The 70,361-nt window shown below is 29.8% G+C and overlaps 8 protein-coding genes and 1 non-coding gene across 14 annotated transcripts; 5 read left to right on the top strand and 4 right to left on the bottom strand.

Moving 5' to 3' along the window:
- Window positions 1–12,597: 12,597 nt before the first annotated feature.
- Window positions 12,598–13,779, bottom strand: LOC108488510 (F-box protein SKIP27-like). Its single transcript, XM_017792787.2, has 3 exons — window positions 13,275–13,779; window positions 13,114–13,188; window positions 12,598–13,013 (listed from the first exon to the last, which is right to left on the bottom strand). Exons 1-3 carry the CDS (start codon window positions 13,527–13,529, stop codon window positions 12,813–12,815), a joined length of 531 nt encoding a protein of 176 aa, XP_017648276.1. The 5' UTR covers window positions 13,530–13,779; the 3' UTR covers window positions 12,598–12,812.
- A 5,338-nt stretch (window positions 13,780–19,117) lies between these two features.
- Window positions 19,118–26,801, top strand: LOC108487443 (anaphase-promoting complex subunit 4). 3 transcript variants are annotated; one of them, XR_008271744.1, is made up of 20 exons: window positions 19,118–19,588; window positions 19,701–19,812; window positions 19,935–20,026; window positions 20,269–20,352; window positions 20,533–20,772; window positions 21,158–21,238; window positions 21,615–21,757; window positions 21,993–22,153; window positions 22,288–22,388; window positions 22,485–22,559; window positions 23,140–23,319; window positions 23,478–23,560; window positions 23,634–23,726; window positions 24,200–24,304; window positions 24,475–24,613; window positions 24,784–25,014; window positions 25,173–25,325; window positions 25,931–26,012; window positions 26,117–26,291; window positions 26,500–26,801. XR_008271744.1 is itself a non-coding variant. In XM_017791790.2 (19 exons), the coding sequence occupies exons 1-19, from the start codon at window positions 19,520–19,522 to the stop codon at window positions 26,209–26,211; spliced, it is 2,319 nt and encodes a 772-aa protein (XP_017647279.1). In that variant the 5' UTR covers window positions 19,118–19,519; the 3' UTR covers window positions 26,212–26,400. The 3 variants fall into 3 exon arrangements, 1 of the variants encoding a protein (XP_017647279.1); XR_008271745.1 differs by having other exon boundaries at window positions 26,497–26,801; XM_017791790.2 differs by lacking the exon at window positions 26,500–26,801 and having other exon boundaries at window positions 26,117–26,400.
- On the top strand, window positions 19,119–19,190 carry TRNAD-GUC (transfer RNA aspartic acid (anticodon GUC)). Its single transcript has one exon. It is a non-coding gene; the product is annotated as a tRNA-Asp (tRNA).
- A 1,324-nt stretch (window positions 26,802–28,125) lies between the features above and the next one.
- Window positions 28,126–34,742, bottom strand: LOC108487470 (calmodulin-binding protein 60 D-like). The gene is made up of 9 exons (XM_017791823.2): window positions 34,264–34,742; window positions 34,001–34,076; window positions 33,535–33,596; window positions 31,308–31,632; window positions 30,896–31,073; window positions 30,638–30,798; window positions 29,839–30,042; window positions 29,294–29,513; window positions 28,126–28,912 (listed from the first exon to the last, which is right to left on the bottom strand). The coding sequence occupies exons 1-9, from the start codon at window positions 34,341–34,343 to the stop codon at window positions 28,401–28,403; spliced, it is 1,818 nt and encodes a 605-aa protein (XP_017647312.1). The 5' UTR covers window positions 34,344–34,742; the 3' UTR covers window positions 28,126–28,400.
- Window positions 34,743–43,659: 8,917 nt separating this feature from the next.
- Window positions 43,660–47,502, top strand: LOC108487105 (sphingosine kinase 2-like). 3 transcript variants are annotated; one of them, XM_017791340.2, is made up of 10 exons: window positions 43,660–44,201; window positions 44,280–44,402; window positions 44,726–44,826; window positions 44,930–45,002; window positions 45,371–45,457; window positions 45,555–45,632; window positions 45,786–45,856; window positions 45,996–46,283; window positions 46,818–46,940; window positions 47,040–47,502. In XM_017791340.2, the coding sequence occupies exons 1-10, from the start codon at window positions 43,865–43,867 to the stop codon at window positions 47,229–47,231; spliced, it is 1,473 nt and encodes a 490-aa protein (XP_017646829.1). In that variant the 5' UTR covers window positions 43,660–43,864; the 3' UTR covers window positions 47,232–47,502. The 3 variants fall into 3 exon arrangements, with proteins under 3 accessions (XP_017646829.1, XP_017646831.1, XP_052876420.1); XM_017791342.2 differs by lacking the exon at window positions 43,660–44,201 and having other exon boundaries at window positions 44,363–44,402; window positions 44,927–45,002; XM_053020460.1 differs by lacking the exons at window positions 43,660–44,201; window positions 44,280–44,402 and having other exon boundaries at window positions 44,907–45,002.
- Window positions 47,503–53,202: 5,700 nt separating this feature from the next.
- Window positions 53,203–59,633, top strand: LOC108489654 (B3 domain-containing protein Os07g0563300-like). Its single transcript, XM_017794335.2, has 14 exons — window positions 53,203–53,590; window positions 53,854–53,935; window positions 54,100–54,198; window positions 54,445–54,784; window positions 54,968–55,307; window positions 55,416–55,512; window positions 55,857–56,031; window positions 56,410–56,489; window positions 56,660–56,704; window positions 56,798–57,061; window positions 57,601–57,650; window positions 57,941–58,054; window positions 58,242–58,312; window positions 58,463–59,633. Exons 1-14 carry the CDS (start codon window positions 53,454–53,456, stop codon window positions 59,236–59,238), a joined length of 2,670 nt encoding a protein of 889 aa, XP_017649824.1. The 5' UTR covers window positions 53,203–53,453; the 3' UTR covers window positions 59,239–59,633.
- A 443-nt stretch (window positions 59,634–60,076) lies between these two features.
- Window positions 60,077–62,212, top strand: LOC108488034 (syntaxin-124-like). The gene has a single exon (XM_017792351.2). It carries the CDS (start codon window positions 60,558–60,560, stop codon window positions 61,479–61,481), a length of 924 nt encoding a protein of 307 aa, XP_017647840.1. The 5' UTR covers window positions 60,077–60,557; the 3' UTR covers window positions 61,482–62,212.
- On the bottom strand, window positions 61,912–63,557 carry LOC108488359 (vacuolar protein sorting-associated protein 28 homolog 2-like). The gene is made up of 2 exons (XM_017792645.2): window positions 63,212–63,557; window positions 61,912–62,842 (listed from the first exon to the last, which is right to left on the bottom strand). Exon 2 carries the CDS (start codon window positions 62,749–62,751, stop codon window positions 62,122–62,124), a length of 630 nt encoding a protein of 209 aa, XP_017648134.1. The 5' UTR covers window positions 62,752–62,842; window positions 63,212–63,557; the 3' UTR covers window positions 61,912–62,121.
- A 3,619-nt stretch (window positions 63,558–67,176) lies between these two features.
- LOC108487348 (uncharacterized) lies at window positions 67,177–69,327 on the bottom strand. 2 transcript variants are annotated; one of them, XM_053020456.1, is made up of 3 exons: window positions 69,183–69,321; window positions 68,615–68,987; window positions 67,177–67,886 (listed from the first exon to the last, which is right to left on the bottom strand). In XM_053020456.1, exons 1-3 carry the CDS (start codon window positions 69,216–69,218, stop codon window positions 67,492–67,494), a joined length of 804 nt encoding a protein of 267 aa, XP_052876416.1. In that variant the 5' UTR covers window positions 69,219–69,321; the 3' UTR covers window positions 67,177–67,491. The 2 variants fall into 2 exon arrangements, with proteins under 2 accessions (XP_052876416.1, XP_017647154.1); XM_017791665.2 differs by having other exon boundaries at window positions 68,615–69,327.
- Window positions 69,328–70,361: the final 1,034 nt, after the last annotated feature.

Below are 70,361 nucleotides of genomic sequence, written 5' to 3'. Positions count from 1 at the left end.
TAATCCGAGGATTAAGACATTTAAACTAATTAAAAATAGATTTTGAACCATTTTTGGAACTCTTCATCACTCCCCATACCTTTGTTATTTCTTCTTCCTAATGGAGATGTAATTAAGAGTCAATTTACAAGTTATCTTTTGCCTTTCCCTTTATAACCAAACATCAAATGTTATTCTTTGGTAGGATATATTGATTAGGGTTTAATGATATTAGTTAAGGCAATCTTTATTAAATGGGTTAATTGCACCATGTGTACCTAAACTATAATCTCGATTCTAAATTGGTCATAATTTTTTAAATGTTTTAATTGAATACTCAAAATATTTGTATCATATCAATTAGGGCCTGTCTTAATTTGAGTGTTAAATATCCCGAATCTTATATGAAGCATATTTAAAACGTTTAGTGAACTTGTTGCATTGACAACTTATATATGGTTAATGAAATAAAAGAAAATTTAAAATTTTAATGAAGTTAAAATATGTTTAGAGTCTATGCACTTTTGATACACTTAGAATTTATTATCTCTACTTTTATTTAAAAGAATTTAGTCCATTTACTTTTGAATTTAAAATGTAAGTTTAATTGTTTATACTGTTAATTTTTTTAATAAATTTAGGTTCAATACTTTTTTGTGGTTATATAGCTTCCAAGTGTATATTTTTTAATTTCAAAATATCACACAAGTGAAATTTAATAGAAGAAGTTTAACAGTGTTAACAATGAACTTGAATTCTTGAATTTTAAAAGCAGAGAAACTAAATTCTTAAATTAAATTTGGGATTTACGGAAAGTGTAAAAACTTAAAACATATGTAAACTTTTTTAATGACATTGTTTGAAGGTTATGGATAATTTAAGTATTTTCTTCCGTCTTTAATCATAATTGTTTGCTGGAAAATTAATTAGTATTTAATGATGTCAGTTAAAATAATTTTCATAAAAAAAAGGGGTTAATTGATTTTAAATATCAAAATATTTTAATTGAGAGTCCTTAAAGTGTCAATATCATATGAACCAGGTCCCTTCATAAGTTGGGGTGTTAAATATTAGCTCGAAAATGATGGGTTGATCAAATTTTAAATATGTGTGAACTTAAAGCATAGATTTTACTTGGGTATGATATGTTAAAAAAAGAAAAGTAAAAAAAAAAACCCTCATCAATTTTAATGACACTATATATAAAACACATAATATCCAAATTATTCACATGGTAGATACACGTGTTTAAAATATAATCTATGTATTTTAAATAGGAAATAACTTAGTGTTCAATGATGTTAGTTGAAACAATATATGAGTAAGGTGGTTAACAAGTGTTCTATAAGGGTATAATAAATTTTTTTAAAAGACACATGCCAATTTTCTGAAATTGCTAATAAAATAAAAAAAGTACACTGTTAATATACTAAATAGTCACCTTTAATAAAATATAAATTTATAATAAACTCATTTTTAAATTTAGTAAAAGCAAAAGTTAATTACACCAATTGTCCATAAATTATGACTTAAATTTTAAATTGATATTAAAATTTAAAAAATTCTAATTAAATCCTCAAATTAATTAAGTCATTTTATCAATCTATCCATTAGTTGGACATTCAAATTTCACGTACCTAAGACGTGGCAAAAGACCTGTCAAGTCAAAGAAAAAGGAAATAGTTTTTTTAAATTGTACCCACACTATTGGCTTTGTAGCCCAATGGATTGAAGCTACCCATCCACTAGGTTTATTGTTTATAATTTGATCATGTATTTTTAATATATTCTGTGTTATATATGAATTAACATTTAATGTTTAAATTAACAAATAAATTAACAAAAATATGATTTATACATTATTAATGATTTAATTAGAATCTACAAAATTTAAAGGTATAAGTATGTAAAAAGTCCTCAAACTTTTAAAAAAAAAAGCAATTAAAGTCCTCAAACTGACAAAATGCATTAAAAATGCCTTTTAACCGTTAAATTTAATCGTTCCTAATTTTTTTTCAGTTAAAGTCACCACATGTCACAACCATGGCCTGACATGTAGTAAAAAAATGATAAAAATAAAATTAATAAAAGTTATAAAATTTAAAAATTAAAATTATAAAAATCATAAAAAATATATAAAAATTGTAAATTTTTATAAAAACCATAAAATTATAGTATATAGATAATATAGAAAATTTATAAAATTTTATAAAGTCGTAAGAAAATTAAAAATGTAAAGAAATATAAAATTGTAAAAAATTATAAAATTTATCATACAAAAAAAATATTTTATAATTTTTCTATAACTTTTATTGATTTTTATTTTTATCATTTCGCCACATGTAATCTTTGTGTTGCGACATGTGATAGACTTTAACTGGAAAAAATAAGGTCGTTAATGGTTAAATCACATTTTAATACATTTTATAATTTTTTTATGATTTTATAAAATTTTTCAATTTCTTTTATATTTTCTAGGATTTTTCTATTTTTAATTAAAATTTAATATTTTTTATAACTTTTGTTCATTTTTATTTTTTATTATTTTTTACCACATGTCATGTTGTGGTTATGACATTGGGCGGTTTTAATTGAAAAAAAATTAGGAAACGTTTAAAAGGTCTTTTTGATACATTTTTTTATGAATTTTGACAGTTCAAGTACTCAATTGAGTGAAAAAAAAGAGTAGAGGCTTATTTTTTTTTTTGAAAGAGTTTGAGGATCTTTTTAGTACATTTTAAAAACTTAAGTACCCAATTGAGAACAAAAAAAAGTAGAGAATTAATTTTTTTTAAAAAATTGAGGCCTTTTTACATATTTAAAATAATTTTAAAAACCTAATTGATTTAGGGAACATGTAGTTGAATTAACACAAAAATAAATGAATAACATCGCTACCTTACTAGTACTACATTTATTGTCCCCACATGAAACCACATTAAAGTAACCTAAGTTGACAACAAACAGTTAATTTGCGTCCTCTTTAATTAACAGGCAAAGAGGCATGACAACAATATATTTTGAGGGTGAAGTTATTGGAAGTTGAAGCAAAATATATTTATATTATTAAAAATTAGCGTAGTTGATAAAATAATTAGATAGTGACATATAGCATGTCACGTGAATCTTAAATTAATGTACAGGGATCAATTTATAATAGTAGAAATAAATGGAATTTTTAATAGAAGGATTAGTTTGCTTTTTGATCTAATGTATATGAACTAATAATTTACTCGTTGTTTGAGTAGAGGGAGTAAAATGCAATTTATAAGGGCCATCGTTATATTTTCACCGAGGTTTGGCCCATTGGTTGATGGGATAATTTCTCTTTTAGTCCCTCATGCAAATTTGGAGTTCCATTCTAATCCTTTAGAGCTTTAGGCCAAATGAAAAAATTGCATTTTTTAACATAAAACTTTTTAGCTTTGCTCCCCCTCCACCCAATTTGTTTTTTTTTTTTAAATTGGCTCGACACCATTACAAATTTTTTAGCTTCATTCGTCAAAGAGAACTTAAATTTGAACTTTATATATGACGTTTTTGGGGAAAACAACTAAGAACTCCAAAAAATAAATTTTCATGAATCGTAAAACAAACACGAAAAATAATTTGATTCCACTAAAAAATTGTTGAACATATTGAATTTGTGGGGACTATGATCTTATCCCAGAATTATTTCTTCCTTTTTCTCCCACATTCATTCACTTTCTTGTTCATCTTTTCTTTCCATTTCTTCATCATGGTTGTTTTATCTTTTTTTTTTTTTCTTTATTTGAAAAGGAAATTAAGTTTGATTGTCTCTTATCTCACCATCTCAATCCCCCTTTTTTTTTTGTTGCTTTTATTCCTTGAGAAAACATGGTGGAGAGTATATTGCCCTAGTTGTTCATGTATCACCCTTTGAGATAATCCTTTTTCAGTTGTAATAGCTTAAAAATAAAGTTCTCTAAGTTAAACTTTTAATACGATACAAGTAGTGAAGTACATATTGCGCAAGTTAAGTTAGATATAAATTGAGTCAATTTAGATCTATTGAATTCAAAATATAAAATTACCAAGTAATTATAAGTTTAAATTATTTCCTAGGAAAGAAATTTTCTTTTAGGTCCTCCCATAAATTAAGACATTAAATTTAAATCTTTTTAGCCTTTCATTAAATGAAATTATTGCATTTTTGACCCTGTGAAAAGTTAACAATTTAATCTAAGTTTTTCTAATACAATTTTTTTGCATTGGCAGTACAAAATTTTATAATTTTATTTCATCCTCCTCAACAATTTTTTGTTCTTCATCCCACGTTAGCTTCGAGTTTGGATAAGTTTCAAGTTCAAGTTGTTTCAGATTTAGGTTGTTACGAGCTCGTATTATACTTGGTTTGGGTCGCTAAGTGTTCAATCATTTGTATTGCTCAACTGAAGTTTTCGGGTTGGGTCATCTTGAGTTGATGTTATTTTTTGTTTATTTATTTAAGTCAATTTAAGTTCGAGTCGTTTTGTGTTTGGGCATTCATATTTTTCAATCAGATTTTTCGAGTTGGGGTCATCTAGAGTCAATGTCATTTCAGTTTAATTGTTAAAGTCCTTTCAAGTATAAAATCATTTTAGGTTCGGGTTTTTCCAAGTTCAAATCATTTCTTGTTTTCATTTTAAGTTTAGGTCATTTTCAATTTTCGATAAAACAAGTTCAAGTTGTTAATTTTTCGTAGTTGAAACAAGTTGGTCGAGTTTCATATTCGAATTAATGGGTGAAATTTTCGAATTCAAGCACATATTTGTTTTGGGCAATTTCATCAGTAGCAAGGACGATCAAACCCAGCAACAACAAAGCAGTGGATGGTCCAAAAGCAAAGCAACGGACACACACCCAGCTGGTGTTGCCTTTAGCACCTACCAAATGCCAAGCCTTTGCTTTGGCTATAAATTGAAAAGGAGAGTGCCTAACCCTTTAAGCATCAGTTTTTAAACTAGGACCTGGACCAGCCACTAAGCCACCAGTAGCCATGGATGTCTGCATTGATAAATACCCTTTCATCCTTTTTTCCTTACTATGCACGTGGTATGTGTAAAAAAAGTAGGTAGGTATCCCCAACAGAGCTTTGCATTAAAAAAAAAAACTTCAATTTTGGGAAAAATAATTAAAATTGAAAAAAAGAGAGGGGTTTATATATATATATAAATATATATATAATATTTCAATCATATTTTTATTCATGTTCTCATCTCTAAATGTTTTAATTTTACTTTTTTTTATTTAAGATTTTTTGATATTCGATAATCATATTGGGTTCCAACAAGAGATTACAACGGAGTAAAGTTAGATGATTTTTTGCCCACCTTAACCCCATCTCAATTTTCATTTCTATACACAAAAACCCGGTATGATATTACCCTGCCCTCCATCGGAGTTTTAAGTAATTTAAATATATATTATCAATTATTATAAAAATTATAATTAAAAATATAAAATAGTTAAAAATTAATATAATGGTATTTCAATAAATGTATCAAGGCAAGACAAGGTGGATTTCACCAAAACTTGACCTCAACATGACCAAAAATCTTAATAGAAAATCTATTGAGTCTAGGCGACTTGAAATCTATTGAATTTGATTTTTATTTGTCCTCTAAGATAAAATTAAACCTTAATTTTTTTATTTATAAAATTCGAATTTAAAACTTTATTTAAGGAACATCAAACTCCATATTATTGTCATTTTGATATTCATTTCTTTTTATCTCAAATCAAAACAACCGATATTTGAAACAATATAAAGTTTTAGGGTCTACCTAGCTTGACTTCCAAGAAAAATAATACAATGTTATGATTGAGAGTGGAAAGAACAAACAATGAATTTACAGCCTTATAGGTTCTTTTCTCTCTCACCTTTTTCCTTTTTGTGGAATATTCTATTTTGATAAGGTCAATATAATGTTCATCATACATAAAGTGATTTTGATTACTATGTGTGTGACCAATGTAATAACAATTCATGCATATACAATTCATATGGCAGATTTTTAAACAAAAAAAAGAGATAAAGTATAGAAGAAAATTGATTTAATATTTATTATATATACACATTTTTGTGAATAATATGTATCATATCGTTATTACAAATAAATAAAAGTCGGTTCAAATTAATTTGATTGGCTAAATCAATAGTTTTGAGAGAAGTTAGTTATAATAGTTAATTCGATTTTGTAAATGCTCACAATAAGTTAAGTTAGTCAATTATCAATTATGAACTTATATAATCGAATCGGTCAACTTACTTAACTTATAATCTACATTAAAATTTAAAACCCATGTCGGTTTATATTTTTATTTTATTTAGTAGCATATGGTAATACAAGTCAGGCCACCAGAAAATTTGGAAAAATTCATTATTCCCTTGAAGTTTTAAAATTGTTTAATTAAACCCTTTAGAAATTATTTAATTATAAATTAATATAGGAGAGAATTATTATTTGTCCAGTAAAATGAATAAAAATATTTAATCCTTTTAAAACTATAAATTAACACATGATAAAATCTATATTTAACAGTTAATTGAGTCTTAACTCATTTGGCATAAACATTGTTGCCCATACAAAAATATGTGGTTCAAGTGCACTGAAGCTAATTATGGTTATCTCCTCTCTAATCTCTATATTTTGTAATCAGATATAGCTTTCATTGCCATGTTGTTTGAGACAGTGTTGAAACCACAAAAGTGTCACCCCAAACACAAGCTAAACAGCTAGGAGCCACTAGCTACTTCCCATTGCAAGCATTATTGTATATATGATGAGAAATTTCCTTGGACAATGACACTGAAAACCTTTTTACACTTTGCTTATACTTGACATGGTTTTTAAGATGGAAATTAGTGCTGGTTTTGTCGGTTCTTGTTATATAATATAACAATCTAAATTATCAATTAATGCATTATAAGCATTAAATCGAATAATTAATTCAACTCTTACTACTTACTAATTAACTAAAATAAACTTGACGGAGAGCCCATATATTTACATACGGTGAAACTCAGAGGATAAGACAAAGAGGACAGGCATAGCCTTGACCCCTTGAAATGGAAAATTTCAGTTTTAATTCCTTCAAAGTTTATAATTTTTTTAAGTATACATGGTTAAATTGCATTTTAACTCCCATCAAAATAAATTATTAAATCTCAACTCTTCCATTAAAAATTCTTAACTTCATCACTAATCAGACTCAAACCTTAAAACTCAAATTTTTTAAAATCTTAAAGTTATCATTGAGCGGAAGTCTCATTCACTCTCAACAATAATTGTTGATTGAGAATGACATCCGAAAATACATAAAGCTAAGAGTTTGTTGGTTATTAGTGTTGAGAAACTAGTGTATGTGGATGGATAAGTTGAGAGGACTTAGCTAAAAATATAGGTGATATTGGAGCCTAAATGTATGTTTTAGGCTACCACCACTATTGTATAATTGTATAATAATATTGTAGCTTTTTAATTTTAACTCAAATTCGAAAATTTAAATTGATGTGAATTAATTTCATCTTAAAAATTCAATAAATAAAAATATAAAATTAAATAAAAATTTATCGAATTCGAAATAACTTAAATTTAGAACCATCAGAATTTGAAATAATCTAATCAAGCATCATCACCATCATTCTCTCACTGCATTGCTTTTTCAACGGAGCTATAGTATTTTTGTCCAAGTGTTTGTTAAAGGACTAAATAATTAATTATATTTTTTTATCACTTCCACGTTCAACTTTTAAATTTTAGTTAAATTATTTTTTATAAAAATTTGATTAAATTATTAAAATTTAATTGCACTTACATAAAAATTTCCTAACATTCTTTTTGTACTTTATGATTGATATGAATATATTTTTTAAAATTTTTTGTGCGTACTTTTAATTTTTACGAAGCATATAGAAATTATCATATGGGCCACTGCATTACTATTGTTAAAATATTAAAAATTCAATCAATTTGTTCGTCCGATAAAAAATAATTTGATTAAATATTGAAAGCTGAGGATCAAAGTGATGAAAAAATTAACAAGTGTTGCGTGCAATGATAATACATATTGCATTTCTAAAGGAAGATGTAGACTCAAACCTTGAAAATGAAATTGTTGAGAGGCATAGCCACAAACTCTAAACATAAACTGTAAAAACGAATATGAAAGATACAAAAATAAGGCCATAGTGACAATAAAAGATAAATGTTGAAGGAATAAATTTAGTATTATTCCTTCATTAAATTCAGTAATGAATTCTGACCGGTAGCATATCAGTAAGCCCATTCTAGCCGTACTTGAGCTGGGCATATATTTTAGGCTATGGAATTAGACTAAGCCCAAACATGAGTAACAACAAGAAATAAATGCGAAACTATCCGAACTCGAATCGATTAAAATCCCAACTGATTGTAAGTTAAAATTGTTGTTATATTATCTGAATTTCAAAATACTTAAATTTGAAATGACTTAAATACGTGACTCCTAAATTATTCAATGTTAGAAGTTAAAATGACTAAAATTTGAAATGATTTAAACTCCTAATGACAAGACCCGAAAAAAATTCAACCTTCAAACTTAAATTCAAAACAATTTAAATTCAAAAATGACTCCAACCCGAAATAATATAAGTCTTAAATGAATTGATTTTTTTTTTTTTTTTTTTTGAAATCCGAAGCTACCTGATTTAGATTGATCAAATTTAAAATCAACCAGACCCACTAAATTCATGGGTCTTAATTATCACCCAACATGTGGTTTGGGCTCATGTTGTTCGTTTACATTGGACCATGTTGCTGAACAGATTTGGGCCTAAACAGAAATATGGTTTCGTGGAATTATGAGTATGACCCATAAAGTTTGCAAGAAAGTAAATTATTTATATTTATTATTTAAACTCGGTTTAAGTTAGGTATGATGAATCAATTAAACAATAATTAAATTGAAAAATAATTAAAAATTTGAGAGTATTTTAAAAAACATATTTTAATCCATGATTTTAAACATTTAACTTTATCATTTTGATCAAGAGTTTAATTTATTTTTATGTACATTTTTAATAAATATATTTTATATTTTTTTTCACTAACATAGTAGTTGTAGACCTAATTATAGGTCAGGTCATCCGTCTGAAAAGTGAGAGAGTTTAAGCAAAATTACAAGCCCAAAAATAGACTTGGACAAAAAATAAGACTTGTTTTATAAATGGATTGAACGTAAGTAAGCTTTTTTAATCCAAACCTGATCCGAACTGAATTACATGTTTATACTTCTATTCTTTTTCCTCAATACCAAAAAAAAAAAAAATTAGAAGAGAAAAACCCCAATCATAGAACTGCATTGCTGACAACAACTTATGTTTTACTCTTAGCTAATTATTATCTGGATCATAGTTTTAAATTAAAGGCAAATGTATAACACTATTAGAAGCATGACAGGTTTAGAGTGCAAATATTTATACACTAGTATTATTAATATATTAAAATCAACATGTTCAAATAAAAGAGAGCAGGCATGACATGTCCACCAGTTTGGGAGCAATCTCCAGGTTGGAACGGTTAATTTGAGTCGGGTTAAGTTGGGCACGAGTTATCATTTTTAATTTAGATTAGATTTAGGTAAATTTTTTAACTTATTTTTTAAGTTAGTCTAACTCGAATTTAAAATTCTGCATCAATCCGACTCAATCATACGTTTGCCATAACCTAAAGTTTATTATTATTAGATTCTTTTTTTTTTTTTGCATAAAGTCTTTTATGAATATTATATTCTTTAAAATGTTACCCACATTGTAAATACTAGTAATTTAATATATATTAGATTTTTTTTAAATCATATATATCATCAAAGGTTTTTTTTTCCGTTAAAAGTACATTGAGTCTTCAATACTAGGAGCTAGATATTTCGTTTTGCCTCATTTACTAAAAAAAATTAATAAATTAGTTCATGTACACTAAATCAAAAAGCAAATTGATCCTTCCTATTAAAATTTTTGTCTATTTATATTGTTAAAAATTGGCGTAACTAATGGAATAACTAGATAATAAAACACGGTTTGTCACATGTACATTATGTTGATGTAAGACTAGTTTTTAACAGTAAAAATAGAATAAATTTTTAACAAAATAATCAATTTACTCTTTGATCAATCGTACAAAAACTAATTTACCCATTTATTTAATAGACGGAGCAAAACAAAATCTAACTTTTAATACAAGAACCTTCATGATAATTTTACCGATTTTTTTCATTCTTCACCATGGGCGTGCCATAACACTAATCTTAAATAAAATGAAAAAAGAAAAAAAAAAACATAAATGAAAACATTGGATGCCTTTTCATATAAATATATAAAGGTTGAAATGAAAAACATTGGATTCTTGGAATTTCTAGATATGCATGAAAAATGAAACAGGTTCGTGGGGTAGCAGACTTTACATAAACAATGGATCCCTAAATAGATTCTTTTAACAAGGTCACCCATTAATCGATATTTGTGCCAAAATATTTATTTATGTACTTAAATATAATTATCTTAAACAAGAAAAAGACAAAGAAAAAGAAAAAGACAATAAAAAATTAGCAGTTGAAAAGTATATGAGGTAGGCAAAAACTTTAGGTTAAAACCGTGACAGGCTTATGTTTTTGAAGTCTGATTATTGTAGTTAATCATACTTGTCGTGTTATGCTCTTTCAACGTTTAATTATAAAAAAAAAAAGCTTAAACTTTAATAATAATAAATAGTTTAGGGTTTATTTCGAAAACAACACTTTAGGTTTATATATAGTGTTGTTGTACAAATAATACAAAGTACAAAGTCTGCTTGACACGTAGGTTTGTCCGTTACCAATTTAGTAAGCTCTTGTTGTGTGTGTTTGTCATTTGCATGGTTTCACCTTACTCGTTCATAATATTTTGAGAAGTATTTAAGATACATGTAACTTCTAAGGGGTAATATGTCACTATATACAGTACCTTTGTACTTAGTTGCCCGTAACATGTCATTTCAACAGATTGTGCTTTATATATATATATATATGTGTGAATAAGTCATTCTAGAGGATACAATAGAACAAATATTCAACAAGTGTTTTAGGGTTGATTCCATAAGACGTTGTCAAACTACACTTTAGAATTGAATTATCAAATTTTTGGAATCATATCAATCGGTAAAAAGACCACTTTAGTGCCTATCAATGACATTGAGTAAATCGGTCCATTTCAAAAAAATCAAAACAATTTAATTCTTTTCAATTTCAAAAGTGAGCAATTTATAACAATTTGTCCCGATGTTAATGATTTCTATCAATTGTACGTAATTTTCATTGATATAATAATAAATGTAGCTCTAAAGCGTAGACATTTTATATTTGTTATTTTTAAGGGGTAATAAAATTTTTTGCCCTTATCCTCCTACTCCAAGATCCACTTTGGTATTTGAACTTGGTAACTAAATTCATTATGATTCGTCAAAATTTGATAATATGACTAGTGTTCTTAAAACATAATTAGATTGACTAATCGAACTAATTAATTGGATTAATTTATGAACTAAATCAATTTATTTTTAATCATTTTCTATCAAACTTTTATTCAAATAATTCAAGACATTATTTCAATTACAATACCCCCATGTGGGGAGCATGTGACTTTGTTAATACGCTAAAAAGCTGGTCACTACTCATCAAAAGAGCAAAAACAGAACAACAAAATGGTTTCACATTCGGTTTTGTTGCTTTAGCTATAAGCTTTCTTTAACTAACTAAAAAGGGGAAATTAAGAACATTGACGTAATCATGTTTTGTAAAAAAAAAAAAAAGTTGATTATCTTCAATTATGGCATAAAGTTTTCATTATACTTTCAATTTATGCGTGTTGATTAGCTGAAATCAAGGTTTAGTTTGACTCTAGTAGACAACAGCTAGATTTTGTAACATAACCATTTTAGTACATTACCGCGTTTAACTCCTCTAACACCTGTCTTTAATTCACACACATTCCCATTGTTTTTCTCATAAATCCAACAATAAAACATTAGTTGAGTTGGTAAAATCGAGATTTTAAAATCGTAGTTGTTTAAATTTTTATAGTAGTAAAAATATAGGTTTCTTTGAAAGAAAATATTTTGTTTTCTTGATTTTAGGCATATACAAACAAGGGTAAATAAGTGTAACCGATGATCTTGATCTATAATGTTAAAATTATCTTGTAACCCTTAAAATTTATGATTCATATTTGATCCCTTAAATAATTTTTTACTTCACCATTATTCAAGTCATTTGTACGATATTGTTAACTCTAAACAACATTTAAAGACCAAACTAAAGCGTTTCGAACATCTATGATCGATTTAGAATCTGAAACATAGATCAAGAATATCTAAAGGAACTAACCCAAGTTTGCCATGTCTAGTACATTGCTTTGCAAACATGTTTCCCAACAATTAATCCAAATTTAATCTCCAAATCTCTCTTGAATCTATTCATAGATTGAAAACACATTTAATTGATTAAAAGCAGAGAAAAAGAGTACATATCCATTAATGGAATCTGAATCTTTGCACAACATTGAACAGAGGTAAACAAAGATTATAACATTGAATGCTTCAAAGATTGAATATGAACCATCTTTATTAAGCTTAACTTTTTTTTTTTAATCAAATCAGAAGGGTCAAGAACATGACCCCTCAAACAAATACTATCGCTTTCTTCTTTTTTTGTACAACAAGATGCATAAAAACAAGCCAAAAAATTCTCATTCTTCAATGAAAACTTTGAAGAAAATAATGGCTTGTAATGCACTGATTTAATAGCAAACAACACGCTATTTACAAAAACAATTGTATTGATATATCTGCAAGTTTTTTCTTGTTGATTGACCTGTGTGACCGCCATTGTTGAGGTGCATTTGGAGCTTCAAGTTCCAAGTCGTTTGATTCACTTTGTTCATCGAAATCTATTGATGTTTTAAAAGCTTTCACCTTTGTTGGTGTACTATATGCAAAATGCAATTGCTTTGCAACCATAGCCTGCAGAAAAATAAGAATAATCACAGTAAATAATCAGATTAAATGGTTAAAGAAAGAAGAAAAAAATGATTTGAATTGAATTGAAATGTTTTGTACTTACAGCTTCTCTGATTGATTTAGAAACAATAGGAAGCCGGTTCAAATCTTCATGATCCACACCACAAATAATCTTAATCTGCAAAAAGAAAACAAAAAAAAAAATTTGTAAACAATTCCCAAAAATAGAAACTAATTGGAAAACCAAAAATTAAAGCTGCTTACAATAATATCTTGTGGAAGTGATTCGAGAGCAGATTTTTCATAGCAATTATCATCATCGATCATCGTCCTCTTACTGCACTGCCTTTTCAACGATGAAGCTTTGGTCCCATCGTCAATTTCATTCGATATCCCAATCCTTTTCCTCCTTAATCCATGGGTATATCTCACGAACCCTAGCCCTAAATTTTCTCCTCGTTTTTCATTCATACAATCATGTTTCAACTTCAGTGAAGATGTATGGCTTACTAATTCCATGACAGAATTCACAAAAGGGGGGAAAAAAATCTAAAAAAGAATTTTTTTTGTGAAATAATACCTTAGATCTTAAAACACAAAAAGAAAATCTGGGGTCTTTTATAGTCAAATTTAGAGATAAGATAAAACCTAGAATTTCTAAATTTGAGTGAAGATAACAATGTTTTTTTTTTTTTTTTTTGAAATAGGAAACAAAGAAGTTGCCTTGGACAAACAGAGTTGCTTTAAAAATGTAAACTCCTCCTTATATACCGGTGAAGAAATAAAATTAAATATCTACGCGTTTTTTTATTCCTTATTTGCTTTTTACCACTGGAAATTACTGGAGAATTCCAGTAAAAGAGGATAAGTCTTCTTTTTTTAACTTTCACCCGTGTGTTGGGGGATGGAATTTTAAGGTCGTGCGTGAATTGGCGGTTAAATTACAAACTAGCCGTTGAAAAGTGACGCGTGGCGAAAAATTAGGTGGAGGTAGAGAAGCAACTTGGGTGGTGCTGAGGTGGAAGATTAGCCGGTCTAATCTCATCCAAAGTCGGCTTTGTTGGTCTGCTTCTATAACACTCTTCTTTTTCGTCTACGGAACTCTTTATGGGCAGTTCTCATAATTTGGTTAACTGATAATTAAATAAATTATCAATAAAATTTATATAAATAAAAATATTTAATCAATTTTTCATCAGATTCAATTTGTTTAAATCAATTTCTAAATTAACTAATTAAATAATTTTCTTCAGATAAATAATTTGGTTAATTTTTAATTCAATCTAATTCAAATATTATTATATTTAATAATATTAATTAAATTTTAAATCGAGTCGAATTAAATCTTTAAATAATAATAAATTTCTTTTAATATTTTATTTTTATTCACAAAATACGAATTAAAGATTTTATTTAAGAGGTATTAAATTTATTACTACTCAATCTAGTAGGCATTAGTGATGTTTGTTCACTTGTTGTGATGATCAAAAATTTATTAAAACTTAATTGAGTAAGTTTGGTCAAATCAGCTATCATGGTTTGGTCAATTTTGCATGCCGTTAAGGTAAACTACAATACATGTCAAAATTATAATTTTTCTTTTCTATCACTCAATTGTAAAAATTATAAAATAATTACTTAATTATTAATATATATTTTTAGATCATTTAATTATAAAAATTATAAAATAATCATTTAATTATATAATTTTATTTTTTTGGTAATTAATTTTCTAAAAAAATAAAAACACTAAAAAATTAATATAGTTAGATAATAAAAATGAAAAAAATTATTCATTTTACAAAGTAAGTTATATTATTATAACAGTATTTTTATCTTTTTATATTTCTATAAATAAATAAAACTTATTCATAGTAATGTTTTATAAAGAGCACTATGAAATTTAAAATTTTCAACTTTACTTCATTTGGTTCTTAATAATTTTTGTTTTGGACAATCTCATCATTCTTATCATTTTTTTTTGACATAATACTTAGAACTATCCAAAGCCTCTCTGCGGGCTATAAATAAGAGAATAATACGCTTCAGTGTACTCGAACCAACGTTCTTCCACATTGGCAACAATGACTGTGCTAATTGAGTTAAGACTCACTTGACTCTTAATAAAATTTTAATAAATATATTTATTACATGATATTTTTTCACTGATATTTTTCCACTCTATCGTAATTTAATATAGATTAACTCAATCTATTACTAGGTGTGAAAATACATAAGTTTATCGACTTAAATTTATAACTCAAACCAACTTAAATTCATATTTTATTTTTCTTACTTAAAAAAAACAAACTGATTGACGAACTGATCAAATACTAAATTGGTTTAACCATATAGTTCAGTCATAATAGGTGTTTTCATAATCAAACCAAGAACTGGTTGGTAGATTAGTCTAAAACAATGTATAAAATCGCCTGACCCTCGAATTAGTTTAAAAAGATTAAATTGAACTAAATATTTAATTGAACCATGTTTTATAAACTTTTAATAACTTATTTTATTTGAGCAAATTGAATTGAGAATTGGCGATCTAACTAATACAACTATCAACTCGATTCAAAAACAGTGGATAAAATAAAAGGTTGATCTTTAAAAAGAAAAATCAAAACAATCAAACTAATGGATTTGCGGTTAAAATATGTCATAGATCCTTATATTCTTCCTAAATTTAGAATTTAGCTCATATACTTTTATTTCAAAAAATGTAGTCCATGTAATTTTCAGATTTCAAAAATTCAAGTTGAATTGTTACCCTTTATTAAATTTGTTGGTGTGATGATTTAAAATATAAAAATACTTACTTTGTAACAATATAACTAAAAATGACATTGTAATAAACCTAAATTTAACAAAATAATATTAACAATATTAACAGTTTGACCTAAAATTTGAAATCTGAAAAGTAGAGATTGAATTCTTAAAATAAAAATATAAGGACTAAATTAATAATTTTCAAAGAATAAGGGGACCTATGACAAATTTTAACCTTTATAGAAATACGGGGAGATGACGAGAGAACAAAAAATGATAGTGAAGGGTGTTATGGGGGACAGATAGGACACGCGTATGGTGGATATGAGTTAAGGTTTAGACGTGCAAACGAACACGTGAGTACGCAATGCTGGTATTCTAATTTTACGCTGTTAGCCTGGCCGTTGCGTCTGTCACATCCATCTACTTTTAAATCGGCGGTCAGCACACGTCAATACTCATTACCAATGAGTCAAAAGTAAAAAAAGTTAATTAATATTAATCTTTTTACTTTTTTTTCCTTTAAATATATGTTTTGATAATTATTTGATAAATTGATTTCACAACTAAGTTAAGATTTTATCATTTAAATTTAAATTATATTTAAAAATTAAAATTTTCAAATTATTCGATACTTTTAACTGCAAGAGAAAAATTAATATAAAATAAACTTGAGTTAAAAACAGTGAATAAAATATTAGACTACTATGTTTAAAGGATTAAATTATCATATAGAGTTTGAACTTTATATTTTTCTTACGTTGAGGTTTGAATTTTTCTTAGTCCAAGATAGGTCTTAAGCTTGACGGTTGGTCCCACATCAAAACATAAATTTAGTAACTTTTTTCACATTGGGGCTTAAACTTGACAATTATTCTCATATTAAGGCTTAAACTTTACGGGTTTTAAGGACTAACTTGAATAAAAAAAAAGAGCTAAAATTTCATTGTGAGAATACTTGCCAAGTTCGGGGTCTAACTTAGATTTTAAAAAAAGTTTAAGTCCTAATGTGAGAATAATTGTTAAGTTTAGGACTTAACTTGGACCAAAAAAAAAGAAAAAGAATTTAGGTCCCAATGTAGAATAAGTTGTCAAGTTTAAGTCCCAAAATATGATTTAAGCTTTGTTAGAATTTTATAATTGATAAATGTTTTATGCATAATTGGTGAATTGTCATTATTGTCAAAGTTTTTAATAGAATATATATTAGGTTGGGTTGGGCGACAATTTTTTACTGATCAGTTGGATTGATAAAAGAATAGATTGAATTGGGTAATTAAGTCGAATTTTATTATTATAATTTATGTATTTTTTAATGATTTATTTATTTAGATTGATTAGATCGATAAATTGATTACTAGATTGATCCAACAACCGATAAATTATAAAAACATGATAAGGAAATAAGTATGTAAATCATCTTACGGTACAGGAAGATGATGTATCATTGATACTGGATTTTCTGCCACTAGGTCTTGTTCCTGCGATAAGTTGATGCTTGTGTTCGAGGGAAAATTAGAATACAAGGGATTGTTTAGTTTTGGAAACTAGAGGTTATTTTCGTTTCTTACTGAAAAAATGGAAGACATTGAAGATAATATGTTTGATTGAAAATTTTAAAATGATTATTGAAAAATAAAATATGTAAAATTCGAAAACAATAAAAGGTTATTTTAATTGCTTTCACTAAAAATGTTGTAAAGTGAAAATGATAGAAAATAATAATTTTTAACTTTAATTGAATTGTCTATGATTCAAACCCATACAAACACAGAGTTTTATTTCTACCTACCAGACGTGTTTTTCAATTTTAAAAATAGAAAATTAAAATAGAAAATACTTTTAAAAATCAAACTGAGCTTAAGGGTGAGTTTGGTTCTAGATATGTTTTTCAATTTTTTAGTTTCCATTTTCATTTTCAGAAAATAATTTTTATTTTATATTTTGAAAATTGAAAAATATGTTTTGTATATGAAAATAGAAAATTGTTTTGAATATAAAAATAATGAAAACGCCTTTGGTATGTTTTTCAAAATAAAAATAAAATTAAAGTATAATTTATTGAAAATGTCTTAGAATAGTAAAATAAAATGTAATTAAATAAAAAGGTTTTAAATATTATAAAAATAAAGAGTTGCTTCTAAAATTATTCACACTAAGGTAAATTTAATGCATAAAATGAAACCTAAAAAATTATTTGTTTTCAACTTTTTCCATTTTTACAAAACATTTTAACTAAAAACAACGAAAATATGTTTTTTCCCACTAATTTTATATAATTTTATTTTTAATTAAAATTTCCTTTTAAAATTACAAATAAAATATAATTCTCATAAAAATAATGCAATATATTATCCAATTTAAATATCTTAAAATTAAAAAAATACAAATTTATTTGCACAAAAAGTTCTCCTTTATTCTAAAAGCCCAAAAGCCATAATTGTCAAAAAGCTTATTTAGCGCTAAATTAACTTTCCAAGCCCACAACCAATACCTAAATAACTTTAATACAAAATCAGCCCATTCCATAATAATAATAAAGGATAAATATCAAACTTATATATCAATTATGGTTTAATGTGTAATTTTATACATAAATTTTGATTTTATGTAATTTTATACATGAATTTTAAATTGATTCAATTATTATAAATTATTAACACAATTATTGGTATAAAGTCATTTTATGTTTATATATTGCATAAATAAATAATTATTTTATCCAATATAAAATAAATTGATGTCTTTATTTCTTTAATGTGTATGATTAAATCAAAATTAAGGTTTCAAGTATACATTTGAGCCACAATTAAAGTTTCACGTACATATACAATTGCACATTAAATCAAAGTTCATGTATAATTTTAAGATTTATCCTCAATAATAATAAGAATAATTATTATTACAATAAATAAATCTCTTGGATTTTAAAATACTTATACATTAAGTTTAGTTTAATGTGTAATTTGATACATGAATTTTGATTTGGTGCAATTATACACATGAAACTTAAATTGTGGTTTCTATGTATATACGAAAATTTGATTTTGATTCAATTATACATATTTAAAGAAATAAATACATATAATTATTTTTATATTAGATTAATATAATTATTTATGTATATAATATATCAACGTAAAACAGTACTAATTTAATAATAATATTATTGATTCATAATAATTAAATAAAATCATATAAAATCAAAATTTACGTAAAACATTTAAATCATTCTTTTTAATATTTATCCCTTCAAAAAAATAGTTTCATACATTCATGTCAATTAGACAAGTCATGCTTGTCTTTATTTAGATGCTTTTGGACTTTCATATCAACCGAGTCGTTGTAGTATAGTGGTAAGTATTCCCGCCTGTCACGCGGGCGACCCGGGTTCGATCCCCGGCAACGGCGGCTTTTTATCCTTTTCAAATTGTGCGCTTCATTTTTCTGCTTTCAGTTTAAATCAAACCGTCACTTAAAATCCCGTAAACCCAACCGGCGGGCGACCGGTCGACGGCTCCGTTTCTTCAACCATATTTCGTTTTTAGTCCTTCCCAAAACAAAATCAACAAAACCCCCTTTAAACCCCCCAAAAAAAAATTCCGCCCTAATCTTAATTTACATTTCGCTACTCTTCCCAGTTCCCACACCTCTTATCCAGTTGAACACTGTCCGTTAGGGTTTAAGTGCAATATACTAAGCTAAAATTTACTTTAAAAAACTTCTTTAAATTTTTAGCGATGGAAACCGATGAAACGCCACGCGTGCTTCCTTTTCAACTTCAGTTCGACAAACCTGTCGCCTCTCAGGTTCATTTCCGTCACATTTTACAGTTTCGTTTTCGTCTTCTTCTTTTTTTCGATCTTATTTAAATATCATGATTATGCATGTTCTTATTTTTAATTAATTTTTGTTGATTAGATTAAAATCGCGGAATGGAATCCAGAGAAAGATTTACTGGCTATGGTTACTGAGGACTCCAAGATTTTGCTTCATCGGTTCAACTGGCAAAGACTCTGGACGATTTTTCCTGGTTATTCACGGACTGTTCTCTCTTTCTTTCTTTTTTTTTTTTAAAAATAAATTATTTGTTTAATTTTTTTGATTTGGATTTGAATCATGTGATTCGTTTGTTTTAATGATTTTGTTTTACAGGAAGGTGCATTACATCCTTATGTTGGCGTCCTGATGGTAAAGCGATAGCAGTTGGGCTGGAGGATGGCACAATTTCATTGCACGATGTTGAAGTGAGTTAGCCTTTTATTTATTTATTTATTCAAATTTTAATGTCTATTAGGAACTAATATTGTTTATTCGAATTTTAATTTTTCGTTGTTTGGTTTCTCTACATTCATTGTGGATAATCATGATTGTTGACTGCGTTCTTAATTCTCATCCATGTATTGTGTTTTCTTGAGGTTAGATGGTTATTATTCATAATAATATTATGGAATTTGTTCCTCTAACTTATATTTTGTATTTCTTGCAGAATGGAAAGTTGTTGAGAAGTTTAAAGTCTCACACTGTTGCTGTTGTGTCCCTTAATTGGGAGGAGGATGGACAAGTGATTAAAGTAGGCATTTGTCGTTTGTTTTGAAATATTTGTATTTTTTCTTACAACTTTTGACTTGTAAACATCTTGCAGAAGTTAACCCTTTCTTCAACATCTGTCATGTTCATTATCCTTCTTTGAGTTCATATAAATATTTCACGTTTTAACTTCGTGATCAATCTCAACTGACTTTGATGATAGGATGATTCTGTCAATAATTCAACATATGAGGACCGCACTTCTCGTTTCTTTCCTCCTGCTCCAAGAGTTCCTAGGATGCCTGGGCTGGCACCTGGAGATACTGGCTTCATGGATGATAGTGATGATTCATTTCGTGAGCTTTCAAATTCCTCATACCAACGGTTTAACATTTTATGTAGTGGTGACAAAGATGGAAGCATATGCTTTAGTATATTCGGAATATTTCCGATAGGGAAAATAGTAAGCTACTTATTTATCTTGGAAATTTCTGGATTATACTGATTAACAGATTTATATTTACTTGTTTTTTATCAACTAAGTTATGGAAACACTTCTAGCCGTTTTAGAGCTGGCCTGGCAAATAAAAATAAATTTATGGCTTTGTCGCTTTGATTTATCAAATTGACACCCTTCTGTCACTTATATTTTTTTTGACATTGCGAAATGCCTTGTATTTCTCTTCTAAAATACTAGACCCTAGATTATTTTTCATGGTTCAGAGAGAGCCATATTCTTCCTTTTGTTTATTTTATTTATCATTACAATTATTTTACATTTTATGCAGAACATAATTAACTCTATTGTTTTTAATATGAATTATTTTGCACATGAAAATATTTACCAGAACATACACAATTTGTCTATTCCTACTCCGTTTGCTACTGAGCCAGCTACATGCAGACTTTCGCATGCTTCAATTTCCAAGGTATGCACATTTTTATATAATGAATTTGCACTGGTAGCAAGATAATTTTTTTTTTCACAATTATCGGAGTGTTTAGTTATTAATGATGCGTAGAACAAGTTGTTGCAAAGTGAGTAAAAGAAGAGTTCTATTTTCCTAGACTTCACTCTTTGTTGTTTTATTTATGTTTTATGCCTATAAACTGGACAGCTTGTAGGTAGTGCTTTTTTCTGGTTGAAAGGTCGTGCAACAGGATAAATCAGGCTAACTTATATTAAAAGAATATTTCCCTCCTCCATATACCGAATTAAAACCTGTTCACTTTATTTTTGTTTTTAGTGCTTGCTTACAGGTCAATATGTAGTAGACTTAACGGGCGTTCCTATTTTGTTATTAGGTTGCTTTGTCCAAAGACCTTTGTCATCTGATAGTAATGTGTTCTGGAGAAGTTAACCATGATGAGGTTGAATCTGCTGAGGGACAGCTTGGTATGCATGGTTGTCATTGCTTACGACTCGATACTTCTATCTTTTGGAAGAGGTAACTTTGCTGGAGAACCCGAGAATACCTGCAGTTTGTTTGTATATTTAAAGGTTTCACGTTTTGTAGTGTTAGCTTTTTTTAGCTATTTTCAATGGTATCTTGTAATGCATCTTGCTTACAATTTTATCGTGCACCAGTCGTTTATCTGAAGTTGATAAACGATAAACATGCTTTATTCCTTAATTCTTCTCATGACCTGCTTCATCTTTTCATTATCTCTTCCTCATGGAAGGAAAAATGAACTCCACCAAGTGGCCCAACAAGCTTCTAACATCGAGGATTTAATTGAAGTTATTCGCGCATCATTATCGGTAATGTCTAAACAATGGTCAGATGCCATGCACACTTTTCGCGAGAAGTTTGATTCTCTATCCAGTTTAATAATTGACCACGGTAACTTTCTGATAGGAGTACCAAAATCTTATTTTCCATTTCTGCCACATATCCTTTAGTTGATTTCTATCCCATAATCTTATTTTCCATTTCTGCCACATATCCTTTAGTTGATTTCTATCCCATGCATATAGGGCTGGACTCATCACCCCAAGAGGAGTTTCTGAGCCTTCTAGGTGGTGCTCGAACTAGTCCACCTGTTCATCAGTTTCTAGTTAACTCTTTGGGTGAATCGGTAAACTTTGCATTATGTAATCATTTCTCTCCTTTTTCTTCTGGTGAGAAGGAAATTATTTTGCACATTTTAATCAATGGATTTCTTTCTAAATAGGGAGTGAAGCGTGTGTCAAAGGTTGTTTGTGGTGCTGGAAAAGAGCTTCAGCATGTTGTCCTCGATCATCTTCAGGTGCTTGGTAGAATTTTTCTCTGCAATTCATGTAATAGTTACTTTTATAGAAGATTCCTTTACTTGCTAATTTAATATCTTATCATGGAGCATCATATTGTAATTAGGTGGATTTCATGAGTTAGGTGCATAAATGAAAGTTCAGCTTCCAAATAAGGCTGTGGATGTGTAATTTGCATATGAAATCTTATTTCTAGCTACCATTATTGTCGCAGAAATTATTTGTTATAGCCTAGTTGCGTACATGCTTAATTTAAGGGGTTCTACTACCTAAATTCTTAATCTAATGAATGTTAGTGGTTATGTTGAAAAACTATTAGCTCAGATGGTCACCCTTTAGGAGAAGGATGAGTTAAAACAATATATTGTTATGCATAATGGCTCCTTGTTGCATGTAAACCTTTACTAAACCAAAGTGTTGCATTTTATGTCATTATGTATAGACTATGTCTGATTGTGATTATCTATTTTTGCAAATGGAATCTCAATTTAGGTACTGTTTTTTATTTACTTGTCACTTAATGTTGTATGGTGAGTGCTACGGATGTGATCCAGCTGAAAATAAATATACATTTTCCAGCCTGCTGCTGAAATTATTGGATTCAGGATGGGAGAACTTAGAGGTCTTTCTAGATGGCGCACTCGTTTTCAGGGTATTGGCCTGGACGAGACTCTTATCAATAATGCAACAGAAAAATCTGGAATCTTACTAGTGCAAGTTGAGAGATTTATGAGGGTGCTTTCCTCTGTGGTACAGCAGGTGGTTAACCTTAATATTTGAAGTTCTTTTGGTCTTTCTTCCTTTATTGTTAATTCGCCCCACCTACCACACTGAATGGAATTAAACTAAACTATTTTCGTCTCCTGGAATTGTGTTTTTCTTCTCTTGGGGTTCTTATTATCTGTCTTCGCTTTCAGTTTTCAAACTTCTTTAATTGGTTGCTAAAATGCATAAAGCTAGTTAATCAAGAGCCAAGTGATCAGCTTCTACCCTGTAACAGGTTTGTTTCTCAGTGTCTTTAATTTCCCTCCATTGATTATCTTTTTGTAGCCTTACATTTTTACTTTTGACAGTGAACTTGTTGTTATATTCTTGAAGTTCTTATATGATCAAGATCCTGTCAAGCCCTTTCTGGAGTTGTCTGAAGTTGATATTGAACCTGATATGTAAGTTATCTTTTCAACTGCCATAGGTCTTATCAGTGCATTTCAATTATTCTTACTTTGGTCTGTCATCCAACAAGATTTATGCATATTGCCCATTTAGCATAGAGGTAATATGTCACATAGCATGACTATATCTGTTCACGAACTATAGTAAAAGTGGACATTTTTACCTACACAGAAAAAAGTACTCCTTTTACAGATTCAATTGTAGTGATGCTGAATCTGCTGATTAAGGCTTTAACATGGGGAAAAAAAATTAACTTTAGTTTTGTACTTATCAAGCTGCATACAGGGCATAATTCTCCTTCAATAAGTGTTAGTGTGAATTTAATTGTATCTACATATGGCAAGCATGAACATAAACTTATGCATGCATCTCCGATTGATGATTTATCTGGTAGATTTTTTTTGCATCATCAGTGTCGTTGTTTCTCCTTTAAAAAAAAAAAAAGTCTGCTGCTCTCATCCTTCAGGGAAACACTGCAAAGAGTTAAAGAATTAGTTCATTTTGGGGGATTTTCTGATTGTGATTTCCTGAGGAGGACATTAGCTGAGGAATTTAAGCAGATGGAGTCTAGGTATGCTTTCCTTTCGCTTGCCAGGGTCTTCGTCTTTCAATTGGAGATTTCTATGTTCTATAGATTTTATCATTGTTAAAGGCATTTCTGCCTTCCATCTTCATATGTATTGCTTTTTGGTTATACTTCAAACCATAAATATTGCCGTATCGTTGGTCATGCAATTTCAGTTTCAAGGAGGCTTTCTTGATGCCTTTTACTACAATTTCAAGGAAGATGCTTTGCAAGGATGTGCTACCACTGTTTGCCCTCCCATCTTCATCTGCATCTGTATCTGTTTCGGTTCCTATTTCAGTAACATACTACAAGGTATTTCCCTGCCTGTCCTTCCATCCTCCTTAATCTTTAATTCGGTCATACATTTATTGGTTTCTGTACATCTTGCAAATGTTTTTTGTTTCATATCATCATCCCTAACATGTTGGTAGCAACTTAGTTTTCTTATCTGCGTTGTGATGTTTTCTTGTTTTTCTCTATAGGATGCTTCCACATCTGTCTCATCTTACCTGACTCACGAACACGGGTTTATAGATTATATTTCTTTCCAAATCCCCGGTGACTCTTCCTCAAATATTGCTAATTGTATAGGCATATCAAGGAGATTCATGCACAGTTTGAGCAATAGTAGTATTGAAGAATCTGCTTCTTTGGAAGCTGTTTTGCTCTCTGTTCCTGATGGTTATCACTGTGTGGATCTATCTTTGTATAAGGTGAAAAACTATGTTTTCTTTTCTCTGCCTTTGATTGTAACGAAGTAAACCCAAAGAGTCTTGTGTTATAAAATGATTCAACCTTTTCTTTTTTAATACTAGTCTTTCGGGGTTCTTTTCTAACTTGATCTCCTTTTTTATTAAATTTATAAAAACAGAAAGGCCAAATTGTTTTGCTATTAAATGAATCAACTTCTGCTTCTGAATGCTCTGGTGAATCTTGTATGATGATCGTCCAAGCTGATGATCTCCCATTCGTATCCATTCCAAGATCAGGTTGTATAAACACCTGGAACCTAGATCAGCTAAAGGTAAATGTTTCTTCTGGTAGATCCTAATCACACTTGGAAAAATAATTAACAGGGCGTGTAGTTTGGTTGTTTCTGCTGCTCACTATCACTCTTCAAACTTAATTACTACATAATTATACATGCATGCAAACTCTGAATATGCGGATACCATAGTCTTGTGTTCATTGAACATGCCGAATTTGCCCTTACCTTGTCAGATGTTAACGACTATGAGTTTGAGATAGAGTCATGGGCAATGGACGGCAAAATCACTCAAGCTAGTTGAAGCCATAGGACTCGTTAGAGAGACATCTAGATCTCTTTTTAGGATTCTGATAAGAAATTTATTATTCCATTTGTTCTTTAAGTAAGATCAAGAAGGGAAAGAATCGACTGATATAAAAGCGCAATCAAGAAACATAAGCCTTAATTAGACAACCGAAGCTACTGACCTTTTGTAACGTAGGTTCAGCCCACAAAGTATCCACAACGTTAGTCTCACAATTTGTCCATGCTTTTATTAATAACCAACTTTCCGTCATTTTCTGTGAGAGCATGTAGTCTTTCGTTTAAGTTTTGATGATGAAGTACTTATTTATTAGAAACTGTATCTATGTGCATTATAGGACTCTGTTACGCACTTACGACTGGAAAATGAAAAGGTCCGAAATATCCCTCATTCTGTAGCTGCCCCTCTGGCAGTTAGTGGTAAGTTTTCAAATCAAAACATCCTTGTATCTCAATCCGGTTGGATCATACCAAATATATGTCCTGTTTCTGCTTAACGTTTATTTTCAAATTTACTATAACAGCGTCGAGAGGTGTAGCTTGTGTTTTTGCTGCTAGAAAGCGTGCCTTGGTCTACATACTGGATGAAGATGAAGATGATGTTTCGGATGGTGAATGACTGCTCCGTCTTCGGGAAAAAGATTGTTTCTATATATTTTTGTATTTCATTGCATTGAGCCATAAGTTCTAGTTTTATAGGTTGGTCCGGACCTAATGAAGTTTTTCCTGTAAAGCATTTGATTATGTTTAATGTACTTCCATTTTGAAATCTAAAAAGTACGGAGATTAAATTACTAAATTTCAAAAAGTACAGGGACTATAGGCATATTTAACCTTTTTTTTTTGTACAAGTTGTTTAAAGTTAGAATTTCACATGCGTAAATGATGTGACTGTTTTAACTAGCAGGTAAAAATGAGGAACAAACATCAGCACACGTTGGATTTGGCAGCTTCCACCAAGGAACGGGAGGGTCATTTCTCCTTTATGTTTTCAGAGAAAGAAAAAGCAGAGAGCGACGAAGAGACAGACAAAACTGGGCAGAGCCGAATAAATTCGTAGAAAACGAAAGAACGTTTAAAAAGGGTGGCTTCAGATTTCCTTATAAAGCTGTGAAAGACATTTCAATTCCACACATTTCCCATCAACACGCATACAGATATACATACATACATATTTCATTTAAGGTTGAATCAATTTTTGGTCGTAAATTTTTTGTATTTTTTACCTCAACAAAAAAATTTAATATCAAAATTTTTGACCCTACAAATTAATTATCGAAATGGATCATTTGTTTTAGTGTTTTATTGGTGTCGCTTGACTCGGCATCACATGGGTTTTTAAAAAATAATAATTTTTTATTGGTGTCGCTTGACATACTAATGGCACCGGATTACAATATAATTAATTATTATATTTATTATACTATAAAATAATTATTTTAGTTTAGTTGGTATAAAGTGTGGTTTTTAATCTCATGGTCGTGGGTTCGATTTCCAACCAGTCAGACAATATCGAAAAATATTGTAGCAAACAACTCATTTCAGTAATTAATTTGTAGGGTTACCCATTTTGGAATTTAATAATTTTTTTTAGATTATTTGGGTAAAAAAACCTTCTTCTTTTGTTTAAGTTAGACCTTAGCTTGACAACTGTTTTCATATTGGGGCTTGAATTTTTTTTACTCCAAGTTGGCCCTTGATATTTCCTTGAAAACCCTAAAATTCAGGTTTCAATGTGGAAACAATTGTCAAGTGCAATTTTCAATATGAGAACAATTATCAAGTTCATGGATCAACTTAGACCAAAAAATTTATACCCAATGTGAGAATAATTGTCAATTTAGACCCAAGTGAGAATAATAATCAAATTCAAAACTTAATTTAAAAAAAATTCAAACTCTTAATAGAAAAATAATTGTAAAATTCAAACCGGATTAACTTATTATTTATTTGAGATTTCACGAACCATCATTATACCACATGAATAACGTTATAAGGTAAATTAAACCACAGTGAATACATATAGTAATGATTTCTCAATCGAGGGATTCAGGTTTAATTTAAGGCAGGTTAAATTTGGATTTTAATATTTTTTCCTCATTTTAGGTTAGGAGAGTTTTGGACTCTGATAAATTTTAAGTTGAAAATATTTTAAGTGTAGTTTTTTTTTCCAAGGTATTACGAGGGGACCATTTTAGATTAAGGCCAATTTTAATTTTGCTCAGTTTCATATTTCAATAATTTAAATTTGACTTTAAAGAGCTGGAGTTACTGGTTTTTAGGATTAAATCGAAATTAAATTTTTGATTTTTCGTTTATTTAAAATTTTTATTGTTGAATAATATTCGATTTCTTTGAAAAAAATCTGTAAACTGTAATTTATCTAAAGTTGATAAACCTTTCAACACTTTCAATTTTGTCCCTCCTGAGGTTTTATCTCCTAACTTCGCCAAAAGTCAAAGAGCTTGAAAAGAAGAGGTGAAGAGGTGACGGAAGTGGATTTCACATAGTGGGTGTGTCTCACTCACCATACTTAGCCGAACAATGCCCTGTAAGCTATAGGGCATGGGTTTAAATTCCATTAAATACAAATATGAGATTTTTTTATGGACAAACCATTATTTCTCTGCGACCATCGTTATCTCTTCATATATTGCTTTTCAATAGAATTGAAAGATAATACTCTCACTCGAGATATATCAAATGTGTTTCAGAAGAAACGACACTTCGTAAACTTGGCGCGAAATAGTTGTAACTTGAGTACTCGAGTTGTATGGATCATTCCAACACCATATCCATAAGTTTTGCCTATGAATATTCATCCAACTCAACAAGGCGCGCCAGCCTTTCAGCCACCTTCTTCCTAGTGAAAACGCCCCATCTAAGCGCCGCCTTGAGCTTCAGCCACCCCACCACGGCTTTCCCCGACGAACTCAAAGCTTCTTCATTGTTGAAACCACAGTTCAAAGACGGCGCGGTGGGCATGTATTTCGATGAACAAGGGTTGGATGCACCATGGCCATGGCTCCCCATGTTAAAGACACGAAGCAGGTGCTGCATGTCTTCGTTCTCCAGTACCTCGTTGCTTCTCATTCTGATCTCTTCCTCCGACAAGAAATCGTCGGCTTCCGCCTTGAACGAAGGAATGTTAGACGCGGCAACGCCATGGAAACCTGGCTTGGAGGATGAATGAGATGGACAATGATGAGTTAGCTCGTTATCGTTTAACTCAGCGAATAAAGCACCGTTTAACTGAGTCGTCTGAGCATTGAGACGTGCATTTTGTGATTGCATCGGCAGTTGACTGGCAGCCATGGGATCTTCATAATCGAAACAGATTAACAGATAAATAAACACAGTCAACAAGAAGCATGCATGATGCATATGTGCAAATCTTTTATATAAAAATTCGGTCTAACTATGTTTTAGTCCCTCAACTAATCATAAAATTTAAAATATAATCTCTCTACTTCAATTTATCATAATTTGATGGTTCAAATTCATACCACTGTCAAAATTAACCATTCGATTGGCATGCAAATTTAATATCGGTTGAACTCAGTTGACTGAATAACCATAATAAAGAAAAACAAAGCTCATGCCATGTAGAGGGGTAAAATCTCAAAATTAGCACAGTAAAAGGACTAAAATCACACATAGACCTTAAAATTCAATTTCATGTTCAGACAAGAATAGTATACCTCCAACATTCAGACCAGAATCCATGGGAGGCTGCTCTGGAACTAACAGGCTAGGTAGAACCTGGTGATGGCTTGGATAAGCTTGTAGATCCATTGGAACATTTGCTTTTGAACAACCTGTATTATCGTCTTCGTTACTGCCTGGTGAAGACTTAGCGTCATACTCTATAACATGCATCCAATTTTCATACGCCTTCTTTACCAGGCCATCCACATAAACCTGCAAAAAGAAAACATACCCATCTCAAGGTTTCTCAAGCTTTTTTTTTTTTCTTTAAATGTAATTATATTAAGGCAAGGAATTGGATTGGTTTCGGGTTGGATTAATCTATGACCAGGGCAATACGTATTTTAAATTTTTTGAGTTATTTTAGTTTTGAGTTTAGATCATTCAAATCATTACAGATTTAGATTATTTAAGTTCGAGTGTTTTTTAATTCAAGTCAATCTGGATTCAAATTTTTTTAACTTTTTATAGTCAAATAAGATTGGATCAAACTTCAAGTTCGAGTAGATTAGATCGTGTTTAGTGCGTGCTGTTTTACCTTGTGATTGTCCGAAAGAGAACCGGCTGCACAATATTGTCCATTGGCGATTAGGCCACTGAACTCATGGATGCTGTTAAATACAACGCCCACAATCCTCCAATTATCAGGGTAATAAACATAAACTTTCCCACTTGGATCACAAGTCCTTGCATGTTCCACCAACAAATCCCACATCTTATTAGACATTCCACTTCCAAGAATCTATCAACAAATGCATCAAAAATACCAATTAGAAAACCATAGCAGAACAAAGGATTAGTAAGCAAATTGGCCCCTAAACTGTATCCTTTTTTGTATTTATTTTTAAATTAAAATTGATACTTAAATTTTTTTTTTCAAAAATGATACTTAAATTATCAAATTTATTTCTTTACCCCAGATGTGTACAATGTGCAATAAGAAAGTTTAACATGTCATGTTATTATTGACTGAGGTAATCTATAACAAAATTTATTTTACCAAAATTAAAAAAATGTACAACTTAGGGGTAAATTTACACATAAGCCAAGAACAAAATCATTTCGATTTAGTTTAGGTCACGATTTAGTCTACAAATTATATCTATTTTACTACTTTGATACCTAATTTTTTTTATGTCTCACTTTAATACTAGGAATTATCATTTTCGTTCTAAAAATTGCCATTTTGCAAGTAATTTTTAAGAATAAAATGAGGCGAAAAAAGAGAGTTCAAGTATTAATGTAGAAAAAAAAATTAACAAAATTGAAAGTTGGGTATAGTTGAAGAGAGAAATGGTGACTTAAAAGATTTCATGTTGAGATAAAAAAATTCTTACATTTCTCAGCCTTTGTGAGTCCCTAACCACAAGTATTAGAAAATCTTCAACAGTGAAGATCCCAGCTTTATTTAGCTTCTTGTGAAACGACCCATCTTTTCCAATCTTCTCCAATCTCCAGACTTCATCATTTAATGCAGGTGGATAATGTTTTTTGTATACTGTTCAAGAAATAAGGTAAAAGAAAAAGAAGCAATGATGATTTCATTCACCCTCGAGTTTATTTTGGGTGTCAAGTAATTTAAGTTAAGAACTCACATTCTCCTCGATGATCTTTAACCGTAAAGGCTTCTGTTTTCGCTTCTCGAATACGGATGCCTTCACAAGAATAAGAAGCAACTTTTAGGCCTAATCTGAATTTCCTGCTTCTTATCCAACTTGAGTTGTCTGTAAATGTAAGTTCCCCTAATGTTCCCACACCTTTTTTTAGTATCACCTGTTCGGAATTTATAAGTAAAAAACAAAAACGACTCAACCTCCAAATAATCCAAACTTAAAATGACCAAAACTCAAAATGATTTGAATAGACTTTATCTAAATTGGTCGGGCTTAAAATGAACGTGACATGACAAAAAAATCTTACTTATTAAGCTTTCTTATCACTGATTAATCTTCGAACAATAAAATTATATCGATAATTAGAATTTTAGTCCATATCTAACATAATAACCTGCAAATCGCCCGTTAGAAGCGGCCTTTTCCCTTCACGCTCCTTGACGACATGGCTGTCGAATTCTTCTTGAGTCCAATTATCACCATCTTCATTACTGAAATCGCCCTCAAGCACGACAACATCTAGTGTGGCCGAGGACTCTGGGCTACATGTGACGACATGACCAGTGTTTGCATCAATCAATGAGACGTGGATAGCAGCACCTTGCTCCCCTTCCACTTTCCCTCCAGTAAAGAGAGGGAGGGAAAGCTTTGACTTAAATTTTAGTTGCAAGTTTCTTCCATCGTGCCCTTTTATCCGTTTAGGGGAAGAAGATGAAGGCCTGCATGCAGATTGCAATGTTATAAAAAAAATTAAAAAAAAAAACACTTTCCAATTGTTAAATTGTGGTTTTGGTCCTTTTATTATACATGAATTGAGGATTCACTTCCTATATTTTAGCATAATTTGTTCATCTACTTTTGCAATGTTATTAATTAGTCCAGAAAAGAGGTAAATTTCAAAATTATATATGAATTTTGGTTTAATGTGCAATTTTGTATATGATTATAGACAATTATCGATATCGCATTATTTTATGTTTATATATTGTATATATAAATAATTATATTTATACAATATAAAAATAATTGATATATTTATTTCTTTAAATATGTATGATTGAATCAAAATTAAAGTTTTATGTATACATTTGAACCAAAATAAAAATTTCATGTGTATAATTGTACCAAATCAAAGTTCATGTATTAAATTGAATACTAAATCAAAATTCATATATAATTTTAAAATTTATCCCGTCTAGAAAATTAACATTGTTAAATATTTTTCTTAAAAATACTCCTTCCAACACACACAAAAAAAATTTATGCCGATATGCTGAGTTGGAATGAGTGCTTTTAAGAAAAAACCAGGTTAGTAATTCAATCGAAATAGATAGCAATGTAATTATTTTGACTAATTAATGATGTTAAAAAAAATAAAAGGTCAAATTATACGAATTTCAAGTATAAAAATCAAATCATAAATTTGAACATAATAGAGAGATTAAAACTAAAATTTAACTCTCTACAAAATAGATTATTGCATGAATGGACAGCATCACAAATATATCATATAGAAATGCTATCACAAGCTTAACACCGATGGGCAGTGCCAATTTTCACAATCCAACTCTAAGTTGAAGTTAAATCATCAATTAGTCGGTTCAATCAGTTCGATTTATTATAAAATTTATAAAAAAATATTAAAAATTTGATTCAATTGGTTTTTTTGTTAAGTTCTTCGGATCGATAACTCGATCAATTCCTAATTCAATTAATCGATCAAGTTCAAACAACTTTGTTGTCAATTATGTATTTCAAGTCGATTTTAAAATTTTAGTAACATTTTAAATTAGAGAGAAGTATTTTTAAATCAAATGGTGTTTTTAACTTTTATTTATGAGTTAATATATTTTATATAATATTTATATTGAATACACAATTATTTTTTATTAAGATTTATTTTAAATATATAACATTATATATTTAAATTTGTAACAGTTATATTTTAATATTTAAAATATAATTTATATATTTAAATTAAAATATTTAAATAATTAACATTAGTTGTTTAAAAAATTAAAATTCATATTTCATATATTAAAATATTAATAATGAGTTAAGATAAATTATTTTTTATATTTTTATTGAAATATTTAACATAAAAATTTTATTTCCTGAAACACTTTTTACAACAATAAGTACTTAAATATTAAATAAGTAATATTTTCACTACTTTTTAAAAATAATACAAAACTATAAAGTTGGAAAAAAATAAAGTGCATCAATGATTTGGGCAAATAGCATAACTCTGACAATTGCATGAAAATGACTGTAAGAAAGGACAACGTATCCAGGCATATATAACAGAGACAATAATGGGTTAAATATCCATAAGTCCTTCTACTTTATATAAATTTGGAGTTAGTTTTTTTATTTTTAGGGATTTTGTTTTATTTTTCAGATTTTAAAATTTAGGTCATTCTTTTAATTATATAATTATCAAGTGAGTTTTTTTCAAAATGTCACATCAATAAATTTAACAAAAAATTAATTATGTAAACAATTAGACCTAAATTTTAAATTTTGAAAATTAAAACACTAAATTCTTAAAAATAAAAGTATAAGGATTAAAAAGTAAAAAAAAAAACAAGATTTTTAGGCAAGGGAAAAAAAATTCTTACTTAGCATTATTAAGCTTGGGATGGCCTAGTTTTGCTAAAGCACGTTCCACTTCTTCACTGACCTGTTATTTTCATATTGTTACAAATAAGATGATCAATAATTAAGTCATTAGAGCTTCAAAAAGTTAGAATATGTTGTTTAAAAATTTAAAATTTAGTCCTTATACTTTTATTTTTAAGAATTATCTTTAATTGTTAACACTATTGAAATTATTTTGTTAAACTCGAGTTTACCACAATTTTTTTTTTAGTTGCGTTGCTATCAAGTGAGTAATTCTTTTATTCCAAAATGTCATGCCAACAAATTTAACAGTGTTAACTGTTGGACCTAGATTTTAAAATCTTAAAAATAATGAAACTAAATGCCTAAAAATAAAAATAAAAATAAAATGACTAAATTTCAAATCTTAAAAAAGTACAAAGACCTATTACATATTTTAACCAAATAAAAACCCAGAAATCTTACAACTTTACGAAGAATAGGCTCCAATGATGAACACAGTTTCTGCAAACAATCCACCTTTAAAGCTTCAACAATCACACTGCATATGTTAACACAAAAATCAAGTTCTCCAATCGATATTATCAAAGCCTTAATAATCTGTCAAAACCCGATACTAAAACACATTCCAACCTGCAATCTTCAAATTATTTCAATAACAACTATACCAATTGAGTTTTTTTGCCATTGTCCCATTTCATCGTGTGTATGTATGTATGTATATATACCTGGCAAAAGCTGGTTTTTTCATAGCGGGACCTTCATGTCCAGAGCTCGTGGAATCCAAACATCTCTTCTCTCTAGCCATATTTTTCGACCTCTTCGCGTACCCCTTTTACATTTTTCAAATAACTTTAGCCTGTTTGGTTGCCGAGAAAAAAAGAAGCAATAAAAAACTGAAATCAAAATCCTTCTTCCATTTCGTACTTTGAACTTCACATTCCTTCGTAAAAGAACAAAACCCAAACTCCCAAAAGGGAAAAAGGAAAAGAAAAACACTACTCTTCAAAAGGGAAATTCGTAATTATTTATCCAACAAGAAGGAGAAACAAATTTCTCTATTTGTTCTTTTTTTTCAATTTATTTTCAAAAGGAAAATGTAACGGAAACAAAAGAAAAAGGGTCAATGAAATTTATTGAGAATTGGAATTTTGTGGGCAAAGAAGCTTCGTGGTAAAGCTTACGAATTTTCCTTCTTTGTATTTGCTTGTTTGGAACTGTTTCGATTTTATTTTGGGTAAATACACGTGTAACTAATTAAGTTACTATTTGACAATTGATACAATAGATTAGTACCCATCAACAAGTGAGACAACGTACCTTAGATCCAAATTATTTTAATAGTTAGTATCAAAAATCGGATAATAAAGTTGTTTGTATTTTAGTTCATAAATTCGTGACATTCAAAATTATTTCATGAAAAAATAAATAAACTTGTGAATGAGAAAAAGAACAAGAGATTTCGATCATTTTAGGGGGCAATTTTAAATTATAAATTTTTTGAGACTAAAATATAATTTTATCATTATACTAATTTATAATATTTAATTTTTAGAAGGCCACTACTTACCCCTCGTTAAGATTCACCTCTACGGTACAAAAGGTGTAAATAGAAAAGATCACACAACAATAATTTAAATAATCTAATGACTTAAATAAAAATTTTAAAATAATTCAATGACTATTTTATAATTATTTTAAAATTAAATTACCAAAACGTATATTGAATAATATTTGCTGATTCTTTAAAGTTTGCGGCTGCGAGATACCATTCCTCTGATCAAATCAGAGCCGTTCGATTAAGGAATCTTTTAAAATTATTATCCTTAAAAACAGTACACCGTAACATACTACTAGCACCGGTACCCCCTTTGTCGATTTCTTTCTTTTTTCTGTATCCACTAGAAATTACACACGTTAAACATATGGGTGGTTAAAAAGGTAAAAGTACCGTGGAGGCTTTTATAGTAAGAGTTAGGTTACATTTTGGTCCTTTTAATAAAAAATGTGTAAACTAGTCGCTGTACCTTAGATCAAAAAGTAAGTTGGTCATTTTTGTTAAAAAAATCATCACTTTGTATTGTTTAAAAAATAATTTTCCTATTTTTTAGTAGAGGGACCAAAATGTAATTTGACTATTAGTAAAAAGGACTCTATGTTACTTTTACCAGATAAACGTTGAGAAAAGTAGTACGTGACCACCACACTTGGTGTTGAATCAATTAAATTTTTAGACTATATTATAGAGTAAAAATTTAAAAGTCAAAATATGTTATAAGTCGTCATACTCTTTGTACATTTTCAATTTAATTCCAATGCTTTTATTTTCATAAATTTAATTCTTCACTTTTTGGATGTAAAAAATTTAAGCTCTAGTTGTTGACATCACTAAATTTGTTTCATTAAATTCACTGATGTAACATATTAAATTTAAAAAAAACTTATTAACTATGTAACAAAAAAATTAAAATTGTAATGAACTTGAATTTAAAAGGTAATTGTATTAGTGTTGATAATTCTTAAAAATATGTCAACATTTTAATCCAAATAAAATATTTAGATTAACTAATGGCATTGAAAAATTGAGGTACCAAATTATTTCAAAAATTAAAGTACTAATATTAAATTTTAAATTTGAGCATAATATAAGGACCAAAATTGAAACCATTATTATATAATTTCAAAAAGAAAAAAAAATTGTGTAATTACTTGTGTACTTTAACATTTTAATTAGAATAAAATATTTAGGTTAACAATGACATAAAAATTAAAATAATCAATATATAAAAATTAAATTTTAAATTTTGAATAATATAGAGACTAAAACTAAAATATACGGTTCTTATATTATCTTTAAAAAAAAAGGCATTATTTGTGTATTGGGACAGGTTTCATAAAAAGAATGCATTGAAAATCCCTTTTATATATAATTTATAGATTATAAACGAATTTAGGATATTCTTATACTATATTAGTAAAATAAAAAATGTTAAATGTTGTGAAATTTTTTACTATATAAAATGGTTATTGAATAAAATATGAGTTTTAAATTAATATTTAATATATTATCGATAAAAATATTTTAATTTTACACGTAAACTTCAAATATTATCATATATATATATATATATGTTTATACTTGATTTTTTTATTACGTTATAAATGAGATAAGTGTCATATTCAGACTCGGTTTTTGGAGTCTAAAACCCTACTCGTAATGTTTCAAATAAATTTCTAGTTTGCATATTATTATAATAATAACAAAATAACGGGTTAGTATTTAATTAATTCATGAAATCAAACTTAATCAAGAATTTTAAATTAATATTAGATTATACCACATCATGGTGTAGATGAAAATTATGTAAAAATAATTTATTAAAAATTAGGTAAAAATAACTGAAGTTTTGGATGGAACGATAAAATTAAATATTTAAGTATTATTGTGTTTAGATTCAAATTTTATTATGTGTGGATTTTTTATTGATTTTATATGAAAATATAGAATAAAAACATTCTCTTAGTAGTATAATTTCATAAAAATAATTTATTTTTGTCTTTTTAATTAAATTGAGATCAAATTTATTTGTAATACCAACAAACAAGTTTTCACTGTAGTAGCAAGCAAGAGTGGAAGAACCATTCAATCCATATTTTCTTAAATCATATGATTATTTTTCAAAGATTCAACGAAAGTTTGTTTTGTTATTAATTTGGTCCACAATTTTCTCAATGAGACAAAAATAGGATCAGTACTACTTATATTATTAATACGAGAGTTTTTGAACCTTAAAATTCTATCATTTTGTAAAAACAAGAGTTAATTGCATGGGATAGTATTAAACTATTGATGTTATATTAATTATGTATTTTCGTTATTAAAATCATTAAATGACATGTCAAATTTAATGTAACTAAATTTAAAATAAAAATTTTAAAGAAAAATAGAATGTTATTGCATAACTTTTAAAAGTAAAAACTAAAAAAAAAAGGAAGAAAGAACAATAAAGCTTCTATAAAAGTTTCAAAAACCTCAAAATTAATATTTTTGAAACATCTATTTTCAAAATATTCATTCTTGAAACATCTATTTTCAAAATATTTATTTTTTCCTTAAAATTTTTATTTTAAATTATGTCATATAAGATCTAGCATGTCATTTAACAATTAAATTAATGGTTTTAGTAGCGAAATAATCTAATTAACATAACCTAAATAGTTTAGGGATGTAATTAGAATTATTTAAATTTAGGGACTAATTTAGAATGAGAGTCACAGTTTGGTGATGTTTGGTGCAATTAATTCTAATAATAATGATTTTTCCATTTATTTCACAATTGAGTTGATGATTAGTTAACTTGTAATATAATATATGTTAAGACCGTTTGGTAAATCTAAAAAGTATGCAATGGCTTTGCCCCTTAAATGATAAAATTTCTTTAAAGTCTTTTTGAAAAATTATAAAATTTTATATGAGTATAATGGTAAAATGATCTTTTTAACCCACCAAAATTTATGATTCCATTAAGCTTCAAGAATTTACTTATGATTGTAGCAGGCAATAGTGGAACCTATGCAAATTATATTTTCTTAAATCATATGATTATTTTTTTCAAAGATTCAATGAACAAAAAATTCCATCATCTTTTTTTCTTGTATGCCAAAAGTACATAATTAAGGTATAAGTGATGAAAGTGGCAAGTTTAATTTTGATTCAACATAATAATTGAGTACTTTATTGTCCTTTCAGATTCGTGTAAGTCAGAATATGAAGTCTAAGTTTTTTTTTTTTTTCTAATAAGATCGTTACATGTTTAAATTGTTTTTTATTTTGATCACTTAAATTTAAAATATGTTGTGTTATTTTTTCGAGTTATTTTGAGTTCGTATTGGGTTATTTTAGATTTAGATCATTTCGAATTTAAGTTAATTTCGAGTATAAGATAATTCAAGTTTAAGTTGGTCGGGTTAGAATTCTTACTTTTTATCAAATAGGTTTGGATTCAAATTAAATATGAGAGCTATAGAATGCAAGTTAACATTGATATATCTATACTAATAAAATCATGGGCAAACTACACACAAAATCACTAAACTATTAGTAAATTTACATTTTGGTCACTCAACTTTAAAAAGTTAAAAATAGTAATTGAACTATTCGAAAAATTTCATTCAAGTCATTGAACTATTCAAAACTTTTTATTTAAGTCATTAGATTGTTAAGTTTTAATTTTTTAAAGTCCAGCTAGTGAGTTCCAACTTCCAGCTAGTGAGTTCCAACTGATGATTTGACGATCAATCTATTTTCCAAACTGATTTGACGGTCAGTATTGGAGATCAAAGAAAAAGTTGTTTGAATTTTAGTTCGTAGATTCGTGATGTTGAAATTTATTTCATAAAAAATTGAACTATAGAAGAGAAGAGAAATGAGAGCTTTCAATTTGTGCAAATGGTGCGAATTGAGAAGGCCATACAGCAGCGATTTTAACAGCTCAGTTATTTAAACAAAAACTTTTAAAAAGTTCAATAACAATTTTATAAAATTAGAATGAACAAAAAATAAATTTATTAATAATTTAATACTTTAAAACTATTTAGCAGCCATATGTCTCCTTTTTTTCTCTTTTTATTTTTTAATATTTGACTATACTCTCACACTTGTCAACCCTAAAATGTAATGCTGTCACTTTGGACAAATGAATTTGAGACAAATGGCAAATTTTTCATTATTAAAATTAACTTTTTGCTTTTGTTTACAACTTCCCCTCCCACTTCTCACGTTTTTTTGGCCTTTCTTCTTCCCCTAAACTCAAGGCAAGTTTTATGGTAGTAACAAACAACATTGGGAAATCATGAAAACTATATTTTCTTAAATCATATGATTATTTTTCAAAGATTCAACGAAAGTTTGATTTGTTTTCTATTTGGTTCTCATTTTTCTCAATGAGACAAACAGGACCAGATTCCTGATATTATTTCAATTATATAAGTAGGACAAATGAGAGAGTTTTTAAACCATATAAACCTGTCTGTCCTTTTTCCATTACTAGTAAGGTTGAGGGCCGTATGTCTTATGTATGCCAATATATACGGAATGTTAAACGATTTTTTATTTTTAAATCTTTATTGATATCAAATTTCTTGTTTATAAAAGTTTGGTTCTGTTTTAGGAATTTATTTGAAATGGAAACAGCAAAGGAATATATCATTAAAGTGGAAGTGGGAGTTTTGATTCTAGTTCTGAGTTAATTTTGGGTTTGATAGTTTGATTTTTTTAAGGTTTTAGTAACTCAAAATTAATGTTTTAGTTTTCCGACTCAGATTATTACGGGTTTGGATTATTTTGAGTTCTGATTATTTTATTCTAAATCATTCTAGGAGTAAAAGTACAATTGAGGCATTTGTATTAAAAAATTGATAAATTAATTATTATATATTAGATTAAAGGGTAAATTGGTCATTTTGTTAAAATTTTCATCTATTTTTTCTGTTTAAAACTGATCTTTATATGTTAGTATGAGGTCCACATGACATTTCATGTGTAACTGTCCGGTTATTTCATCAACCATACTAATATTCAATAGTAGAAATGGATGAAATTTATAGCAGAAATGACCAAATTACTCTTTTATCCATCACATGGAGACTATTTTGCCCCTTTTTGATTAAAAGTAGCAAAGTGCAATTTAATTTTTAGTACAGAGACCTTTATGATACTTTTATCTCATTTTGTATTATTTATTTGAGTACTTTCGAGTTTGAGTATTAAATATGTGTGGCTATAAATAATCATAACTTAAAATAAATTATTTTACTGTTTTCAATATATAATCATTTTAAATTGATTAAATAATTATTATAAAAAATATTGTTTTCTCACCCACTTTTTATGGTTGGTATGAATTCTACTACTTTTTATATACTTCAAAGCAATTGCAATAAAAACAATAAGGGTGAGCTATTAGTAAGGTTATGTTTTAATCACTCAATTTTAAAAAGTTATAAAATCGTCATTAAATTATTTTAAATATTTCATTTAAGTCACTAGGTTATTAAAATCACTGACATTCTCTATTCGTACTGCCTATAACAATATTGAAAGTTCTCCTTCTACTTTTCTTCAACAATTCTTTTTTTTTTTATGAAACAATTTTGAACTTCACAAATCTACAAACCAAAATCCAAATACATTACTTCTCTAATTTCGACATTAATCATCTTATCAACTTTAATATAAGGTACGTTCTTCTACTCATCGATGAGTATTAATCTACCGTATCGATTATCGAATCGTCGCTTGAAACTCACTAGTTGGACTTCAAAGAAAAAAATTTTTACAACTCAGTTACTTAAATAAAAATTTTCAAATAATTCATTGACTTAAATAAAAGCCTTCACATAGTTCAATAACCATTTTATACCTTTGAATGTAATTTACCATTAAAAACAACAAACACAACATTTGGGCTTTAAGTTTGGGTTTAATGTGGGCTTCTCTAATTGATCTTTAAAATGCCCAAAAAAATTTATGGGACTTGCGATTTTTGAATAAAAAGGTTAAATCATAACTTTTCAACCTAATATTTGGTGTATTGATTATATATAATTTTATATATTATTAGTGAATCAGATAATAATATATATAATTTTAATTAAATAAATTTATTTTATTTATTTTTTACAATATATCATCATTTACTCTAACAATAATGTATTAAATTATATACTATCAATACATCGAATTTTCCTTTACACAACACACATGACGGGATTGATAATTTTTCATTTTCACTCATCTCAATTCATTGTAGCAAGTTTTAATGTCAAATTTATCACTAATTTCAATTAAACTGAATTATCACAAGTATTGAATTTAATAATTAATTTAATAATTAATTCATTTTAATTTATCGAATACGGAACTTTAAAGGTAGAGTTAGAGGGGCTAAGTAGAGATCTTAACCCCTAAAATAGATAAAAATAATAATTTAATCTCTTTAAAAATATAAAATTTTAAGTTAATATGGTGACAAAATTACATTTTGCTTCTCCTAAAATAAAGTATCCAATTTCAACCCTTTCAAAAACAAGAAATTTACAGTTTACTCCCTCAAAAATTTAATTACTTTCTCATGGGCTCCATATCAAGATAGATGATTGTTGCATAATGAACAAAACATTGATTAAAAAACCCCTCCAAATCGGAGCTTATTTATCTCCCAAACATGAAGTAGATGATTCCCGTAAATTAAATTTAGAGTTGGTAGAGTTGACCAATTTTAAAGAATGTCCTCAACACGTGCCATTAATGGAGCGTGGAGCCGTAACAAAGCTCATAGTAAGTTAGGTGTAATGTCCCGAGAACCCGCACACCTTGGGGCTGCGTAATTGCTTCATCATCTTCTCATCATTTCTGCTTCGCTCCACGCGCCCTTTCAGTTTTATGGGTTACATTTCATTTAGGTTAAAATATGTTATAAGTCCCTATACTTTTTGAAAATTTGGAATTTAATTTTTGTACTTTTATTTCTAGGAATTTAGTCCCATTATTTTTTAAATTTCAAAATTCAGGTCGAACTGTTAACACTATTAAAATTATTTTGTTGAATTCAAGATCATTACAATGTCATTTTTTAGTTAAATTGCTACCAAATGAGGGTTTTTTTTTTATTTCAAAATATCACACCAACAATTTTGACAAAAAAAAAATAACAAAGTTAACAGTTAGATCTTGATTTTGAAATTTGAACAGTAAAGAGACTAAATTCTTAAAAATATATATATATAAACTAAATTCTAAATTTGTGAATAATACAATAATTTATGGCATATTTAGCCTTCCATTTATTTTCTTATTTAGTTTTTAGAAATGATAAAAAAAGTTAATGTATAAATATTTAACATAATATTATGGATCTTGCTAATTCTTATTTATAATAATATTTTATTTTGACAAAATGGAAAAAAATCTAATAATTATGAAGATTATTCTAGCAAGAAATCAAACAAGGTCTAATTCTAATTTTAACATTGAAATTTAAGATTTTTTTTAATTTGACAAAATTTACTTCTCTAGTTAGACAAATCCAACCAAATAATATTATTAATTGCTGTCAATCAAATAATAACAATATAAACTAGAATAAATTTAGACACGATCTACACATATTAGCACTTAATCCAGAATAATTATGGAAAAGAAAGTTCCGAATGCCTTAGCCGTGCCATTATAACGAATGCCTCACTGGAAATGACGTAAATTTATGTACTATAATTTGATCACATAATTATAATTACGTGAAAATCCATCAACCATGTCTAACCAATAATAGATTTACATGTAAATCAAATGCTTAAGACTATTTAAAAAATTCATTAACAACAACAACTAATTATTTTATGAGTAAACTACACTCAATATAACTAAAGTATTAGTAAGTTTACATTTTGGTCACTTAATTTAAAAAATTTACAAAATTATCACTAAACTATTCAAAAATTATAATTTAAGTCATTGGATTGTTGAAATCACTATTGTATAACCTTCTCTGTTCACATTTTCTATACTAATTGAAAACTCCCAGTCCCTTCTCTTCTATAGGTTAGTTTGTTTTATGAAATAATTTTGAACGTCATGAATCTGCAAATCAAAATCTAAACAATTTTATTTTCCAATCTTTGAATGTGATCGTTGGATTGACTCGGATAAAAGATATGTTATTCTACTCGTTGATGGTATTGATCCACCATACCAATTGTCAAATAGTCACTTATATCTTGCTATCTGAACTTTAAAAAAAATAAAAAAATCCTAGTGACTTAAATAAAAATTTTCAAATATCTCAGTAACTTAAATGGAAACTTTTAAATAATTCAATGACTATTTTATATCTTTTTGAAGTTGAGGGACAAAAACACAAACATACTAATAATTTAGTGGCTTTGAGTGTATTTTACCCTTATTTTATTAAATTAGAACTAACAATAATATTATAAAAACATAAGAATCAAATTATACCAAATTAAAACATAGTAAAAGTACTAAAAACATAATTAGACCACAAACAAAAAAACTAGCGCGTGAGAGCGTGGTCCAATCAACCGAAAGACACTAGAGAGAGAAAGCAAAAAGGAAAAAAAAAAAACGTCCAGAAACCAACTTGACGTAAAAAGAGAGGCAAAACAAAAAGGATGCCGTATTAAACCCGGTTCTCCATTCTAAGCCGGACCGAAACTCGCCGCCACCTTCCTCCCCTCTCCTTACTAATAACAACAACAAGCTGTCACTTGTGAGACAAATACGAACCGTCTTTCAAGCCGGTCAGCTCTATGGATCAAGGTGGTCAGCTGGATAACCTATCCCCTATACTATCGGACCAAGTCCTAGTCAACGGCACTGCCGTCCCTCTCACGCTCACGTGCGACGGGAGGCTCCGGTTTTTAGGTCAACGTCAACGGTGCTTGGCCGTGGAGAAGGAGGTACTCGGATTCGCTGTGGAAGAAGGTTCCAGAATCCGAATCAAGGCCGTCGTGGAAGAGAGAGAAGGAATCTGCTGTTGCGGGAACAGGGGAGATTTGGTGAGGGAGAGCTTTGTGTTCGAGCCTCTATCAGAAGATTCACTCGCACTCTGGTCTCAGAAGCTTAGGGATTACATTGATTCTCTAGGTACAATTTCTTTTTTTTCAGATTTTGTAAAATTTTAATTATTGTTCGTAATTTTTTTTTGTTCAAATATCAAAACAGGACGGCCAAAGAGATTATTAATATTTTTGAATCCATTCGGAGGAAAAAAATCCGCCACTAAAATTTTCTCAGAAGATGTAAAACCTTACCTTGAAGATGCAGATATTCAAATCACCGTCATAGGTTTGGATTATTATTTATTTTTCCACTATATTCCTGTTTTAATCAATCTTATTACTAGGAATGGATATCGGTTTGGTACAAGAAACGAAAATTAGAACATTAATTGTTAGTCTTATTGAATTGTTCGTTTTACTTAATAATTTTACGATGAACGATATGCTAATGGAATCGTAAGTTTTACTGAATTAGATTGCTGGTATTATTGTGCTTACCAATTCAAAAATCGCTAGGGAGATAGAGATTTTTGGTGAAAGAGGTTTTAATTTAGCAAATTGCTGTTCATTGTATAGTGATTTTGATGATAACTACATGAATTTTCTCAGAAACTAAGTATCAGCTGCATGCAAAAGAAGTTGCCAAAACTATGGATTTATCAAAATATGATGGTATTGTCTGTGTTAGTGGAGATGGGATTCTTGTTGAGGTTGGTTTGAATTCTGATGTTTTGAGTAGTGCATTGTTATAGAGTGTAAACTTTCATGGCTTTAATTTTATTTATGTCAGTATTTGTTGTAACTTTTTAGTAGGTGGTAAATGGACTGCTTGAAAGAGAAGATTGGAGTGCTGCAATAAACATGCCTATAGGAATGGTTCCTGCCGGTTCGTTTTCTATCTATCGCCATGTTAGTATAAGTTAAAATTTTCTTTGACATGATTTGAGGATGCAAGTTCATCTTTGGGTTGTGTTTCACAGGAATTTCTTGCAATGGTTTGTTGGTTTAATGTATGTGGCACATATAAGATATTTACTTGGCCATGTCTATTGATTGTTGTGTGTGTTTTTTATCTCAGGCTACTAAAACTCGATTTGTTGCTCTATTAAGTTTGTGTTGGTTCCTCATTACGATTGCTAGTTGTTTTGATTCTCTTTCCCTAGTTAATTATCCTTGAGGGAATGACCATATTTGGTGAACTATACTGACTTATTTTAGCTGTGTTGATTTGATAGTAAATTTTTGGGGCTGCAGGAACAGGAAATGGCATGGTTAAATCTTTGCTGCATGCAGCAGGTGAACCATGCTGCGTATCTAATGCCATTCTTGCTGTTATCCGAGGTTAACACGGGTGTCTATGATTTCATTGGGAATAGCAAAAAAATTGTATTTCATTTTGGGTGAAGAAATTCTTGGCTGAACGTTTTACTCCTGGCAGGTTATAAACATTCGCTTGATGTAGCTACCATCTCGCAAGGGAAAACGAGGTTTTTTAGTGTCTTGATGCTTGCTTGGGGTATGTCGATTCCTCCTTTGGATTGCATGTTTATTTGCTACGTTTGATCTGGATCTGTTGGCAATAAGTTTGGTAATATATTGATTTGGTTTTGACTACTGATCACAAACTTTAAAAGTATTGCAGCTTTTACTTGGATTTCTTTTATTTCAGGTCTGATAGCAGATATAGACATTGAATCCGAAAAATATAGGTGGATGGGGAGTGCTCGTCTCGATTTCTACGTGTGTCCCTTCATGTTATCTGGTTTTCTGCTCCGCGTTTATATAATAGCTGTTGCGCCTCCTTTAGGGCACAGCTTGTATGGCACTTTAATATGATTTGGGTTTCGTAATTGGAATAGTTTGTGTGTTTCCTGTGTAGGCTATTCAACGAATATTTCATTTGAGGTACTACAATGGACGTATTTGTTTTGTGCCGGCTCCTGGCTTTGAAGATTATGGGGAGCCAGTGAGTTATCATTGTAAACCTACTGATGAAGAAAGCCCAAAGCAAGAGGAGTCTTTGAAAACTCAACAGCATGGATACCTTGGGTCTGATGTTAAGTTGGAGGACATGCATTGGAGGACTATTAGTGGACCATTTGTTTCTGTCTGGCTCCATAATGTACCATGGGGAAGCGAAGATGTCATGGCTGCACCAAATGCAAAGGTTTATTTTACACTCAACTTTGAACATAGTAATTTATTATATTAACCGTAAAAAACTCTCTTAATTCGCTACAATGTTCTGCTTCATTCATAACCAACAGTCAAATTTTAGTTCTCCGAATGCCGCTGACGAGAAAGTCGAAGAACAGATACCTGCTATGTTTCTTTTGTTCTGTCTTATTCTTACCATTTTTACGGGGTATATATTAGCGCACCATGCAATGTGAAGCAATTGAAATTTTCACTCTATAATCTATGGCATAGATGCCCTGTTGATCTGGTGAAAACTGTTTTCATGCTTCTTTCTGAATTTTCGGGAGCTCTAAGGTTTTGAGAGAATAACTATTGTGTAGAATGTGCAATGCTCAGAACCTTGTTTCACCTCTACCAGTTTCGATTTCTACCCACAGCCATACCAAACTTAATCTATGCAATATACTTTTGTTTTGTTGATTTACAATAGAGGTTTGAACTATTCAGATTGATTTCCGTTTCTAACATTTACAATTACTTTCTTTGTCGGATGTGATCGCAGTTTTCAGATGGTTATTTGGACTTGATTATGGTTAAGGGCTTGCCAAAATTAGCCTTGCTGTCAATGATGTCAAATATGAATGATGGGAGTCATGTCGAATCACCGTATGTTACATACATTAAGGTGAGTTCACAAATGATACATACATAAGGTATAGCAGAGATTATTAAATCTCTTTTATGATGGAGCTATCCATGTTATGTTCTATGACTAAAACTACAGGTGAAGGCATTCATTTTGGAACCCGGTACCCGAGTTGAGGACGCAACGAAGGAAGGGATCATAGACTCGGATGGTGAAGTCATCGCAAGGGGAAACGTAACGTACAAGGGTAATCAAAAGCCACTTATGGCCTATGATAAGGTGCAAATAACTGTGGATCAAGGTTTGGCTACTCTCTTTGCACCTAAATAGAGACATTGTTTTGATCTTCAAAGTTTCATATGATGATGGTCGCGGGTCCTTTTACGACTTAAGAATCCAAACCGATCTGATTGAATCGATCGAATGCCTCTCGTTTCATAATCAGTTTCAATTTAAACAATGGAAATTTCAGTGTAGCCTTCAATATTTTAACTAATAATCGCACCCCATATATCAACCTTACTCCGTCTGTCATTTGTTATTATTATTATTGTTGATTCTCAATAATAAGATTAAAGGAAGTTCAATTGTTTACTATTAAGCATTTGTGAGATTTGCGTAGTATTAGTTGATGTCTTTTTCATTAGAAAATTCTGAGTTATTTCAACTTGACTCGAAATTCAGTTCAAACTTGATTGATGTTAGAGATTGAGTTCAATTTGAGATAAAAACTGAACTGTTCGAGTTTGCTCGACTAGCTTTGATTAAGCCCTTGTATCTAGTAACAAACGAGTTTGATTTATACACTTGCTTCAGACCAAGTTTTTTATGTTCAAGTTTAAATTATTTATGCTGGGTTATCTGATTTAAGTGTTAGGAAATGTTTGAATTTTATTGGTTCGAGTTGCTCGAGTTCAATTTGACAGTGATCGACTCAAATTCGAGTTGTTGGAATCCGATTTGCAAGAAAAAGAAACATAGAAATGTTGGAGTTTAGTTTGGTTTTAGATATATTTAAGCCAAGGATAAAGTACTCACTAAACTATTAGTAAATTGACGTTTTGGTCATTCAACTTCAAAAAATTAAAAGATGATCATTGAATTATTTAAAAATTTTCATTTAAGTCACTAGTCTGTTAAAATTACTGTTGTATGGCCTTCTCTATTTGCACAGCTTGTATCAATCGAGAGCTCTCATTATTTTTTTTTTCTACAGTTTAATTTTTTTCATGAAATAGTTTTAAACGTCATGAGTCCATGAACCAAAATCCATATAGTTTTTTTCTTTGATCTTCAACCTGGTTTGTCAGATTGACTTGAATTTAAGATATGTTTTATTTATCAATAGGTATTGATCTACTGTATCGATTTTCAAATTGTTGCTTGGAGTATGCTAGTTGGACTTTTTAGAAAAGAAAATACTTAATAGTCCATTAACTTAAATAAAAGTGTTCGCATAGTTTAATGACTTAAATGAAAATTTTTGAATAATTTAGTGATCATTTTGTGACTATTGAAGTTAAGCGACTAAAACGTATATTTATTAATAATTTAATGACTTTGAGTATAGTTTACGCAAGTCAATGAGGGTTTTGAAACGGAAATGATGAAAACACCAAATTAATGTCAGAAAGTTTGTCCGAAATTAATAAACGTTTACCTACTTTGACTTTTTTGTAAGACTCAACAAAGTGACTATATGTCATGTGAAAAATCCTAATAATATTAGCTACAAAAATCCAAATAATATTCGTCACAGGGAATATTTTACTAATTGTACCAATAGTTGAACTAGTCAGATAATTATCAATTTTTGGTTTAATTGATTAGATTACAAATTCAATAATAATTAAATAATTAATTAAGGATTTATAAAATGGGATCAACAATTAGTTTTTTTATCTCAATTTTTTTTTTACTAGTTTCGTGCGATTCACTCAAAAACTATTTATGTGCTATGTCTAGACCAGTATACTAGCCAATTTCCGGTCTAATCAATCTGACCAATCGATCTAGTTCAATTCAAATAAAACTAGCCACAAAAAGATTATATATTACTATACTTAAAATCTCTAAAATTGAAAATCTCTAAAATTGAGTTGATATTACGAATTAACCGAGTATAACTCGGTTGACAAATGATTAAATTTTTTTTAAACAAAATCATATTATTACATGAATGCTTTTACTTTTATTTTTATTCCTACATATAATGGAACTTGAATCTAAGACACTATATATTTTTTTTCTTCTATTTTTTTATTTTTCTATTTTAACCAAAACTTTATTTAATTGTTGCATTATCATAAGTTCTTACAATTTTTTTTGGCCATCAAGTTATTACATAAAATTTTTAATTAATAAATTTATATATAATTTTTATCGCTTCATAAATGTGCTATAACCTAATATATATGTCGATCCTTATTTAACATAATTGTTAAAATTGATGAATCGAATAAACCTAAATTGATGGATTTAGATTAAATTCAGGTCGACATCTTACAAAAATTATAAAATTATAAAATAACAAAATTTTATTTTTGAAAACCGAATCAAACCATTTATATATGATTCATTCACTAATATTTACAAATATTTTGTTGCTCTAGTTTACTAATGAAACAGAGTGTTTTTGTCGGTACAAAATTGATAACCTTACTGTATTTCTTTATATTTATATATATTTTTTATAGTTATACACTCACCAATATCCTCTTTTTCAATTTTGTAAGTTTAAAAACTATATTTTACAAATAGGGAAATTAAAAATTAAAATAAAATTCGATTTAATTTGAATATTTATTATTCGTTAATTTATGAATAAACATTTAATTGAATATATTTAAATATAATTTAAATTTAAATTAAATAAAATTGATAAAAATCAAACCAAAATACAATATAATTATTTTAAACATGATTTTCTTGATTTTAATAAATTATTTTAAAATTTTATAAAATAATTTTAAAAAAATTCGGAAAACCAATGAAGCATGTGCTACGTGAAACGTGCATGACTGCGGCGGCGGGCCATGCATGACTTCCCCATTACCATATAATCTGCAATGACCAAATTTGCCCTCTCCTCTTTCCAAATAAATAGAAAATGCAATTTGTTATTATGATGTAATTTCATTAATTATTTTTCCAAATAAATACATATATTCTTATAATAGAATAACACAATTTAGTTAATTTAAAAACACAATTAATGAAATAAATGAAATGACAGAGTGGCATATATTAATATAGGATTAGTATGTAATACATTAATACTAAAAGCGCAAGGGCGTAGTTAGGGGTTGATAAAGGTTTTGGTTCTCTTAAAATGAACAAATTTCCTGTTCTTTTAAAATTTATAAAAATTAAATTAGTAAATATAAAATTACACTTTGACCCTCTAAAAATAATAAAAAATTGATTAATTATTTAAAATTATAAAGATATAGATATTAAAATTGTGAAATTATATTTTTACTATCATAAAATATACAATTTAATTTTTCCTCCATAAAAATTTTTTCGACTTTGGTCTTGCAGAGGGTCTCAAGTGGCAAACAATGACCTTGACCTCTAAATTAGGAAAGTACCTTTTAAATGTTAAAGTCTACTAAAAGTTTTATACTATTATGTAAAATTTATTTTAGCCCTCTAATAAAAATTACTCTAAATTAATTATTGTACATTAAAATTTTTTCAAATCACGGTATCATTACAATTATCGTTAATTTATTGATAATTTAGGCAAAATATACAACTAGTTTACCCACGACCCGACTCATTAAAAAACCAACCGTCATTCCAAAAATTCATTGTATTTTTAAATTATTGTATGCCTAAAAAATCTATTATCATGGATAAATCAATTGAGTATGATATATTTTGTCTAAATTATTAATAACTTAATGGTAAATTGTAATAGTATCATGATTTGAATAAATTTTAATGTACATAAACTACTATGGAACATTTTTTAGTAGAGGGACTAAAATGAACTTTACATAATAGTATAGGGATTCCTAGTCAACTCGATCTTTAAATGGTACTTTTCCTATTTTAAGGAAGACAGGTCAGGGCCACTGTCTATCCCTTGACGCCTATGAATGTATTAAATAATAATCATATATATACGTGTATGCCAGTTTGTAAATATTTTAAAATTTATTAAATTATAAATTAATATATGGTAAAATTACATTTTGACCTTCCTACATGAGAAATTTTATAATTTAGTTTTAATATTTTAAAAGATTTTGATTTCTGATAGCAAGATGAATTTGTATTTTTAATGTATTTATTTTGGCTAATTATTGGATAAAATGCTATTAAATTTGGATTTTTTTTATCAGGAATGAAGTTGGTGTCTAAATTCAAACTCTTACAAAAAGGGGCTAAATTGGAACAAAAAACAAAAAGGAGGGCTTGATTGAAAGATTGAAGATTTAAAGATGACGGGATAAAAATTAAAGGGTTGAAATTTTTTTAAAAAGTGGTTGGATAAAGATTGAAGAATTATTTATATTGTTACAATTCAGTAATTAGTTTAAATTCTAGTTTAAATTTAATTTTTAAAATTTAAATTATTTAGTGATAATATTTAGGATTATTTAGTGATAATATTTAAAAAATTTAGCTAAATTTTAGCACTAAAAGTATGTATAAATTAAACAGACATTTTACCTTTTGCATTTTACTTTTCGATGATTAACTAAACTCCTTTTAGCTTTAGCACGGAAATTGCTCCAATAAAACAATAGTGAGATACAGGCTCGCTCCAAAAACCTCTCCAACATAGTATTTTCTATCTCTTTGGTATATGGAATATAAATTTGCCCCTTAAAGTTGATTCAGCTTCAATTAAAAAAATGCACGTTATGTTGGAGTTGTTCGGTGTATAGTTGGGAAGACAATTCGGCTGTGCTGTGTTTAAATTCCCACGAACAAATTGGAGCGTTTAGGTGAAAAAAGTCAGTTGGATTCCGTAAAGGGAGATAGAGATCGAATTTAAATGACTCACTTAGTTGAGGCCGTTGATTCGAGTTGGGCTTTTTAGATCGCAAAGCTGTCGAAATCTTAAATTGTGAACACATGTATTGCAATTAGAAATTTGGTAAGAGTCAGTTTGTATGTCGTAGCCAATCCCTGTAGATTCGATCCTACTGTTTTATATTCCTACTGTTTTATATTACTAATTATTATTATTTTATCGTAGAAATTTATATTTGATGATTTGGATGAATATGAATTTCTTGTTAATAATAAAGGTTTTTTTATAACCAACTCATCAAATAATAAACCATATATTAGTTGGTTTTTGTCATGCGGGAATTCTGGAAAATTAGTTTAACAACAGTCAAATGGAAGTCAAAATACCGAACCTAAACTTTTAAGAACTGGAATGACTAAAAACACCCTGGAGTCTTAAAATAAATAATATTGAAGTAATTTTTAAGAAGATTATCCCAAAAAAATACAAAGACAAAAAAGGGAACAACAAATATTAAAAAAAATTGGCTACGGACTCGACGTGTCTTTTAAGCTGTTTTTAGTCTCAATGTAACAATTATAAAAAATGAAAAACACGCCGGTTTATTTTATTTTTATTTATTTATATTTAATTTTTCTTTAGTCCTTGTTGTTTTCACAGTTTTGAAACTTAATTCTAAAATTTAATTATTCTACTAATTTAAAAGTTAAAGTCCAGTCAATAATCGACTCTTGTTAAATTTAAATAAATAGTATGTTGACATTGAAAATTACGGTTTAAAAACTAAAATTTGATTGAGGATTAGTGTTTGAAATTAATAGAAATGTGTTATGAATTGGATTTTATTTTATTTTTGAAAGTGTCGGATTTCATTTTGAAATAATACAAATGGAGATATTAAATTCTTTTATTTTTGTTTTAATATTCAAATTGGTATCTAGATTAAATCACATCGTGTGGCCCAATTAATGTTTTAATATGTATGTTCTAGTAAAAAAATTAAGTACTAAATTGAGACAAAAAAAGTATCAAATTGAATGTTGAAGTAAAATTCAGATACTTAACTAGGACAAACAAAACTTGAAAAAAATTCAAGTACCAAAATAATATATGGAATCCAAATCCAAGTACTAAATTGGGACAAAAAACTCAGGTACTAAATTGAATATTGGAATCAAAATTGAGTACCATATAGTATATTAACCCTAAAAAACCTAGAATCAAAAGTAAAAGGACTTAACTTCAAAATTCCAAATAGTACAGGTGCTGAAAGAAAATTTAAACCATTTTTTGTCATATCTAACGCATTTTGCTATCTATTTATTTGGTTTATCATTTTTCTCTGTCACTTACGTTTCACTCCCCTCCCTTCTAAAACCCCTTTTCTTACTTTTTATTTTCGTTATTTTTTTCATGATTGTGCAGATCAGCCCTTAACCTTTCATTTTCTTTTTGGTTTTTTTTTTCGAAGTATTTTTTTTGTTGTTGTTTTTCATGAAGAGAAGAAGCTTTACGTATGGTTTTTCTGAAATTTTGAAATTTTTTTGAAAGTAACAAAGAAGATGACGTCGACTTCGGTAGCAACTTCGTCTTCTAGGATTTGCTTCAATTCAGTCTGTAACGATTTGAAATCGGAAAGACCGAGGAAAGGATGGCGGTTGCGAACGGGAGAGTTGGCTGAGCTCTGTGATCGATGCGCGTGAGTTTCACTTTTATCTTTACTCGCTGTTGACTACGTTTTTTCAGCAGTTTTTTTTTTTTTTGGAATTTTAGTATGGACTTAAGTTTAGTTGCGGAATTTTTGTTCTTCTTTGATTATTCCCGAGTTTAATTTGGTGAATTTTGTTAACTTGAATTAGATGTTCAAAAATGCTTTACTTAATCCACAACTTTTAAAAAAATGATATATCGATTAGTTTATTTGCTTTACTATAATCTGAATTAAGCTCTGTGTGATTTTAGTTCTATTTACGATGAGGGAAGATTTTGCGATACTTTTCACTTAAATGCTTCTGGTTGGAGAACCTGCGAGTCATGTGGGAAGGTTAGTAGAAACATTTATTGAGGTTAATTTATTTTGCTATAATTTGGTATAATGATATTGAATGCGTGCTTTGATCTTTCCTTCCTTTCTTCTTCTTGTTCTTTTTTTTTTTTTTCGTTTTAGATTACCTTTCTGGTTTTAACACAATTGTTCTTTCTCTGCAGCGGGTTCATTGCGGATGCATTGTATCAGCATATGCATTTGCTTTGTTGGATGCTGGAGGAATTCTATGCATAGCTTGTTCGAGGAAAAATGCTGTCTTGGTGAGCGTGGATAACTTTACTATGTTGTTTCAATTGAAACTGTTACTTTTGAAAATAAGGGCATAATCGGTCATTATTTGTTTACATTGTTATACTTATCATATATGAACAAAAGATCTGCTTTTTCTAGCAGATGTTGTCTTAATTTTAGGTTCAAGTTTGCTACTTGAAGTAAATTTCCTAGTCAATAGCACTCCTTTGCAGTGGACTATGTAGTAAGCCTTTTTTTTTCACATTCTATCTCAGGGACCAAATTCTTCATGGCCACCTTCTTTGCTTTTCAATTCATCTTTGCCTGAGAGGTTCAAAGAGTGTTCTGCTAAAGGTTGGAGTCAGCTAACTGGTTCGGGTCCTGCACCTTGGCGGCAAGCACCTGGTTTATTCAATTCATCAACTCCTCAGCCTGAGTTGCATTCTAGAGTGCCCTATGAAGTTGACTTATCCACTGGCATTGACAGATTAAATGTCTCAGAAAGATTATCTATTCCTTCCCTTGAAAAGAAGAAAAATGAAGACTTTCCTGAAAGGTTAATGAATGGATCTTTGAAGCCTTCTGCACATGATATACATGAGAATGGAAATACAGGTTCAGAAAAACTTTCCCTCTATCAATCATGGTAGTTTTAGGCAATCTGTACCCACACTAATTGCTGCATGTGTAAGATGTGGATGTCCACTCATTTTTGGACATGCACTTTTTCTGTGAAAATTGTCTCTAAAACAACTTATTGGTGGCTGCTGACCCTCTTGTAAACCATTTGATGTTCAGGGATCAATTGTGAGGAGCAGCATACTTCTTGTTTGACCAAACCTCAGCTGCCTTCTCTGAAGGAGGACTCATCTAATCCACCATTTGGTTTAGCTGTACCATACACATCTATAGATGAAGCAAATGGTCAAATGGGGGTTTCTGGCACTCCTTTGCGACCAAACCCCCAACCTTCACTTGCCAAGCAATTTCATAGTAATCCACATAATGGACTTGACTCTTCAGGTGAAACTCAGATGCGTAATGGGAGGCCACGACCAGATGGCCGTGGAAGGAATCAGTTATTTCCTCGTTATTGGCCTAGGTTTACCGACCAAGACCTGCAGCAAATATCTGCCGAGTATCCTTTTATTCTGGAAAGCATCTTCGTAATTATTAATACCTATTTGCTGTTCTTGTGCCTTCATTGAACTACATTGTGCTTCAGTTTGACTTAACCATATGTAAGTTCAAATTGTATAATCACTCCTTTGTTTGAGAAAATGTTGAGTGCCAGTGATGCTGGGCGTATTGGACGTTTAGTGCTGCCAAAAAAATGTGCAGAGGTGAGTCATGGCTTAAGAGTTTTTAATTTATCTAAATTTGTTGTTTTAATGGCTTTGCAATAGGTTGATGGTCGTAAAGGCTTGGTGGTGAAGTTTTTTTTTGTTTACATCAATCATCTAGACTAGATTCTTATTTTGTGACTAGGTAGCAGGTTTTGACTTCATGCATATCGGTCTCACTTAGCATTCTGCATTTCTTATACTGGATACACTTTCATCTAGTTTTGTCCTTTCAGTAACTTAATAATCCTTTTTTTTTGTTCATTATACTGGATCCTTTTTTATTTTGTTCATCAGTTTTTACCTAGATTGTTATCACATAAAAAACACTCATCATGAAACAGGCATATTTCCCACCAATATCTCAGCCAGAAGGATTACCGCTGAAAGTCCAGGATTCAAAAGGAAAGGAATGGATATTTCAATTCCGCTTCTGGCCCAACAATAATAGCAGAATGTATGTTTTAGAGGGTGTTACTCCTTGCATACAGAACATGCAATTGCAGGCTGGTGACGTAGGTAACAATTTTATATCACTTGAAACAATGATTTAGAGATTCAATCTTTTGTGCTATGAGGCCCAAAGTATGTCATGTTCATGTTATAGCTTATTAGTCTGTGCCTCTCCTATGTTGATTTTATTCTTTAGAACCTTTTACTTATTTTCATTGCTCCTTGTCCTTTGATTTTCCATTTCATATATGTTATGACAGGGTCTGATTCTGTTGCCTGTTGCCTGTTGCTGCCCTATTCATTTTGTTGTTCAGAAATTGTGTGTTTCCCACCCTTGTTTATTTGCTTTGTATTCCTTATCAGTGTGTGGCTATTTCAATTATCATGCATCATGTTTTAAGACTTGCATTTGTTTTAAAACTGATAGTTATGCTGTTTCCTCAGTAACATTTAGTCGTCTTGAACCTGGAGGGAAGTTGGTCATGGGTTTCAGAAAGGCTTCAGCTGCTTCAGCATCTGAGCAGGTTGGTAACCCCAGTTATTTAGTACCTTTTATTCTGATTGTGCATCTACATGCTCTAGAGCTAAGATAGCATGATATACAACCGGCTTATATAAACTCTGTGTGGCCGCGGCCACTAACTCAACTGATTCAAATAGCAACTTATGTACATATTTGCATTTCCATTGGCAGGAAAATGAAGCCAAAAATAGTAATGGAGTTTCTACCCATGGAGATGTTAGTATCTCTAAGCCTAAAACTGGTGATATTACTTAACTGTTAATTATTTAAATGATAGCTCAGGCTGACTAGCATTTCATCAACAACCAGGCTGAACTGGCAGATCCCAGCTCCTGGTCAAAAGTTGATAAGTCCGGATACATAGCAAAGGAAGCATTAGGAACCAAAGTAGCAGTTCCCAGAAAGAGGAAGAATAGCGTGCTGGGTTCAAAGAGTAAGCGACTGAGAATTGATAATGAAGACATGATAGAGCTGAAACTAACGTGGGAAGAAGCTCAAGGGCTGCTCCGTCCCCCTCCTAATCATGTAGCCAACGTTGTATCGATTGAAGGTTTTGAGTTTGAAGAATATGGGGTATCATACATTTTCACTTAATGCTTCTTTTGACCACTTGCAATCTGTTGTAATTGAAATCACTTTTGGTTGTAAGTTGCTGCAATTGAAACCACTTTACCATTGTGGGGGTTTGTTGCTCATTTGTCAACATATTGAACTCGTCTAACATGCATATCTAAGAATTTTCTATGGTTGATACACCCTTGATAAAGCCATATAGGGCTGCTCAAAGAACCTGTAGATTGTTAGCTGTTTATGAATGCTACCACAGGTCCTGGATAGTTAAATGCAAAGACATTTTCTTTTTCTTTTTCTTCTTATTCTAGCCTTTCCTAGGCTAATCCAATCCGTTTTGGTCATTGACTTTTCACTTTCCTTTTACTTATGGACTTAAGTATTTGTTGTTTTTCAACTAGTCAGTTTATTATTTTTGTGTTGCTATAAGTAGCATTTTATTTTACATTATGTTCTACATATTGTATCCTTTTCTAGGTGACCCTTTGTTTCCTTTTCCATATGTTGTTCCTGATTTTCTCAATTTGTTTTCCTGGTAACAGGATGCGCCTGTTTTAGGGAAGCCTACAATATTTGCAACTGATAAGTCGGGGTAATTCTCTTTCTTTTGGATGCTCTGCATTATCTTAAAGAAAATCAATTAACGTATTACTTGGCTATGTTTTGGTTCATTTTTGTGGGCTTGTTGAAATCTTTGTACTTCTTGTATAATATTGAAATACCGTATTGTACTTATAATGTAGTTCGCACCTTGGTGGGTTTATTCAAGTATTCTGTGAAATCATAATGAAAATACCAAACACTATATACTGTGATAGCTTGTCTTACAGGCGGCAAGAGTTGTCTTAAACCACGAAAATTCCAATCTGTTTCTTGTGTCAGGGAAAGGATCCAGTGGGCTCAGTGTGAAGATTGTTTTAAGTGGCGTCGATTGCCTTCCGATGTTCTTCTTCCTTCCAAGTGGACCTGTTCCAGTAACTCATGGGATCCTGAAAGGTAAGCAGTCGTTTGAGTGTTTTTCTCTACCAACTAAACATGGTTATACATTTTCATTTCTAATAACACTGAATCAATTTAAACGCCCTACCTGTCAAAAAAGAAATTAAAGGATAAATTAAAAACACAATGGTTTTTGTATTGGTATTGCATGAATGCTTTTTCCATTTCTCTATCATGCTGGCAGATCATCTTGTTCGGCCACTCAAGAAATGACCGCAGAAGAGCTGGAAAATCTGCTGCCACACTGTAATCCAGGTATTTTTGGTTTTTTAATAAAAAGAACGTATATGTATGACTGTGATTTCGTGATGATATTTTTATTTCTTCATTCTTAAATGCTGATTCTAGGTTGCTCGTTTCCTATTATGACCGTGATTCTTGGTTTTTTGTGATTATGAATGACAGCTGCTTCTAAGAAAATGAAGGTTGCTAAACAGGAATCTGAAAATGTAGATGCTTTAGAGGGGTTGGATACTCTTGCCAACCTAGCTATCTTGGGAGAGGGTGGCATTCTCCCTGCTTCTTCTCAGGCCACGACAAAGCATCCCCGGCATAGACCTGGCTGCTCATGTATCGTATGCATTCAACCCCCGAGTGGGAAAGGCCCCAAACACAAGCAGACATGTACGTGTAATGTCTGCCAAACAGTGAAGAGACGCTTCCGCACCCTAATGCTGCGGCGCGAGAAGAAACAATCGCAAAAAGAAGCAGATGCTACACGCAAGAAGCAGCAGCCTTCATTGCCCGATAAAGTAGTAGACGATGAGCCTCTCCCTTGCACTACTAGTGCAGGAAACAGCAGCCCGAACCAGAAAAAGGTTGTCAGCGAGAATTTGGATGATGATACTAACAGATTAAAATCCTCGAGTTCACCCTTTAAAGGCCAAATTGACTTGAATATCCAGCCGGAGCGAGAAGAAGAGCTCTCACCTGGTTCAGATTCTGGCGGCACAATGAGATTGCTTCAAGATGCCAGCGACAAATACCATAGGCAGCAAAGTATTTTGAGCTCTAGTGGCAACAGTAACATAGAAGTTACTCAGACGCAACCTGGAAGCGGAACGGAATTAGAAAAAATCAACAGCAGCATTGATCTTAGAGCCAGTCATCGAGATGCTGACATGGACCATCCAGCAATTTTTCCTATTAAAACGTTTGCACCCACATCAGCCACCGGTTAGATCAATGCACTATATCCTATTAACTACATCAACCACAGTTTTGGTTAAACATACATCTTCATCAGCATTGTTCTTCCATGGACATAAAAAGAAACCGATGACCCAAAGGTCAGTTTTCGATCATTTTCTCTGCAGTAATATCCGAGATGCTGCCGATGCAGAATGGAGGTCGAAGCTAATGTAGTTCATTTTAGGAGCTCACCTTGCTATATATATATATATATATACACATCAAGAAGAATAGAGAATGCAAGTTAAAGAGAAATTGCATTTTGTTGATTTTACATTATTTTGTTGCCTTGCATACTATTTATATTATGCGGCGAAACAGAAAAGTTTGCTTAGGAGTAATGATTTTATAATCTCTGCCTACCAATTTTGTCTCCAATTCAAAATTTTGATCTGATCGATTCGGATTGCTTTGACCATGGTTGTCAAAATCGGTGCAGAATTGATTGAATTAGGTAAAAAAATACTGTTGAATCATGGGCTCAACGACGGTTTGATTACCGATTCAATTTTTACAATATTAGATTTTACATTAAAGGTCAATTAACTGAATTTGAAATAATTCGAACTTAAAAAAGATCTAAACTCGATTTGACTATAAAAGTCAACAAAATATGAATTTAAATTTAAATTATTTGAATTTAAAATAATTTAAACTCGAAATAATCTAAACTAGAAAAACATGAAACCAATAAAAGAAAACCTTGAATGATTAAGTTGGAAATTAACTTAAATTGAAATAAAAACGCAGGAGTATTCATCATTGACTAATTCTGACCATGTTTAGGAGCTTTTAATAAACAAAATAAAGTTAGTGAGCATTAAGAGATTTGAGGATAGTGAATGATGGATAAAGAGAAGGATATCCATTGACAACGTCAACCGAAGATATTTTGGTATCAAACTACAAAAAATAAAAACGGTTGTAAAAAAAGCCCCTATTTTTAGTTCATGCTTGTCCAATACCTGTAATTTCATTACCAACCAAAAAACAAGGGCAAAATTAGCCATTTTGTACCCTTTTTGATACTTTGATTGGTGACAGTTTTCCCTGTTGTCACCACCTCTCCCTCTTCTCTTTGTTCCTCTTCCTCCATTGCCAATTGCAGCAGTTGATGATGAGGAAAAAAGAACAAACAAACATTGTCCCATTTCTCATAAAAATATAATCCCAAATTTCATTACAATTTAGATTAGTTCATATATAGTTCCATCAACCCATTTGGGTAAAACATAACCAATATTAATCCCATAAAAGAAGAAGAAGAAAAAGAAGAGTAGATTGTGAGGTTAACCATTTTGGTGGCAAGATGAATGACTTAATCTCGAGTTCGTTCAAGAAATACACAGACCTGAAAGAACAGGCTTACCTGGACGAAATGGAGGCCGGAACCGAGAGTGTAAACCTCGATAAATTCTTTGAAGATGTTGAGAATGTAAAGGAAGATATGAAAGGTGTTGAAAGGTTGTACAAGGCATTGCAAGAGGCTAATGAAGAATGCAAGACCGCCCATAATGCGAAAACGATGAAACAGCTTCGTTCGCGAATGGATACCGATGTCGAACAAGTGCTTAAATGGGTGAAGATCATTAAAGGAAAGCTCGAAGCGCTGGAAAAGTCGAATGCGGTGAGTCGGAACACTCCAGGTTGTGGCCCTGGTTCGTCTGCGGATAGGACTAGGACATCGGTGGTTAGTGGGTTGGGAAAGAAACTAAAAGATATGATGGATAATTTTCAAGTGTTAAGAACAAAGATGCAATCTGAGTATAAAGAAACGGTGGAACGTAGATATTTTACCATTATGGGGGAAAAACCCGATGACGACACGATCGAGAACTTGATCTCGAGTGGAGAAAGCGAGAGTTTTCTCCAAAGGGCTATTCAAGAGCAAGGAAGGGGTCAGATTATGGACACCATTTCTGAAATACAAGAAAGGCATGATGCTGTTAAGGAGATAGAGAAGAACCTGATTGAACTCCATCAGATATTCTTGGACATGGCGGCACTCGTTGAAGCTCAAGGTCAACAACTCAACGACATCGAGAGCCACGTTGCGCACGCGAGCTCCTTTGTAAGAAGAGGGACCGAACAACTCCAAGAAGCTAGGGAACATCAAAAGAACTCCAGGAAATGGATGTGTATAGCAATACTTGCTGCAATTGTGCTCATTATAGTCATCCTCATACCACTCTTGCCAACAATTATAACTCTCATTCAAAAGAAGAAGATGTAACGGCCAAAAAGAAAACAAAACTTGAAATGTATTTATGTCTAACAAAGTTCAGTTTAGATGGTACATATAGCAAGTTTCAGAGACACCGTTAATTTAAAAAATTAAAAAACAAAATAGCACAAAGTTAGAAGAGCATACCTTCAAGCATTTGGGCATTCTAGATTCTTCTTTCCAATCATGTTGTAATCCAACAAAGTTAGGAACCAATCAGTTTGGTAAGAGATTTTTTGTTTGGTTTTGACCATGTTTCAGTGGCTGTTTTTAATGAAATTTCTCTGTTTTTTCTCTTCTTTGTAACATTATTGACTTGGAAATTAGTATTTAGTGCTGAGTTTCTGGCCCTTAATGACATGTTTTACATGGATGATACCATGAAACTGCATAACATAACATTTACCATGGTAGAAAAAGAAAAATAGGCCAATGCATATTTAAAAAAACTAGATCAAAGCACAAATATATTATCATAGATTGACAACATAAACATTTTCTCCATGTTCAGCACATTAATAGGCATCTTTGAGTTCAACAATCTGATAATTCGCTAAATTTATACACTGCTACCAACTTAATAATCCTAAAACATCACAGAGAATACACCAGTTTCCAGAGATACAAGAAAAGGGTATATTGGATCGATTCAAGTACCGGCACTAGGCAAAGCAGCCATAAAGGAATTGTATGAAGATTCCAAGTCAAAGTGGAGTTGCCTAGCTTGCTGTTCCGTTAGCTCGTCAGCCGCACCCATTTTCGACAACCGTGAAATCCATTCCTTCATCTTCATCTTCCCCTCGAAATCCGGTGGCAAAACGCCAAGCTTATTGAGAGACGCGGAGAGGTCAGACAACAAAGGATGCACTTGATCAACTGCCACCATATTGAGCTTCAACGAGTCCATGGTAGTGATAAAATTCTGCACGCATTCAGCCACGATGGCGGCCGAGGTAGTAGCGGATGCGGCGGCTGCAGCTCGGTGCTCAACGGTAGCAGGCACCCCAGAGGTTACAAGTCGGTTTATAGCAGCTGGGCAATCCATCTTATATGTGTCTGCAAAGCGTTCAATGCTGGGGACCGTGTCTTTGAGAGTAAAAGCCAAGGTTTTGAAATGGGCAATAAGCTTTTGGCACTCGGTTTCATACTCGGATGATGAAATGATATCCCTTACATAAGCCTTCTCAAGCTTCTCTGTTGCTTTGATAATGGCATATAGCTCTGCAAAATTCTCATACATTTCTCTTTCGCGCTTGTCATTCCAGAGCTTAACCTCCATTGAGGCAAAACTTGGTATTCAATAAAAGGGTCAATTTGAGATCAAACCAATTAGGGTTTGAGTTTGAAATTTGGATGATCGGACAACACAACTGAAAAAAAATTAAAAGAAAAGAAAAGAAAAAAACAAAACATATTACTACCCATTCATCAATAGTAGAGATTCTTTTTTTTTTTTTCTGCATAACAAAAAAATTGAAATCATTAAACAAAAGAAAAAAAAAAAAGAAAAGCTTGAAAATCCCATGAATTCTTCATAGTCTAACATGGGAAGAACATTGTTAAACTCTATCTGATTTCCTGGAAAACCAAACAAAAAATTGAAGAAATCCAAGTGAAATTCCTACCTTACTTCATCCCAAATTGAACAAAACCCTAACAATTTCCATGTTCGCAGTGCAAATTATAGGAGAAATTTAAACAACTAACAAAAAAGTAAATAAAAATTTTAAACAACTTACGAAGTAAAATGCTCCCTCCGTCTTGAATCGAATCTCTTCTCTTTGAATTATTGCATGGGAATTGGGATTGCCGTTCTCTTTTACTTTTTAATCAAATTTATCTGGTTTTTTTTTCTTTTTCTTGAAGGAATCTGTTAATGTTTATACATTTTTCAAAATATTCTATATAAAAGGTCTAAATCTAGTTTTAGTCCCTCTACTAAACTGAAGTTTGAAATTGAATCTTTAAATTAATTTGGCATAATTATTTTCTGGACAAGGATTGAACCCGAATCTGGTGTCAACTGAAAATTTGAAAGCAAGCTTTTTACCACTCCACTAGTGATTCGGTTGACTTATCCATGTTATCCACTATAAACGAAGGTTATCAACAAATATATATATGAGATGAAATTAGAAATTTATTTTACCAGGGGTTAAAATTGAACTATAATTTTTTAGGGGAGACAAAGTATTAAACTGAAATTTTATTGTTTTTGAGGGTTAAAATACAATTTTAATATTATATTGACTTATAATTTCAGATTTTTAAAGGGACTAAAATAAAATTTACCCATTTTGAGGGCCAAGTCTCACTTTAACAAAAATATCAAAGTAAGATTATAAAAGTAAAAAAAAATCAAATTATGTGGAATTAAAATAAAGGGCTAAATCCTAAATTTCATAAAGTATAGATATTAAAGTCATAATTAGATCTCGAAGAATTGCTAAGTGAGCAGACCATGGATCAATGCATCCCTACTAAAACTTAAACACATTCAAACGATTAAGTCTTAGCTCGATTAGTATGAGATGTTACCAATGCAGGAAGACGTAAATTCGAGTACACTAAAGTATTATCCTCTTATCTATGGGTTAGGGAGGGGCTATAGGTAATTCTAAGTATTGTGTCAAAAATAGCAGATATAATTAGAAATTATAATGAGATTGTTTTAAAAAAAATTTAAGCAAATTCAAATACGAAACAACCTAAAATTAAAATAAATCTTACAATTAATTTGAAATGATTGGAACTAAAATGGACTTGAACATAAAACGATCTAAAATTAAGTTGCTTGAATCAGAACTAATTTGAAGAGGAGCTTTGAATCATTATGAACCAGTTGAGATTTCTAATTTTAATAATTTATTTAAATAAATTAAATGGACCAATTAAACCGACTAATTGATAACCTAACCAATTCGACCATCGATTTAATTTTAAAAACCTTACTTAAATTGAAATGAACCATGCAATCCAAACAAAAAATCATCTAAACCCGAACTTATGTTGCGGCAACATTCAACCTCATATTTTTCTAAATTCATCCATCATTACATTTACAAAGAACTTCTATCTATTAGAAACGCAGGTGATACCGCTCTATCCAAATGAAGAACAATACCCCTAAGTGTGAAGTTGAGTTAAAATTAAAGGGTTAAATTGTGCTTCTAATTTTTGTACTTTTCAAAAATTAGAAATTTAGTTCTTGTATTTGTATTTTCAAAATTTTAGTCCTTTTACTTTTGAGATTTTAAAGTTCAAGTCCCAACTGTAAATACTATTATTTTTTTATTAAATTCAAGTTAATTATAACATATTTTTTGTTTAAAATTTAAAATGTCATAGCAATGAACTTAACTAAAAAATTAACAATGTTAATAGTTGGATCTGAATTTTAAAATTTAAAAAATAAAGAGACTAAATTCCTAATATTTGAAAAGTACAGGGATTATAGTCACATTTTAACCAAATTAAACACATTGGGGTTGTGTCTTTGGAACAAAGCCACATTATGAGGGACGCATGTTACGTGATAATGATGAAATTTGAAGTGAATCTTTCATTTTTCACCCATCAACCCTCATTTCCCCCATTCACAAAATAAAGTACATTTTGTGAGAGGTTAAGTATGGGTCTTTGCCTTTTCTTTTATGGCCTACGTTTTAGATTACTTACTCTATGTATTTTTTAAATAGAAATCAATAAATTATATATGTTATTCGTTATAAAACTGAATTATTTAATTCGATAATTATAGATTATTGTTCATAACTCTCAATTAATTCAGAATCATATTTAAGTTTATTCTTGATATTTTGAATCGTAAACGTAACAATAAATTAAATTTTTAAAAAATATATAAAATATAATATAATAGAAATTGAAAATTTTGTACCTTAAAAATTAAGCAATTATAATAAAAATTGAAAGTCTTAAATATTTAATTAATTTATTTTAGTCAAAATATTTTTTTCACATTAAAATTTAAAAATATTTTTTAGACTTTTCTAACCCTAAACCTTATGCTACTATACTTTCAAAAAACCCCGAAATTAAACCCAATAATTTCTCGAAACTTATCCTTCAACCAATGATAATACATTAGAAGATGAACATCAGTGCGGTGACTCGCACTCACGATTTTCTTTCATTACAGACTGTGGCAACTACAAGCTAGGCCAGCAACTTCAGAGTACGGCACTGCTTTGCCGCAAAGCATGAACCGACCTATATCAATAGGTACTACTATTGCTCGTGCTGCCTATGAAACCAATTATTAAAAACAAAAAGGACAAAACCAAGGCTGCGATTGTAGGCATATGTCATTTACGGTTTTTAACATTAATTCTATTATAAATTATAAATTTTAATTATATCTATTTTTATATAATATTTAAAATTATCTATAATATTTCTTTAATCTTTAAATAAGAAAAAAATATGTTCAACACACTAATACTTATATATTTTTATACTAACTATAATATCAATATTGATAAACTGAGACTCAATCAGTAGGTGAATCATATTTTAATTTCTCTAAATTGTTATTTTAAATATTTTCTCCACCACCCAAATGGATTTAGTGGTTAGAATTCTTTGTTGGTGCTTCAAAATCCATGGTTGAAAGGTTGGTGTTAAAATTCCTATGTAATTATAAAAAATATTTTTAAATTGGATAAGTGTTTAAATCGATCAGATTATTAATTTTTGAATTAATCGATCCAAAGTCCTTCTGTATTAAACATTGAAAAATATATTATTTATTTGAAATTTAATTATTATATTTAAAGAAGTTATATTATTATTCAAATATAAATTTGACAACTTTTTTAAAGTCTAAACTTTTATCATTTTATTTAAAATTTTAGTCAAACAATTGATATTATAGATATCTTCATTTAAAATTTATATATTATAAGCCAACAATGTAATATAGCAATAGGTAAGCACCTTATGAAATTATAATATTGCTTCTAGAGTTGGTGTATTTTAACCAAAAAATACTAATTTTAATGAATATGTGATTGAAAAAAGTGAAGCCGACAACTTGTCAAGCATTTGGATTGTGTTATTATTATTAAAAAGTTTAAATTGAATATTTATCATTCCTACTCTAATAAAATTAATCTCGAACAATAAATTGATTTTTCTAAAAAGAAAAGCTTATTAAGAAAAATAAAATGCAACAGAAAATTAGTGAGTACTTAATCAATCAAATAAACCTCAATTCAACTATTATAAACATATTTTTAAAGGTTAAATTATTATATGAGTTTAAATTTGGACTTTAAAATTTTTTTATTCAAATTAAGTTCTAAACTTGTTAATTGTTCTAACATTAGATTTTGAACTTGACAACTTTTTTCATATTGGGGCTTGAACTCTTTTTTTATTTAAATTAGACTGTAATTTTGATAGTTATTCTCGCGTTAAGGCCTAAACTTGACAATTATTTTTTTATTAAGTTTAAGTTCTAATTTGAATAAAAAAATTTAAACTCGATATAAAAATAATTACCAAATTTAACATTTTTGAGTTGAAAAAAAAATCACACCCAAATTCAAAACTCGATTTAACCTTATTTTTAATTAGATATTAGAGTGTTTAAAAAGGGAAAGATCCAGAGCAGAGCAGACCAAGTCACAACTCAGTCCTTAGTAATATCTCATAAATTAAACGAGGAAAATAATAATGTAGATTTAATAAACATATCAATCTTTCATTGAAATATGAGTTAAACCCAAAAACAAACAAACAGCTAATTTCCTTAATTTACAGTACTTTTAATTACCATTAATGATTCTAATACCACTCAAAACTAGCTGTACCATAAAATCTACACCCTCAGTTTTTCTTCATTTTTTTTGGGTATTTTTTCAAATTTTTTTCAACTCCAAGTCTCCGCAAACTTTTTTAGACCTAATGGAGGAAACATATTTAAAAAAAAAATTTAATGAACATATTTTCTGTTACTTAAAAAAAAACATGATTTAAAACTATGGTTAAACGATAATTAGTGGCTAACATCCCGGTTAACCATCTCCATATACTGGTTTAATGATTCTTGCCTTTGTAATCTCATTTCCTCGTTGAACTTCTTTATGAACGCTTCCACTCGACGGTTCAACTCGTCTTGACTCAGCGACGGCTCTTTCCTCAGCTTCCCCGAAGCCGGAGAAGAGCTCGGCGGAAGCTGGTAGTTAGTCCGGTCCCTGAACGTCTCCGATTTCTTCACCAACGGCGAGTCGGCCATCGTCTCCACGTTGATCTCGCGGCCGTGATTCTCAAACGTGTCCGACTTTTTCAAGTGCCTCGTCAGTGGCATCGCTCTCCCTTCCGTTATCATCTTCCACGTGTTCTCCAGTGTCTCATGGCGTTTGGGTTTCGCCACTTTCAATGCTCGGCCACCTGCATTAGGAACAGATTTAATTAATACCATTCTAATCTTCTTAATTACGTAATTTAGATATTTTAGTTTCTTAATCATTTTTTAAAAAAGGACTATTTTAAACTTATTCAGTGGCGCGTCGTCAAGTAGACGCCACCTTTGAACGGACTTTATCTGTTTGGAAGAAATAAAGGACAAATTAAAGGTCTAACTTTAGTTTAGCCCTATACTATTTAAAAATTTAAGATTTAATCTTTTTAATACAAATTAATATAATTCATTAGTATATCCAAATTAGAAAAACTTCTAGTTGCTAGGATTAAAATAATGACTATAAATTTATTATTAATTAAACATAATTCACTAAACTTTCCAAAGACTTTGACCTTGTGAGTAAATAACAATTTCAACTAACTAATATCATTATAAAAATAAAGGATCAAATTATATATAATTAAAATAAAGGATTAAATCTTAAATTTTAGAATAGTAAAAGGACTAAAATCAAATTATACCGAAACTAAAACGACTCAGTTCCGTTCCGAAAAGTGATAGAACATGGAAAACATGGGTAAAAGAATTGAAACACCGACGGAGAGGCTCCGTCGAGTGAACCAAACTGCTTTTCAGAGTTTTTTTGAATTTTAAATCTGGATGTAGACATTTTAACCGAGTAACGTTAATGTTTGTTTCAGAAAATATGATAACATTGTCAAATGATTCGATAGAAGAAAAATGCTAAATATACCTTCAGGATTGGCTTTAACAGGTTTACGGTGACCGAATCTAGAAGAAGCCGGTGGTTTTTCAACCGGAAACAGAACATCCAACGGAATCTCCGACGAATCCATTCTCCTAGGAGGATTCCACTCCGATTTGGAGATAGCAAACACGTCACCTCCATCTCCATCATCTACAACCGCTACATTGGTCTCCGCCTCAAAAACCGTCGTTTTCACCTCTTGTACTATCTCCTTTTGCTCGTACACCACCGTTTCCACCGCATCGAAATCCAAGCTGCTCTTCATCTCGTACTCCAAATCAGGCCGCTTTTCCACCAAGATCTTCGATCTCGGCTGCTGCTGCATCAGCTCCTCCGTCTTTTCATTCTCGCCGTTGTTCTGATGAAACCGTGACGACGCCACAATCGTGATTATAATCCCGTTTATGACAAAGTAAAGATAAGGCGGTTTGAGCCAAGAACGGAACGTGCTCCACAGTAACGGAGCTTGAGAAACGGAGAATTCCATAACCAATGGAACAGATAATTTAAGTCCTAAAGCTATACTGAATACACCACTAGAAATAAGCAGTACCTTCAACGACAACATCCAAGTGCTCGCCGAAGCCATTTTCAGAGCCAAGAATTTTTTTTATTTTTATTTTTAAAAACCCTTTGGATTCTTTGTGCAGATTTTTTGAAGGGTAGGGGGAAGAGGGAGGAGAGTGGGAAATATATAGAGAGTAGGGATGCAGTTGATGATTGAATCTTGACCGTTAGATTTAAAAGGGATGTAAATGGGCAGTGGATATTAGTTTTATGTGTGGTGGGGCCATGAATTAGTTGGATTAGGCCTTTTTTCTTTTTTCAAATTTTTAATTGTACAATAAAAAAAGATAAGGTGAGGGTTAAAACGAAGCTTTCTATGTTGCTATTTAAGTGGACACGAAAACAATTGATCCTTCCCGAACTTTACTATCATTATTATGTTTTTGACATTATTTTTACCCATCTTAATCAATCATATCAGATTGTTAATTAATTTTTTGAATTAATTTGTAATATTTTATTTTAGTTTATAATTATAATTACAAAAATAAAATCTTAATTAACTCATAAATCATAAAAATAAATTTGAATATGAAATTTTAAAATTTTTATAATCTATTTTTCTAATTGCAAGTTTGATGAAACGATTTAGATTGTATTTAAAAAATTGTGTCTTGAAAACCAATTTATTTTTCCATAATGATGGTATTGAAATTAGTAAATAAATGATAGAATAATGAAATAATGATTTTTTCTTTGAAGGAAAGGAAATATATAACAAATATATTTTTTAAAAGACTTTAAATTATTATCAATTTTAATATAAAATAATATGTGAGGATATTCTTGAGTGGATAATTTTTAATTATATTTTAAATTTTTGGATAAAATTAAAATAATTTTAAAAGCAAAAAGATATTAAATATTATTTTATTTTGATTTAATTTCTACCATAAAAAAAACTTTTTATATGTATCTAAAATTACAAAATTATGACGTTGAAAGAGATGCTGATGTGAGATGGTTGAAGGATTGTGTGAGTTTTTGAGTTAAAACGCATGTCATGCTTGAAGGATTGTGCATAGTAAAGGAGAACGGATTCACACAATTAGAACTAGAATGCGATAATGCACTTCTAATAGAGACTGCTAATTGATAGAGTTGCCAATAGTAATTTGGTGGAGTTACGTTTAATTAATTGTCTTTTCAAACGAAATTGAAATAT

Source organism: Gossypium arboreum, chromosome 10 (genome assembly GCF_025698485.1).
Source record: "Gossypium arboreum isolate Shixiya-1 chromosome 10, ASM2569848v2, whole genome shotgun sequence".
Lineage (NCBI taxonomy): Eukaryota > Viridiplantae > Streptophyta > Magnoliopsida > Malvales > Malvaceae > Gossypium > Gossypium arboreum.
The sequence above is the reverse complement of the archived record's forward strand: the minus strand, read 5'-3'. Positions and strand labels throughout refer to the sequence as shown.

Excerpts from the sequence above, each read along its gene's own strand:
- LOC108488510 (XM_017792787.2), bottom strand. The coding sequence starts at position 13,529 with ATGGAATTAGTAAGCCATACATCTTCACTGAAGTTGAAACATGATTGT. Across the intron at positions 13,189-13,274 it reads CACTTCCACAAGATATTATT|ATTAAGATTATTTGTGGTGT; the intron begins GTAAGCAGCTTT and ends TTCTTTTTGCAG. Across the intron at positions 13,014-13,113 it reads CTAAATCAATCAGAGAAGCT|GCTATGGTTGCAAAGCAATT; the intron begins GTAAGTACAAAA and ends ATTTTTCTGCAG.
- LOC108487443 (XM_017791790.2), top strand. The coding sequence starts at position 19,520 with ATGGAAACCGATGAAACGCCACGCGTGCTTCCTTTTCAACTTCAGTTC. Across the intron at positions 21,758-21,992 it reads ACTTCTATCTTTTGGAAGAG|GAAAAATGAACTCCACCAAG; the intron begins GTAACTTTGCTG and ends TCCTCATGGAAG. Across the intron at positions 22,389-22,484 it reads TTAACTCTTTGGGTGAATCG|GGAGTGAAGCGTGTGTCAAA; the intron begins GTAAACTTTGCA and ends CTTTCTAAATAG.
- LOC108487470 (XM_017791823.2), bottom strand. The coding sequence starts at position 34,343 with ATGGCTAGAGAGAAGAGATGTTTGGATTCCACGAGCTCTGGACATGAA. Across the intron at positions 34,077-34,263 it reads AAAAAACCAGCTTTTGCCAG|TGTGATTGTTGAAGCTTTAA; the intron begins GTATATATACAT and ends TAACATATGCAG. Across the intron at positions 28,913-29,293 it reads TTCTGGTCTGAATGTTGGAG|ATCCCATGGCTGCCAGTCAA; the intron begins GTATACTATTCT and ends TCGATTATGAAG.
- LOC108487105 (XM_017791340.2), top strand. The coding sequence starts at position 43,865 with ATGGATCAAGGTGGTCAGCTGGATAACCTATCCCCTATACTATCGGAC. Across the intron at positions 45,003-45,370 it reads TATAGGAATGGTTCCTGCCG|GAACAGGAAATGGCATGGTT; the intron begins GTTCGTTTTCTA and ends TTGGGGCTGCAG. Across the intron at positions 45,633-45,785 it reads TGTCTTGATGCTTGCTTGGG|GTCTGATAGCAGATATAGAC; the intron begins GTATGTCGATTC and ends CTTTTATTTCAG.
- LOC108489654 (XM_017794335.2), top strand. The coding sequence starts at position 53,454 with ATGACGTCGACTTCGGTAGCAACTTCGTCTTCTAGGATTTGCTTCAAT. Across the intron at positions 54,199-54,444 it reads CGAGGAAAAATGCTGTCTTG|GGACCAAATTCTTCATGGCC; the intron begins GTGAGCGTGGAT and ends ATTCTATCTCAG. Across the intron at positions 54,785-54,967 it reads ACATGAGAATGGAAATACAG|GGATCAATTGTGAGGAGCAG; the intron begins GTTCAGAAAAAC and ends TTTGATGTTCAG.
- LOC108488034 (XM_017792351.2), top strand. The coding sequence starts at position 60,558 with ATGAATGACTTAATCTCGAGTTCGTTCAAGAAATACACAGACCTGAAA.
- LOC108488359 (XM_017792645.2), bottom strand. The coding sequence starts at position 62,751 with ATGGAGGTTAAGCTCTGGAATGACAAGCGCGAAAGAGAAATGTATGAG.
- LOC108487348 (XM_017791665.2), bottom strand. The coding sequence starts at position 69,218 with ATGGCTTCGGCGAGCACTTGGATGTTGTCGTTGAAGGTACTGCTTATT. Across the intron at positions 67,887-68,614 it reads TGTTAAAGCCAATCCTGAAG|GTGGCCGAGCATTGAAAGTG; the intron begins GTATATTTAGCA and ends TTCCTAATGCAG.